This window comes from Amblyomma mixtum, chromosome 9 (assembly GCF_055824585.1).
Source record: "Amblyomma mixtum isolate Tamu chromosome 9, ASM5582458v1, whole genome shotgun sequence".
NCBI classification, from domain to species: Eukaryota; Metazoa; Arthropoda; class Arachnida; order Ixodida; family Ixodidae; genus Amblyomma; species Amblyomma mixtum.
Genome location: NC_143020.1, coordinates 60,403,555 through 60,474,522, shown reverse-complemented (window position 1 = coordinate 60,474,522; position 70,968 = coordinate 60,403,555). Strand labels below are relative to the sequence as shown.

The 70,968-nt window shown below is 46.9% G+C and overlaps 4 protein-coding genes and 1 pseudogene across 4 annotated transcripts; 1 reads left to right on the top strand and 4 right to left on the bottom strand.

Annotated features, from left to right (window-relative positions):
* Positions 1-11,681: 11,681 nt before the first annotated feature.
* LOC149329228 (uncharacterized) lies at positions 11,682-20,882 on the bottom strand. The gene is made up of 2 exons (XM_089560166.1): positions 20,519-20,882; positions 11,682-16,396 (listed from the first exon to the last, which is right to left on the bottom strand). Exons 1-2 carry the CDS (start codon positions 20,610-20,612, stop codon positions 15,690-15,692), a joined length of 801 nt encoding a protein of 266 aa, XP_089416292.1. The 5' UTR covers positions 20,613-20,882; the 3' UTR covers positions 11,682-15,689.
* Positions 20,883-21,866: 984 nt separating this feature from the next.
* On the top strand, positions 21,867-37,706 carry LOC149329226 (uncharacterized). The gene is made up of 2 exons (XM_089560160.1): positions 21,867-22,190; positions 24,452-37,706. Exons 1-2 carry the CDS (start codon positions 22,097-22,099, stop codon positions 25,156-25,158), a joined length of 801 nt encoding a protein of 266 aa, XP_089416286.1. The 5' UTR covers positions 21,867-22,096; the 3' UTR covers positions 25,159-37,706.
* On the bottom strand, positions 32,122-34,222 carry LOC149329227 (uncharacterized; annotated as a pseudogene).
* A 9,140-nt stretch (positions 37,707-46,846) lies between the features above and the next one.
* On the bottom strand, positions 46,847-58,282 carry LOC149329225 (uncharacterized). Its single transcript, XM_089560157.1, has 3 exons — positions 58,201-58,282; positions 53,799-53,979; positions 46,847-48,914 (listed from the first exon to the last, which is right to left on the bottom strand). The coding sequence occupies exons 1-3, from the start codon at positions 58,221-58,223 to the stop codon at positions 47,793-47,795; spliced, it is 1,326 nt and encodes a 441-aa protein (XP_089416283.1). The 5' UTR covers positions 58,224-58,282; the 3' UTR covers positions 46,847-47,792.
* On the bottom strand, positions 57,662-70,143 carry LOC149329224 (TNF receptor-associated factor 6-A-like). The gene is made up of 3 exons (XM_089560158.1): positions 69,815-70,143; positions 64,182-64,800; positions 57,662-58,547 (listed from the first exon to the last, which is right to left on the bottom strand). Exons 1-3 carry the CDS (start codon positions 70,097-70,099, stop codon positions 58,039-58,041), a joined length of 1,413 nt encoding a protein of 470 aa, XP_089416284.1. The 5' UTR covers positions 70,100-70,143; the 3' UTR covers positions 57,662-58,038.
* Positions 70,144-70,968: the final 825 nt, after the last annotated feature.

Below are 70,968 nucleotides of genomic sequence, written 5' to 3'. Positions count from 1 at the left end.
ACAGTGTGGGTACCACCTACCACCACCACCAGTAGGTGTTCGTCTGTAGCTGTTGCAGAATGCCTTGGTCTGCCTTCGACAGCCCCATTGCCAGTGGAGGTAGCTGGTGATGCCTGTTTTTGTAAATTTCGATAATTTCTCGAAACCGCAGAAGCGGTCGGCTATGCTCACCAGTTGGGGAGGACGTGGAAGTGGGTGCCTGGAGGATAAGTGCTTGGGCAGCTGCATTCGCAGCTTCATTCCCAGGGAGTCCTTGTTGGGCCGGCGCCCACACGGTACGTCTAGGGGTTTGTCGTCTCTAACGGCATGGTAAAAGTCGCTATTGCCCTCGCAGTCGCAGACCCCCAATGCAAGGTTGTCATTTCCGAGAGCTACGTCAAGGGCGAGGTATGCCCTCTAGCCTATCACACACTCTACAGGGGTTAGGAGTAAGGTTTAGACAGCACGTGGACCTTCTCGACGGCGCTAGGTGGCTTGAAGTCCATTTCATTTGGCCTTCAGGGCCCAACCCACTACCCGGAGTTGTACCTCCAGCTGAGCAACGCAGTCTTCCACTGACTTTGGTTTGAGATTTGGAAGCTCAGGGGGTATTGGTCCTCTGGGTACTCGAATAGGATGTGATTGAGGTTTGGTTTATAATGATTGCAGAGAGTGCATCGGGAATTAATTGTATCCCGCTTGATGCATCAAGGATTACATGTAAGGATTTCTGAATCCAGTTTGAAGTTGCCGCCAGACAACCTGCTCTGCTTTGGTGAGGGATTTGTGCAGGGTGGGTGTTTGAGTCGATCATTTCGATAGTGGAGTGTGCTTAAGGGAGGAAGGCTGCAGTGAAAGGGAAAAGAGAGGCTGTAATGGAGGTCTGCGTCTCCATTGGCTTCGCATTCGTTGACCACGACAACTCATAGACACGTACATCAGAGGCGCTTGTACAGTATGGGTTCCATGGCATCGCAATGGTTCATGTCACCCGCACAAAACATGATGCGCACAGGCCCGGTCACTGCGGCCTGCCTGTCTGAAGCCAGAAGAGGCCGCAAAGAGTTGCATCCACGCTGCCGCCCGCAGGAGTGAAACCGTTGTGTTATCACCGGGCTCGGCGTTTGGACCAGCTGACGTCTTCAAATTTTCGTCTGCCGGTCCTCCGAATTCAAATCCACAACTCCTGTGCGGTGTCAGTGCATGTTAAAGAACCCCAGGACATCTAGTTGTTGCTTCAACAGAAACACTGTGCTGCCATCTAGTTACAAAAGCGCATGGTCGACAATGTGAAGGGAGCGTTGCTTTTTATCTAAGGATGAACTGGAGAGGGTGTAAACTATAATAAAACATGTGGCTTTGCGCTGAGGCAGTGTCGCATCCCATGAAGTCTCGATGAGCACTCCTGAAAGAAACAATGTTGTGCACTTGAAACAAATGAGCGATATTTTACCGAGATGTGGTCATGTGGTGGGCTACACTGATAATGGTGGGTTTCATTGCAAGACAGCTTTTTAAGTGAGTTTCAATGCCAAATTAGAAAAAAAATCCTCATTTATTTGATACTTCTTACAACACGAGGCACAATCTTTTTAATTCCACCATAATGTCATGACGTGTTTTGATCAGTGGTCATTCACTTCAAAGGAATGGAGACACCAAATTTTTCGGAGTTTTTTTGTGCCCTAGTCTGATGTGCAAGGCATTGCTAAACATGGATCACCACATGGAATTCATCCATGCTAAATAAGTAATTCGTAATTGAATTTTTTTTCCATTGTAGTTTTAGTTTGAGTTGCCATACAGTGGTTGCGACACCTGAAGATACTGAAGCAAAATCTGAAAATTGAACAAAAAGGCTGAATATAGATTCTCGGAATGTGATTACACCGAAATCTAGTCGTTACTGCGCATATTTTTCAGCGGATGGTTTTATTTTCGATGTTTCATGAGCACGCGCCAAGCCCTCCCGCTCGGTACGCTCGGCGCGAGGTGGCAGGCGTGACGTCATGGCACCCTCCCGCGGCGACAAATATGGCGGCGCCCTTCAATGCATGAAACGTCGCTTCGGACTGGTTGCGTCGTTGTTACTGGCTTCTTCAGCGCGTTCACTGGCCATAAATGGGCCACCAGTCTTTCGCTTCATCTCTTGTTGCACATAAGAAAACTTACGAGTAATAAATTTGCTTTATTTTTTATTTAGAGTGACGATTCTGCCCAAGTTTGTTGACAAAAATGCTTCCCCTCCTAACCACTAGATGGCGCCACTAGTCTGAACATCGTCGCGCTTCTGTTTTAAAAGCGAGAATGCTAGAAATGGCACAAGGTCCGGAAAAAGTACCTGCATTTAGCGGACGTAAGCGTGCATACGGTTATGGTATGTAGACAGCATCGATTAACATTTTGACATATCTGTGTACGCCGTGAGCCATGCCGTGAGCAGACGACAGACATGGAAAAGCCGCGAGTAGCGATGGCAATCGTGCTTCTGCGGGAACGGTGGGCGCGCGGGTGTTATGACGTCTAGTCGCAGCTTCCACAGGCGGCCACCAGGTGCAACGATACGGCAATAAATCGCGAAAAAAAGCGTGTTATCCGCCTTTTTCGCTAAAATGCTTGTCATATTTATCAATGTTAGCAGTCAAGCTCTTGTTTACATGCAAAAGAGCAGCTCCAAAAATTTGGTTCAGTATCCCTTGAAGTTAGTATAAGAGAACGCAAGGCACACAAAAACTGCAATATAACCGCTGCTTTGTAGTTTTAATTTATTCAAACATTTGCGCTAAGCTGTTCCAAAAAGCTGGAATGGCAGCAAGTGAACAAAGAGCTATTATATTGCAGTTTTTGTACACCACACGTGATCTGGTGCTCACTTGGGATGTTGTAACCATCTTTTGACTGCTGAAACTGAAACTGCAGAGAAGAATAAATTCAGTTATAAGTAGGGGTCGAACTTTTCTGGTTTAAACAGAAGAAAAGAAAACGTACACCAAATTCAGTTTTCGACGTCTGGTTTTAACTGAAAAAGGAAAGTCGGTATTCTTTGAACATGAAATGAACATGCAAAATTTGTGCAGGGCTGCATACTCGAGCCTTAAGCTCGAGTGCAAAAAAAAGTGGAAAAAAATGCGTCCCCATCTACCTTATACAGTTAGCGTCAGGGGAACGAGCTCGCGGGAACGTTTCCCATGAGGCCTCATTTTCTGGCGGAATGGAGCCTGAAACGTCCTGCAAAACTAGAAAGAGGGCTGTCTGCCCGTGCCCGCAACAGTCACGCTGTCTTCTGGCTGTACTGTAGCTGTGGTGCAGGAGCCCTGCCTTGTCAGTTACGGTAACTATACTCCATTTCACACATCAGACGCAACGCTGAGAAGGGTACAGATATCATCATCATCATCATGAGCCTGACTATGCCCACTGCAGGGCAAAGGCCTCTCCCATGTCTCTCCAATTAACCCTGTCCTTCGCCAGTTGCGGCCACCGTATTCCCGCAAATTTCTTAATCTCATCCGCCCACCTAACTTTCTACCGCCCCCTGCTACGTTTGCTTTCTCTTGGAATCTACTCCGTTACCCTTAAGGACCAGCGGTTATCTTGCCTTCACATTACATGCCCTGTCCTAACCCACTTCTTCCTCTTGATTTCAACTAGGATGTCATTAACTAGCGTCTGTTCTCTCACCCACTCCGCCCGCTTCCGATCTCTTAACGTTACACCTATCATTTTTCTTTCCATAGCTCGTTGCGTTGTCCTTAACTTAAAGAAACAGGGTAGGCAAAAATTTTGAAAAAAATTGATTTTTTGTTTTTTCGATATGGGTCACTTGTGTATGCACGAATTATTTATCCGAAAATTGTTTTTTCCGAAATCTAGGTGGTGACCGACCACGCCTCCTTTCACACTTATGCGAGATCTGTACATCTCGTGTGTTGAAAAAAAAAAAAGAAAAAAAAAGCCTGTTCATGTTTAGCAGAATAGTTACTGCTCGTCTGGCGACAGAAACACCTAGCGTTCCGTTTTTAGCCAAAACAATCCTCAGACGCTGCCGGTATCTCTCGCGACGCGGGTTGTTTTGGTTCTCTATCGGCTTGATTTCGCGGCTAAAATCGGTTTTTTTATTGCTTTGAGTCTACATTCTAAGTGTTCATGGTATGGCGAAGACGAAGAAACTATTTCAAAAGCGTCACTTTCACCGGAATCAGCATAAGTTCGTTCCTCATGGCACCAAGTCCCCGCAACGCATTCCGACGCTGGACGCAGCGGACGCCACGTGCGCGTCTTCTACACAGCTGTCGTACTCGGCAGCACGCGTGGAGGACCTAAACGCAAGTTTTTGTGACCGTGGCTATGCTCTGAATGACACTGACATGCTGTCGTGTGCCATCGTTGAAAGCTGTGCGTGTAAAGTGTGCGGTGGGGACTTGCAGCTGCTCGAAAACGCAGCACGAAGAGCTGGCGTTCCTTGCCCCTACTCTCTCAACTGCGGAAGGTGCTCTTCTTCACATCAATTCCAGACGTCAAAAAAGGCAACGTCGGGCCTCTATGAAGTCAACGTGAGGATTGTGTATGCCTTACGATGCATAATAAATGGTGCAGCTGCTGGGAGCGACGACTGTACTTTGCATACAGGGCTGCACAGCTGGTTACAAAAGAGGCCCGAAAAGCAAGGCAGCAAACGAAAAAGAGAAAGATTGACTCTGGAACTGACTACGAGGCTGGTGGTTATTGATCTGATACATCCGCTTGCATTTATAGCGCGCGGGGTTGGAATAAAGTGCTTTTATTTACTTCAAAGCTAATTATCTCGAAATGTCGATTTTCGCAACGTTTGCCCCTTTTTCTCTCGAACCGCAGCAGCTAGAAACACCGTTTTTTGCCAATATTATTGCAGCGTAAGGGGATATCTACTGAACCAGAATTATAAAAATTAGTGCAATGGATATTGTTTCACAAGCTATTTATTAGCCATTTTGGCCTGAAAAATGAGTAGGTTCACTAAAAACAAGAATAAAAAAGGCCACTTCTTATTACGTAATACTTCTGGTTCAGTAAAGAGAACTTTGATAGCTAATTTCAACGATACCAGTATGATTGTTCTAACTTTAACAGATCCTGAGAAAACGGGTCACAAACATAGGCTAAAATACATGGGAGGTATACGGTCTACCCTGTCCCCTTAAGCTGAACCCTCTTTGTTAGCCTGCACGTTTCTGCCCCATATGTGAGTACTGGTAAGATACAGCGTTTTTGTACACTTTTCTCTTGAGGGATATTGGTAAAGGTATGGAAGTAGTCTGCATTAAAAAATAAAGGCAGGCGTGTTACTCTGCGCTTGTTTTGCGGCTGAGTAGTCTGAGGCACGAGAGACTGAGATCATGTTGTCAACAATAAAATGAGTTTTTTTTTTTGGTGCAGGGGCATCTGGGGCAAGAAAGTGCCATGGCACAAGGTTTTTTCGTTCTACTCAAGGTGTGGTCAAAGACCCATTTATCCAAGCATATTTCACCCGAAATTAGCTGAGCACCTGCCCAAGGTAAAGCTTGTACCCATTGCATCACCAGTGGGTACCTGGCAGCACTGGGGATCGAACCCGACACCTCCCACATGCGAGACGGATGCTCAGACCACTAGGCCACTGCTGCGGTCGTCAGCAGTAAGAGCGCATTTATTCAAGCTCATGGTAAACATATAGTGTAATAAGTCTGAAGGCAAAGCATTTATCATTTTTCGCTCACCATAAGGAAATGACTACTTCTTGATCGCGGATGAAAGCAGCGCAAACTAGAGCACTAGCTTTTACAGCGTTGCACCTGATGTTTGAAGCTAAGTATAGGGAGGACGAGATCGTGGAGAAGTAAACTCAAGGGGACGGAGCGGGGCGAGTCTACACAGCGGAGCGAATATGCTGTCTTGTTTAGTTTTAGTTTTACCTTAGCCAGAAATCTGAATCTAAAATAACATCAGCACTCCCGAGATGAATCGCACCACCACTCTCGTCTGTATGGGAGTCATCTCTCTGCTGCCATGGTTTCATGGCAAAATTATAAACGTATTCCTTCATTGTAATGGCTGCCTGCTGAGACATAAAGAGCCATGGTTTCCCTCAATCACAGTAAATATTCTGTGCCTTCCCTGTACCGAAGTGGCTGCTGCATTGAACTCGGCTTTTGTGTAATTGAGGCATTCCCTCGTGCATCCTCTCCATTATCCATTAAAGTCTCTTTCCTTCCTTCCTTCCCTCGTGCATGTAGTGCTTTTCTGTGTGCCATTTTGCAGGCAAATCAAACATGTTAGCTGGACACGGTCTGCTTGTTGCTGGAGGAACAACCTGTGTGGACAACTGCTGCCAAACTGTGCAGATAATATCCTCAGGCTCATATCCTTTCAAACCATGTATCTCGATCTTGCTCTGAATTTCTGATGACTGTGTGCTAATGTTAGGCACATCAGAATCCTCCTGGGTAATCTGCCAAGAACACGATGGGTCTTGATTTGGCAGTACCTATCTACTGGCTGCGGATCACTTAGGAGTTGACGGTTGCCTTTGATTGCATTTGAATCCTGTTCATTTCTTTCACATTTGGCTGTGTTGAGCTGCATGAATTGAGGTTTTTTTTTTTTTTTCAGCCAAGATCATCTGCTGCTGTCTCAGTAGACAGGGGCTGCCAACATACAGGGCTGAGAAAAGCAAATTGTTCCCATATTCCCCTAAGTACTCAATAAGTTGCGTGTCCTAGGAGAATTTCGGCCCAATGTTCTTCTTGGGTACTGGCAAAACAGACTTTGCATTTATTTATTCACACAAATATGCATTTTCCTCGGATCCTAATCACAGACCCAATGAAGGAATGAGTTCGCTGCTGTGTTTGATGTAAGCAAGATCAGCTTTACTAGGCCATTCTGGGCCCAATCTGGTGGCTTATGGAACCTGGTAGAGGCACTACAACAGGCTCTCAAGCATTGAAGCCTTCCATGTCACCTGCGACAGTTTACAAATGATAAAATATATCCCTTCTCTAGTAAGAAAATCATTCTATTGTATCCAGTGCGTATCTTTATCTTATAAGCACTGCTGCTTCACAAATGACCATTATTACCCGTGGCTGTTGAAGTTAACTAATTGTCCCTTGAAATCAACAGCTGGATGCCAGTTGATGATTGTTGAATGTACAGAACACATATTCACTTCCGTTAGTGGCAGTTGGGTTTTTTTCCTTACCAATTCTGTCTTGCTCAGCTCGACTTTGTAGACCAGCGCAGGCCAGGGAATGCAAGCCGCCAATAATGAACCTTTCTAACTGCTTCCAACCCTTACTTTCAGGGTGTCCTACTGTTGAAAGCCTGTAAATTCACATACCTAGCAGTAGTGTATTGTATTGTAAACGCACTGAGCTACAAACACGAGAGCCTTTGAAGCATGCAGGTGCCTATTGCATTATATGTGCTGAATACAAAAAGCATATAAACAGTGCTGTTGTGGGTTTGGAGACTTCTGCTTATGCTACTATGCTTTGTTTCGAATTGCAGGCTTGAGGACCAGTATTACGAGAACAAAGAGTACATGCCTGAGGAAGAATCTTTGAAAGCAACCTACTGCTACGAACATATGCAAAACCTTACCTTCGCTTATTTACATGTGCAAAGATAGGTGCATTAGAATCCATCTGTCTGTGCTAAGAGAACTATCCAGACCAGCTGTGCAAAAGATGCCACAAGCGACATTGCATTTTAGCCAACAGAAAACATCAGTTTCAAAGATATGTTCTCACATTTCACTGCACAATGTTAGGTGCACTTCTGTTTTCCTGTCTGTGTCCTTTCACATTTTATGCCTGCTGAATAAAGAAAATGACAATGTGTAGTCAGATGTGGTTTTTGTGAATTCTCGCTTCTGCTTTGTGCATTTCCATTTATACAAAAGCACATAAGCACTGCTGCTTGCGGATTTTTTTTTTTTTATAGTGACTCTTCTTTGTTCTTCGTTATTTTGCAGGCCATTACTGATAAGCAAATGCATACAAGGTTCCAGAGGAAGAAACCTTCAATACCACGCCAGCCACCCTTTCATGACTCCAGTGCTTCATGTTCATAACAGAGGAAATCACATGTGCAGTGATCTCAGTGCATTGTGTCTATGCACAAAGTGAAATGGAAATTGTTTTGATGTAATTGTTTGAATTACAGGGATCTATAAATAATAAAGAAAATGGGCATCGCCCTTAAAGCTAAAATTTTATTTACTGAACTAGTTTCATAAACAATGTAATTCTTTCCCCAGAAATGACAACAGGCTCGCTGAAAGGAGAAGGAAAGAGGGAATAACGGGTGGCTGCATAGTGGTCTCTAACAGTTGTTGCTGATGCTCAGGGGCACCAGGTTCTTTTTCCATTTGGCTCGAGAGTTGTAGAGTGGCAACCATCGGTGTACATTGGTGTAACAGTTTTTGTTGAGCTCTCAATGAGATTCCTATTTCATTTGGGTTATATACAGAACATCTGACATGTACAGCAATCAAGTGGAGCCTCCGAACTGTGTACTCGTGTATTGTACACTTAGTTGTAGTATTAGCACCACAATATTTAGAAGGGAGCGGCGAGCTGGTTGCACAAGGGCCAGCTGATCTTGCAGCTATCTAAGAAAAGCCAGGCACTGTAAGAAAAAGGGGTGATGAGGGGATTATAGGAGTGTGAATGGCCGTGGGTCATTGCTGAAGACAATGGGTGAAATTGTCATATGTTTCAGGGGAGTTGTAACATTCAGGAGATGCTGCGTAGTGTTGGGAGAAAGTCTGTGCCAATGCCAGTAGGTCGTCGCGTGTCACATTGTCAAGTAACTTTGTGAATTGCAGAATATAAAAAGAAATGCATCTGGAGCTCACCCTTGGTATAGGAACTCATTGGTTCCAAAACTTTATGCACGATTAAAGATATAGATATATAAATATATATATAGCGCTTTTCGTTTTGGTGCCAAATGGGGCGAATCAGACCTCGTTCTGTTACTCAGAGATCAAAGCAAAATCTCTGGAACTGAAGTGATGGCCATTGTGAAACACCATGTGTCACACCATATGAGACAGCTCAAAATGCTGGAAATTATGTAATCATTCTGTTAGGTGTGTGAACTGATTCTTTCATTTGTTCTATATTATTTTGTGTTTTTAGAGCGCAGCTCTTTGGCGTCCGTTCCTGGGTTTCGCGTCGTCGTCGGCCTCGTAACCAGCTCCGCCCCCCTTTCATCCGCAGCTGGGGTTGACTCACTATCGGCGTCAGCGGCATCAGTCAGTCGCTGCTATCTCTTCCCTCCTCCCTTTATCGTGTTGTCCGCTTGCTGCGCGCGCTTCTGCCCCCATCGTTTGCCGCTGGGTGTACACGCCGCCCCCTCCCCCCTCTTCCTGCGAGTCTCCGGTTGTCAAAGCGCCGGCTCGAACTTAATTCCTTTCTTCGCTCCTCCTCCAATGCAACCCCTGTGCGGTGGCAATCAGAGAGCCAGATCGGTGGCGGCGGATCTGTATATGTGCACCGCCCGAGCCGAAATTGCCGCTGCCGTTCGCCCTGTGCGGTGGCAATCAGAGAGCCAGATCGGTGGCGGCGGATCTGTATATGTGCACCGCCCGAGCCGAAATTGCCGCTGCCGTTCGCCACTGCGAAATTATCTGCCAGTTCTTTCTGAGCCATGAGCGAGACGACCGATGGAAGTCCTCCGTCTGCTAAAAAAAAAATTCTGTGATAGCGCATACATGTGTTGCTCGATTTCTTTGCCTCAATCTATCGAAAAGGTGAAACAGCTTATTTGCTGCGCTCAACTTTCGCATTAGGAAGTAACGTAATCGTCGGTAGTTTTTTACTGAAAGCAGAAACATCACAGGTGAAAATTGCATGCGTTGCAGTAACCCTTTTGGAGCATCGGTATTTGACACATTGATTTTTATCTTGACTCTTGTGCTGTACAGCCTCGTATCTTTGCACGCAAATTCTTGCTTACGTCATCCATTGTGACTCCACCACTTCGTGCTCTTGCTTTATCTGCTGTGTGGGGCTTTGTGAAGACTGTAGCTCTGCAAAACCTGTGCTGTCAGTATTGTGTGGTGAATAATTCTACTTGGTATTTTATTTGTCGCTCTTCACTAGTTTATGGGAATTTTCTTTCCTTGCTGGAGAGTACGCTGTGATTGCTCACAAATGACACATCCTTTCTTCGTGCGCATAGCATTACTGACTCTGTCAAAACAGTATTCGTTCCTTTATGCATTCAGCCTTCACTCTGATGTCTTCCATCCTGTTAGCCACTGTGGGGAAACTACTCCTCCTGGCATGGGTAACCACCAGGGCAAACCCGTAGGACAGAAGCCACACGAATGCCTCTACTGCAGCAGAGCGTTCAAAAAGAGATCCCAGCTAGTGGTACATCTCCCGAGTCCATACCGGTGACCGGCCACACCGGCCTTCCTTCCCTTACAGTGTGGTTGAGGTGTCTGCCAAGATATGTGAGACAGAAACTGCGCCATTTCCTTTCCTCAAAAATCAGTTTACCATTTATACAGCCGTCGTCATAGCTCAGTTGGTAGAACACATACCGGTATACTGGACGCGAAATTTGGAGTTCGTGGGTTATTTCCCACTAGTGGCATGTGGTTGTTTATTCTACTGCTTTCTAATCAGTTAGTTGAAGCAATTATCCTATTAATCCACAAATTGAAAAAAAAAAACGTCCCCTGTATGCTCCTTGGTTTCGGTGACTTGTTTCCATCATGTATGTCATAACAAGTCCCTACCCCTATTTTCCCTTTCCTTGTCTGCTTAGCAAAAAATGAACAAAGCAAGCAAATATGCATCCGAGTCATTTATAGCAGCAACAAACTTCATTCACCATTCACATTTTTTACACAGGAGAAACAAAATTAACTCTGAGTTTCGCACATCCCAACAGAACACACGCCACAAATTTCTAGCGAAGGTCCCGCCGCAGTGGCTCAGTGGTTATGGTGCTCGGCTGCTGACCTGAAAGACGCAGGTTCGATCCCGGCCGCGGTGGCCGAATTTTGATGGAGGCAAATTCCTAGAGGCCCGTGCACTGTGCGGTGTCAGTGCACGTTAAAGAACCCTGGGTGGTTGAAATTTCCGGAGCCCTTCACTACAGCGTCCCTCATAGCCCAAGTTGCTTTGGGATGTTAAACCCCAATAAACCAAAATATCTAGCAAAGTGCACAGGCATGAATACAGTGGACACTGTAGCATCTCATTATGTGGTTGAAAATTATCCCAAGGTGAGTTTGAAGCCGCAAGCATTGCACATGGCGTAGCTTCACTAACCAGGAATGCAATTCACACCCCGGTAAATCATTGATAAATTTTACTTCGAGCATTCCTAACGAGTTACGTGGCTGACACCAGCCCAGGCCGGTGGGAAGACAACAACGCGGACAGGCTGTCTCGAGCTCTTCATTATCAAGTTCTTTTAATGCGCGGATATTGACTGCCTGGAAGAAGTTTATGGTTTATGGGGTTTAACATCCCAAAGCGACTCAGGCTATGAGGGACGCCGTAGTGAAGGGCTCCGGAAATTTCGACTACCTGGGGTTCTTTAACGTGCACTAACATCGCACAGTACACAGGTCTCTAGAATTTGGCCTCCATCGAAATACGGCCGCCGCGGCCAGGATCGAACCCGCGTTTTTTGGGTCAGCAGCCGAGCGCCATAACCACCGAGCCATTGCGGCGGCTGCCTGGAAGAAGTGTCTGTGTCCTCACCAGAGCGGCGGGTAATGCACAAGAGCACAGATTCAACTTCGTTTCTTCGCTTTCAAAACCACTCACTCGCATACCGATTCATTTAATTCACTTATTTATTGAATGATTGCACTTGTTTCAATACTGTGGTTTTTCCATACGACCAACCCACAGAAAGCCTTCCAGTCCCCGTCAACAGTTGCAAGATTCACTGCAAAAATACAGCTGTGAACTGCACAATAGTGCACTACAGAATACAATGCCAGCTCATTCACATGCATCCAAGCAACGAACTATCATGCACCAGTGCACCACATCATGTTAACGTGACTTCAGCACACCAGAATGAAAACAATCGACACCAAAGCTGAGCCTGTACTCATGTCTCGTATGGTTGTTGACTTCACAACAGGTCAAATGTGCCCCAGAAAATTGGTGTTGCACACATGTTGGCGACCAGACTGCCGGCATTCTGCACTGTTACACTACGGCATATCTCGACATGCAACTACCACCAACTATCGAGGCTTATAGCAAAATACCTCTTCTGTGATTCTGCGGCTTAAGCTATATGCCGGTATGGGTGTGAGCAATCACTTAACACCTGTGATGACGAAGCATTTCAGTGCTGTGGGGTGTACACTGAAAATACTCAGAAGCAATTTCTCTTTCATCCATTCAATTTTAAAACAACTCTTGGGATCACCATAAGTGAGAATCGTGACCTTCATACAGCTGCTTACCAGCTCCCTTTTTTTACCATGAAATCATAAGTCAGCAGAACTGAAAGGCATGTGAACTGTTTTTTAGCCTTAGTCGCTTTGGGACGTTAAACCCCATAAAACCAAAACCAAAAAACCATGTTTTTTATGCAGTCACAGACAGGCCAATGTGTGTGCACAGAGTTGGTTTTGTAAATGTGACATGCTTTGGGATCCTTCTTTGAGTACCGTATTTTCCGGTGTATAAGACGCGGCTTTTTTTCGAAAATTTTGCAGGTGCGTCCTATACAAGGGTGCGTCTTATATGCGAATTTTTCATCTTTTTTTGCGCGTTCATCGATTACTCCAGTTCATGCTCAAGCTTTTTTCACCTAAAAAATATCACTACCAATAACGCGGTTGTAACACGGTTAATACTTCAATACCGGGACCGCCGTGCGCGACATTCTAGGTGATCTATATTATGAAACGGCGGGGATGACGACTTCCGGGATCACAAACGCGCGGCTGTTTCGGAGGCCCCAAGCAAAAGTAATGAGAAGCGCCAAAAGATGGTGACAATCGCGCTTCTCGCCATTGTCAAGACAAGCCGGCGTTCTTTTTTAGTCACCCTTTGCAACTTTTTTTTGCTCCGTGTACGTAGTGCATGTTTCAGCCGAGTTGCTTCCAGAAATGGGTGAACCCTTTGATAGCGCATCTGAAGATGAAGACTTCGAAGGTTTCAAGTAGAATAAAATGTTATGGACATATGGGGAGCTGTATCGTTTTTCCGTTCTTTTTTGCTAGAACGTGGACGAGTATGGCATGAGTGTTGCCTTTTTCGATCACTTAGCGTTGCTTAAGAATTGCTCACAGGTACGGTGCATTTCGCGATAGTCGCGCAAGCGTATTTAATTAAGCCTCACTGGCCTAACTGGGTAAACTGGGGTGCGTCTTATACATGGGTGCGTCTTATATACGAACTTTTCCAGTGACAGCTTGCATATATGGCAAGTGCGTCTTATACAAGGGTGCGTCTTATACACCGGAAAATACGGTACACAACATGCAAAGCAGTATAAGTTGTATGATACCAATTCCGCTTACTCAAACCTCACTGTGCAGTCAAACAAATAAATATGTCATATATTTGAACTAGAATGAACAGCCGTTGACAGAGTCAGGCAGTCCACTTCTGGAGTCAGAAAAAGATGGTAGCATGAGCATGTGTTACATAGTCCGACTGAAATCAATCGGACTAGAACCTGTCTCTATGCCTAGTGATGTTGCCCACAAAAAAAGTAGCTGCAAAGATGCAGGCAGCACTTGCAATGTAACTGAGTGTCAAAGAATAAGAGTGCAAGAAATGTGCAAGACTGCACAATGTGCAACAAGTAGAAAGCCTTTTTTTGTTTTTCTAACTTTACCGAGAAGGTTATGATTGGTTCTTTAATGAAATGAATATGTGCAAGGGCATGTCAGTGTAAATGCACAGTGGTTGGGAGAATGAAACATTAAAAATTGTCTCCAAAGCAACAAACAAAACTATCACAAGTTGGTCAAATGTTTTAGGGGAATGCTCCAAGGAGGAGTACATTTGTAATAAGGGAGCAATTAGTCATTAGCATCCACCCAAGCGCAGCCTAATGGCTACAAAGGAAAGCTGTACATCTTCCATGGAAACGTCATAGTTAAAGGAAATTGTACTGGTAGAGCGACTGCTCCGGTGAAGCAGTTTTGGGTTTGAACCCTGGACCAGAACGAAGTTTTCTTTAACTATTAGGTTTCTATAGAAGCTGTCTAGCTTTCCTTTCTAGCCGAAGGATTCTATTGGGTGCATGCTAAGGAGTAATTACTCCCTTAGTACCGCAAGTTTGTGTGCCACTGGCAATGCAATACCATCAGACAGAATAGCCTTGTTGTGGGGAACGGCACTAAGTGCTGAAGTGAGTGATGATAGCAATTCTTTCCTGGATGCAAGGCACAATGCTCGAAGTATAATAGTAAAAAAAAAAGGAACAGCAGCTTTGTGAAGCAATCTCACCATAATATGTCAAGTGAGTTTTATAAACAACTAGAAGGTATTCAACATTTTGTAATGGCAAATAGAGTAAATTCTCATGAGCACAAAGCAATTTCCCACAATTGATCTAAATTAGGTGCTCCTAAATATAATACAAGATTACAATATTTCTCGTCTCCGGTATGTACAACCCTTTTTATTTCAATAACCACTGACCAATGCAGCTTGTCATGAACACCTTATGTAAATAAATAAGCCTTTTTCAAGTAACAACAACACAACAAAGAAACTAACTCAAAGTGAAACGGTAACAAACACCCGATATTCTTAACACCAATATAGAGTGAAAATGATATTATGCCATTTAAAATGAGCAGAGACAGCACTCTGAGAAACAGCGATATAGATGTTGGTGAACTTTTTTTGTTACTTTTCATTACAAACAACACAGAAGTCTTGAAACCTGCAAACTAACACAAGACATGTCATTTTGAGGCTGAACACCCATTTGTCCTCACTCGTTCCTGCCACTAACACAGCTGGAATGAACACACGAAGATTTTCACAGCAGCAAATTTTTATGAGTTGGAATGCAAACAATTACAGGTGGAATAACATTAATGAGCGAATTTATAATGAACATCACAAAATTTATCTCACTTGACTGCAAGATTAAAAAGAATTCTTGTGCGCCCTTTCAGTCACCCAAATCTCTTCACTGAGGCAGGTTGAGAAATGGCACGAGACATAAATACTGGGTATAAAGTCTTTGGAAATCTCTTTTCAGCAGGAAGTCATGCCATCTACATATGGCACGATTTTATATTGCCGCATCTGCGACAAAAGCCTCTAGGAGGCTCCTCGACATGCTGGTGCGGGTTTTTTTTGGGTGAAGAGACTAATGTTTCACACCGGCTGCATCTCTGTGTTGTGGCAGCTTCTCAGAACTTCTCAATGGTGGCGCTTCCCTATCGTCTAGGCAACACCAACTGCTACATGACAATATCTGCTCGTGCAAGTTTACGAGCTTAGCAGGCTCACACTCATCGTTCAAGAAACACTTAAAGCGACTGTCTTCATGTGTGTTGTGCAAGGGCAAAACAAATGTAATTATCTCACAATTTCCTCAACAAACTTACACATGTGGCTAATCATACAGGTTAGCTACCAACGCTTTTCATAGGGTACTCAGCTAGATTGTTGTTAGCTTGTACAAAAATGGATAGATACAAAACATATTGACTAATGGCATCACTGCTATTCTTTGTGGATCGAAGCCTTATGATTTCTCAAGTTTCGTTTCCTACTGAATGTCTTTTTGCACAAGTCACACTGGAAGGGCTTTTCGCCCTTGTGGGTTTTAACATGACTCGCAAAGCCTGAACGATCCATAAAGGCCATGGGGCACAGCTCGCATTGAAATGGCTTCTCACCCGTGTGGGTACGGATGTGAGCCACCAGGTTATTCCTCAATGAAAAGCTGCTACCACAGTGGTCACAACAATAAGGACGTTCACCTGTGTGAGTGCGCACGTGTGTTACCAGGGTACCCTTTGCTGCAAAGCTGCTACCACAGTGGTCACAACGGTAAGGACGTTCACCGGTGTGAATGCGTACGTGGCGTACTAGGGTGGTTTTTAGAGAAAAGCTGTCTCCACAGTGGTCACAACGGTAAGGACGCTCGCCTGTGTGAGTGCGCTGGTGTTTTATTAGGATCTTACGCTGTGCAAAGCTGCTACCACACTGGTCACAGTGGTATGGGCGGTCACCGGTATGGACTCTGAGGTGCACCACTAGCTGGGATCTGCTTTGGATTTCTTTGCTGCAACGGGGGCATTCGTACACCTTCCTTCCTGGCGGTCTACCCCTACGGCGCTTCCCCATGGCAGGAGGCGATTCCGTTTGATGGGGAGAGTTTTCCACAGGAGATGCACCATGCCCCTCGGTCTGTGTGACTACCGAACCTGCGTTTTAAAGGTGGAGGACTTTCAATAAAATACAAGAACAAAGAATCCCCAGTTCACTTGGAGCAAAGGATAAAAGAACACCGCAGCTCAGCGAATCTGGTAAAACCCAATCCCTCTTGTATAATAGTGTACAGCATCAACAGAGCACACAGCTCTACAGAAACTTTGGGCAAGCAATTTTTTTCAAACAGCTTCACACTGTAATAAAAAAAATTAAAATAGCATATTTGCGCTTACTCTGGGCAGACGACTTGTCCGCCATGAAAGGAGTGGTAGTTTACCCAGAGGAGGAGGCCATATGGACCAGAACCATTGCGGCGTGTTCTGCTTGTTACGGCTCTTCGTAGTGGCAGACAATGAATATTTCTGTTAATTTTGATCTAAACACGCAAGTACTCTACTCAAACATTGTATCAACAAAAAGGAACTACGAAATGCCATCTCACGTGTCAAATGACAGCATGAATATGCCAGCGGTGTAGCCGACAAAAACCTTTTACAAGGTGCATTTAGTGATGCAACACCCGAGCCAGTTAAAGATTTGGTCCGGTGTACATGTCAGGCGTTCTGTATGTACCATAACAGATTCGACTTCTTTTTCATTATAAATTTAGCAATGATTGGCCGCTGCTTGTCAGTAGAAAGACGCCCCAGGCGATGAGCTCTGGCAACGGTGGTAACAGTAATGCCAAGATTGTTTATGAAAAATACATTTACACACTGCAAGCCTCCACCTCTGATGGAGTACTAGCGGCGGAGGCCTTGAGCAGCTGCTTCGTCAACGTGTGGAACCAACTCCCCCCCTCCCCACACATCGGTGCGAATAGCGGCTGCTGCTTGACATCTTAAGCCGACATCTTGAGGTGTTAAATTATTTTTTCGATCCCAGCAGGATCCATAACAATGGTGGTTATGAGAAGGAAATTACAGGGTGGATAATGAGGATATGTGATATTTAAACTCTTTGTAAAAGCAGCCTTACACATCGTTAAGGTCATCCGCGCGCATTTCACTGGAAATTACCCATCCATCTGAAGTTTCTAGATTAATTGTAGAGTTATTCATTTGTTAAAGGACTGTAGCGCCCGGCGACGCTATAAAGCGCCGGCGCTGAGATCGGCGTTACAGCGCGCGCTAGAGGAAAATAAAGTCGGACAGCGCATGCTCGTGGCGCACGCCCGGCACGGGCAGTCCGGAACTAGAAGCCTGCCACGCTGGTCGTCTCTCTCTTGGGTGCTCCGCTGCGACCCCGCTAATACCTCAACAGTGGTGACCTGGCGAACCGTGCCTTTTATCTCAGCGGCGTTCCAGCATGGCGTACTGGCAGCACCCAAGTTTCGACCCGCCGCTCCCGGCGTTCCGGCCTGCAGGCGTCGGCGGGTGGTTCGCCCAACTGGAGGCTGCGATGTACCTGAACGGCACCACCATCCAGCCGTTCAAACACGAAGTCCTTTGTGACATCCTCCCGGCCGACCTCCTGCGTCGGCTCACCTACTCTGCTTTCGGCGGCCGGCCATACGATGAGCTGCGTGCGGCCGTCTTGGCGTACTTCGGCGCCTACTACGTTCCGCCGCCGCTCTACGACGCAGCGGACCCGTTTTCGCCGCCGCCAGCCTCTGTCCCTGGACCGGCCTCGCTCGCGCCCACGCAGCCTTCATCAGAACCCGGCCCGCCTCAGCAGCCCCTCGCCGCATCGCCGCCACTCCCGTCCAGCGTCTCCAGCCCGGCTGTCTCTCTCGACGCCACACCAGGTGGGATCCGCACGAGCTCCGCCTCGCGTCCTGCTCCCACTACTATCCGACCCGCGTCTCTGGCTCTGCCTCCTTGCGCTTCAGTGGCGTTGTCGCCAGAGCCTCCTGCAGCCAAAGACGACTCTGCGGCAGCAGCCGTGCCGACATCTCCATCTACCTCGTCACTACCGCCAACAGCTCTGCAGGCCTCTTCTGTGAGGTTGAAGCCGTCGCCCGCTGATGCTAAAGAGCCCTCGACAACGACCAAGCCTGCTTGTCACACTCCCAGCCCCTCAGAAGGTCCGCAGAGCACTACTCGTCATCAGGAGCAGGATGAGAAAGCCAACCCGATGACAGCAGTAACAAGCACGGCGATCGCCTCCAGCCCCACTTTGCCTGAAACAGTTCCTGACCCAGTGTCAGCGCTTGCTCTCAAGCCCGACCATGCCCACACGCGCATCAGCACTGGCCAGTCGCTCCTGACGGCCACTCCCGCTTTACCCCAGCACCTGGAACTGAACCCAGCAACTTCCTCCGTCATCACCACAGCTGTCACCGTTGTCTCGTCGGTCACACCTGTGCCAACCCTAGTGGCCGGACCGCACTGCTCGCGCCCTACATCAGGGGCACCTGAGCCATGTAAGCCAGCCATTTCCACCTATTTGGACGACTTGAAGCTGGCGCTACAGCAGCGACACGACACCACGCTAAAGACCACATCTGTCCACGGAGCCGTTTCGACCGCTCCCTTGCTTGTGACGGCGTACTCTGTGTGCCAGCTTCCCGCCGACATCAGCTGCAACGGTCCAGCACCCATGACACTTGTGCCAGCGGGCAGCACTACAGTCGGTGACGGCCCCACCATGGCCTCCATTGCCCTAATATGCTTTGTCAGCTCGGCACCCTGCATCATTCGCCCATTGCGCAGCAGCCAGGCTCGTCCACCTGAATCCGCGCCCTCCACCCGACGGCTCTTCCCGGACCCTGACATGAACTTACCGGACCCTCCCTCCATTGCGTGACCTCCATCTGTACCCCGTCGGCGCGTACATTTCGCCGTTCCGTCTAGGCGGGGGGCCCTGTAGCGCCCGGCGACGCTATAAAGCGCCGGCGCTGAGATCGGCGTTACAGCGCGCGCTAGAGGAAAATAAAGTCGGACAGCGCGTGCTCGTGGCGCACGCCCGGCACGGGCAGTCCGGAACTAGAAGCCTGCCACGCTGGTCGTCTCTCTCTGGTGCTCCGCTGCGACCCCGCAAATCTTCAACAGGACAATAGACACCAAACTTTGCTTGCATGTTTTCTTCTGTCAAACGACGCGTTACACATTGGTATACACAGAGCACCCCGTGGTATTCCCCTACGACTGTTAAATAATTTATAATTGAATTTCTTCTCGACGAAGTTTCAGTTTCATCAACCAAACGATGGCTGTGGCATGTAGTTGATGTTTAGGCCAGGTGAGGCACAAAAAAACAGCAATAAAACTTCTGATATGTTGTTTCCTGTAATTCTAGGTAATGAAGCAGGCTGGTTTAGGCGCTGTAGTGAAAAACCTGGAAAATAGGAGGCACCACTTATTTCTGTGGCTCTGCTCAGTTAATACGTTCTAAAAAAATACACAAGGAAAGAACTGCTAACTACTACACCTACTTATAGCAATGCCCTTACAAAGATCAGGCTAATGAGTATCGGACACCATCAACTAATTAATAATAATGCATTCCTTTTACTCTGCAGTGCATAATTTAAGCAAAGCTTACCATTTGAGCAAAACAACAAAGCTTCCTTTCCAGTCAAGCAGCATTCTATTCCAGAATGAAAAGTGGCTAGCACATACCAAACACAATTTCAATTAGTCGGCAAGCTGTTACCATACATTTATCATGCATAAAAGATTAAGATACCGAGCCGCACACTTGCAATACGAGCTCGAAAGGTTGCGTCCAATGTCAGCTGAAGTGCAAAGCCGACGATGGTTTTGATGATCCTAGAACTGCATCATGGTCACGCTAAATTCGAGGCGAAGCATTTCTGGCACACGTTTCGCGCAGACAAGCTCATATGCAGCCAGAAAGTATCTTTTAGCCGCTAGGTTCGGAGTTCAACGTTACGAAGCAAATCGTTCCCGCTAATTTCGAACAGCGTTTTGCGGCCGAAACGCGAACGCCAGTACAGTACCTTCTAACACAAGTACTGCACTTGACACCATGGCACTCAAGTATGTTGAGATTCGAGAAACCAATAACCTTAACACACACCAGCTTTTTAGTGTGTAATAACTAATCGGATGGATACCAAACCCGAGCAAAACCTTCCATTGCGTGTTCGCCTAGCGCAGGTGTTCCGTTTGTTAGTTGGTTGGCTAGCCTCAAATAATGATGGCACACACCCATATCGTCCATATCCGCTCCGTCCCGTGGCACTGCCCGCTCTTCGTCCTTTTCCAGGCAGCAAACATCCGTGGTTTGGCACTGATTAAACATTTTCTGCAGTTCAGTTCCGCCAAAGCCTCCGCGGTGCGCAAAACTAGAGTGTACTCTAGCAAAACTACCAGTTGTCTGGAGTGATGCTGATGCTGATACGGCCAATCCCCTTTGTAGCGGGACGTCAGAGTGCCGGATCAAGCGGATCAAGACATGGGATCAAGCCAAGAAAAAAACATAAAGATGAAAAAGTAGAAATACAGCGCCTGGTTTATATTCCAGGCACTAGAGTAGGAAGCCCTTGATGCTCACTGAGCGGAGCGTGCATGGAGGAAGAGTTTTCCTTCCTCCATGGGAGTGTGTATCGTTGGCATCCCCAACAGGCCACGCTAAAAAAAAACAACAAAAACAAAAACTGTGAATGCACTGGCGTGTTAGACAAAGTCGGGTTTATTACAAAAATCTAGAATGTGTACTTAATAAAATATTTTGTTAGCTTGAAACTTGGCCTAAACAATCGCTCTTTACGTATTTGTCGGTAATCTTGGAGGCTATGCTTGACGACTTGACGATGACCGGCCGTGGCTTGAAGCGTGGCCTCCGTCGGCGCGATACTTTTCGCCTTCCTCTCCTCCTCCCTACCGGCACGCCGGCAGTGGTGGCACTACAGTGGTGGTGGTGACAACTCACCAGTCACAGGCCCGTGCATTTTTCCTTTCTTGTTCCTTCAATCACTTACAAATACCAATGGACAGCGTGGTCTCCGCGACAGAGAAGAACACCGCCGCAGCCGATCGCGGAATTTAGTTTTGTAGAGGAATGCTGATATCCAAGCAACTAAACAATCTGGAAACTGATGAGACTGTATTAACATGGAGTGTTCTACGCTGTCATAAACCGCGTAAGATTTGGACACGTCTAGGGTGACCAAGTAGCTACAGGCGTTGACGTCGAGCGTGGCCTCCGCGATCGGCTCTGGCGGTGCCGTTCTCTATCGCGGAGGCCACGCTGGTCATTAGTGGTAGTAGTAAGTGGTTGAAGGCTGGTGAGTTGTAATAGCGTCGCCGGAGGCCCGAGCTGCACGAGCGTGCGAGTAATCTCGGAGGCTGTATGTCGGCTAAGGCGCGACTAGCGTAGACGACGTCGACAATGTAGAGTACGTACAAAGCGATTGTTTGAGCCAAGTTTTAATGTAATAAAATATTTTATTGAGTGCACATTCTAGTTTTTGTAATAAACCCGACTTTGTCTAACATGGCAGTGGATTATCAATTTTCTTTTTGTTGTTTTTTTTAGCGGGGCTTATTGCGGATACGCGCTCACTCAGATGACATCAAGTGCTTTCTACTGTACCTAGTATGCCTAGAATATAATATAGGCACTATATTTCTACTTCTTCATTTTTTTATTTTTTTATTGGCTTTATTTGGAACTTTGTGACGCCCCGCTACAAAGGGGATAGGCCGCATCAGCATCACCATCAGCTTCTGTTAGACAACAGAACCGGGTAAAACACAACTGGTCGCGGACGAAAACTGCGAAGAATGTTTGATCAGTGCGAAACCACGGATGTTTGCTGCCTGGAAAAGGACGAAGAGCGTGCAGTGCCACGGGACGGATCGGATATGGACGATATGGGTGTGTGCCATCATTATTTGAGGCTAGCCAACCAACTAACAAACGGGACGCTTGCGCTAGGCGAGCACGCAATGGAAGGTTTTGCTCGGGTTTGGTATCCATCGGATTAGTGCTTCCGCGCTATAAAGCTGGTGTGTGTTAAAGTTATTTGTTTCTCGAATCTCAACATACTTGATTGCCATGGTGGCAAGTACAGTACTTGTGCTAGAAGGTGCTGTACTGGCGTTCGCGTTTCGTTCGCAAAACGCTGTTCGAATTTAGCGGGAACGATTTGCTTCGTAACGTTGAACTCCACGTAACCTAGCGGCTAAAAGATATTTTCTGGCTGCATATGAGCTTGTCTGCGCGAAGCGTATGCCAGAAATGCTTTGCCTCCAACTTAGCGTGACGATGGTGCAGTTCTAGGGTCATCGAAACCATCGTCGGCTTCGCACTTCAGCTGACATTGGACGCAACCTTTTGAGCTCCTATTGCAAGTGTGCGGCTCGGTATCTTAATCTTTTATGCATGATAAATGTATGGTAACAGCTTGCCGACTAATTGAAAATGTATGTTTGGTATGTGCTGGCCACTTCTTTTCATTGTGGAATGGCCATTGCTTTACTGGAAAGGAAGCTTTGTTGTTTTGCACAAAGGAGCTGATGGGGTCAGAGATTCGTTAGCCTGATCTTTGTAAGGGCAGTGCTCTTAATTAGGTGTAATAGTTATCAATTCTTTCCTTGTGTATTTTAAAACGGATGAACTGAGCTGAGCCACCTAGAAATGTGGTGCCTCCTATTTTTCAGGTTTTTCACTACAGCATTTAGACCAGCTTGCTTCAACAGCTAGAATTAGAGGAAACAGCAGAGAAGTTTTATTGCTGTTTTTTGTGCCTGACGTGACCTAAACATCAACTACATGCCACAGCCATCGTTCGGTTGATGAAATCTAAACTTCGTCAAGAATAAATTCAATTATAAAATATTTAGCAGTCGTAGGTGAATACCGCGGCGAGCTCTGTGTATACCAGTGTGTCGCGCTTCGTTTGACAGAAGGAAACACGCAAGCAAAAATTTGGTGTCTATAGCCCTTTAACAAATGAATAACTCTACAATTAATCTAGAAACTTCATATGGAAGGGTAATTTCCAGTGAAATGCGCGCAGATGACCTTAACGATGTGTAAGGCTTCTTTTACAGACAGTTTAAATATCACATGTCCTATAAGAAGAGAGGGGAGGCAAAGAGACTGAATGGCCATCGGGCATTGCAAAAGGCAGTGAGTGAAATTGGAGTATGTTTCAGGACACTTATAACATTCAGGAGATGTGGCACATTGCAAAAAAAGCAGCTGGAACTTGCCCATGTGCTCCAGTAGTATCCGAAATGATTCTTTCATTTATTCTGAGTTTTTCACTGAAAGCAGAAAGATCAAAGGTGAAAATTGCCTACGTTGCGAACCCTTTTGGTGCATCATTGTTTAACACATCAATTTTTATCTTGATTAGTGCGCTGTACAGCCTTGTACTTTGGCAAATTCTTGCTTTACATCATTCGTTGTGACTCCACCACTTTGCGCTCTTTCTTTATCTGCTCATTGTGGCTTTCTGAAGACTGTAGCTCTGCAAAACCTGTGCTGACAGTATTGTGTGGTGAATTCTACTTGGTATTTTATTTGCTTCTGTTGATTGGCTTATGGCAGCTTTCTTTGTATAGCTGAAGAGAACACTGTGATTGCTTGTGATTGTGCACAATGACTGACCTTCCTTCCGTCATGTGTGTTGCATTACTGACTCTGTCAAAACAGTATTCGCTCCTTTGTGCATTCAGCCTTCACTCTGACATCTTCCATTCTGTTTTGAGCCGTTTCAAAGAGGAGCCGATATTTAGCTGTATGGGGTGTACTGTGACTAAAGCTTTTTTTACTTTTCTCGCGATACTGAATGGTGGTCAGCGCCTTTGTATTTAATCATTTATGGATTTCGATTCGTGGTGGTGATATCGACCTTCAATTAACTTTGTGACAGAATTTTTTTTTTACTATGTGAAGGTGTTTGAAAAAAATTGCTTGCCCAATGTTTCTCTAGAGCTGTATGCTCTGCTGATGCCATACACTGTTGCACAAGAGAGCTTGAGTTTTACCTGATTCTTTCTACTCTACCTTGGGGGATTCACCTAAACATTTGACCTTCACCTTCAGTGATCTTTTATCCTTTGCTCCAAGTGAACTGGGGATGGTTGGTTCTTGTGTTTTATTGAAAGTACTCCGCCTTCAAAACGCAGGTTCAGTCATCACACAGACCGGAGGGCACGGTGCATCTCCTGTGAAAGACTGTCCGCATCCAACGGAATCTCCTCCTGCCACGGGGAAGCGCCGTAGGGGTAGACCACCAGGAAAGAAGGTGCACGAATGCCCCCGTTGCAACAAGGAATTCAAAAACAGATCCCAGCTAGTGATGCACCTCAGAGTCCATACCGGTGACCGCCCATACCAGTGTGACCAGTGTGGTAACAGCTTTGCACAGCACAACGTCCTGGTAAAACACCAGCGCACTCACACAGGCGAGCGTCCTTACCGTTGTGAGCACTGTGGAGACAGCTTTTCTCTAAAAGCCACCCTAGTACACCACGTACGCATTCACACCGGCGAACGTCCTTACCGTTGTGACCACTGTGATAGCAGCTTTGCAGTAAAGTGTAACCTGGTCGTACACCTGCGCACTCACACAGGTGAACGTCCTTATTGTTGTGACCACTGTGGTAGCAGCTTTTCATTGAGGAATAACCTGGTGGCTCACATCCGTACCCACACGGGTGAGAAGCCATTTCAATGCAAGCTGTGCCCCATGGCTTTTATGGATCGTTCAGGCTTTGCGAGTCATGTTAAAACCCATAAGGGTGAAAAGCCCTTCCAGTGTGATTTGTGCCAAAAGACATTTAGTAGGAGGCGAAATTTAAGAAATCATAAGGACTCGATCCACAAAGAATAGCAGTGGCCCGTGATGCCATTAGTCAGTATATTTTGCTATCTATCTTTTTGTGTACAAGCTGACAAGATTCTAGTTGAGTACCTTACGAAAGGTGGGTGTTCTGTTGGGTTTAATGGCGCATAAGCGGCTAAGGCTATCATGCGCCAAGCACAAGGTATAGAAAAGTCTTCTGCAGAATCTTAGAAGGAAGTGAAAAGCGGTCAGTGGTGTAGAGGACCTAAAATCTTACTTATTACTGCTTAGTGATGATGAAGGAAGGAAATTTTAAAAGTATCCACTAGTAAAAGCTTTAGAAGGAGTTGGGTGACCTCAGTTACCATCCTTGGCTGGGCAAGGATCCCCAATAAAATAAAGACCTCAGCCTTTTTCTCAGGAGTGAGCAATTGGCTGAGGTGTATTGCAAAATCAAGCGGAGCAGTGGGTAAGAACTCATGATTTCTGAAGAAAACCTGTTCTCCTCTTAGAAAACTAAAGACATAAGACATGTCATCAATTGAATTATCTTAAGAGCAGGACTGGATGAAAATGTATGTATTATTTGTAAAATTTAGTAAAATACTTTTTTCTTAGCTTTTCTAGTTTTGAGCATGTGAATAAAATGTGGTTTAGTGTGAGTTCCTCTCCACATCTTTCACAAACCAATTTGTCATGTTTTGTCAGTGAGTAGTTGTGAGCCAAGTGTGTGTTTTCTATATGCGAAGGTGACACAAGATTGCTTGAATGAAACGTTGCTGGTGTGTACATGATTTCCATTCCCCCAAGGTGGGCCTTATGAAGTGTAATTTATTGTTAAGTTCGTTATCCCACTCTTTCTGCCATTTATTCTTAAATTTACTATGTATAAACTTCATGTAGTGTTTATAAGGAATGTCCACATTTTTTATTTCACCATTCTGAGCTCGCACAGCAGCTGAGTCGGCTCTCTCGTTACCCTCTATGCCGACGTGGCTCGAGACCCAGCAGAGCCTTACCGTATGTCCCGCGTTGTGACTTTTTCGGTGCTCTGTATGATGCTGCCTAGTAAGGGTTCAACTGTATTTCTTGACTGGAGCACTGTGAGTAGGCTCTCAGAGAATCAGTGTATATAAGACTTTTCTGTGTTCTCATCTACTATTTTCTCCATAGCCATACACGCTGCATAACATTCGGCAGTAAAAATTGATTCATAACTTGGCAATCTTACTATTTTTTCCCATTTCCCCTGTACTACGGCACTTCCAACGTATGAGGGTCATCCCAAAATTAAGGTCTCCATTTCTTTTATAAATTGAAAGAAATGTTTATTTTAAGCAACTTACAAATACCTTAAAAGGCAGACCATTCTTCTACTTTTCCACATAATTGGCGTTGCGGTCTATGCGTTTTTGCAGACGCTGGGGCAGATTTTGTATGCCCATGTCATACCAGCTCGCCGCCATGCCGTCGAGGAAGCGTTTGACCACATCTTTTCACTTCGTCATCATCGGTGAAGCGCCTTCCAACGAGATGTTCTTTTAGCTTTGGAAACAAGTGGTAGTCACTTGGTGCTAAGTCCGGACCATAGTGTGGGTGGCTGATGACGTCCAAAGCAAACTGTTTCAGGAGAGCGACGGTTTGGCAGGCAACGTGGGGGAGAGCGTTGCCGTGGAGAAGACTCGCGCCCTTGCTCGGCATTCTTCTTCTGCGCTTTTGAATCGCCCGTCTGAGTTTCTTAAGGGTCTCTCAATATTTCTCCGTGTTTACTGTGATGCCAGGAGTCATGAAGTATACCAGCAATACCTCTTTTCGATCCTCAAACACAGTTGCCATGACTTTGCCGGCAGACTGTGTTCGCTTGAATATTCGCGGCTTGGGCGAACAGGAGTGCCGCCACTCGTGTAATTCTTCTTTGGTCTCAGGTGTGAAGTGGAATGCCCAGGTATCGTGGCCCGTAAAAGGTCTCCTTTTCATCTCCATAACGCCGAAGAAATGCGCGGGAGGACTCAACATGTTGCCGTTGATGGTCGTCTGTGAGCATTCGCGGAACTCGACTTGCGCACACCTTCCGATATTTCAACTTTGCTGTCAAAATCTTATGAACAGTGCTTCTAGAAACGCCAGGAACCAAAATGCAGAGTTGTTGAGTATGATCCTCCGATCTTGCCGCATGATTTCTTCGGCCTTCGCGACTGTCTCATCAGAAATTGACGGTCTCGGGCTTCTTTCTTCGGCGTGAATTTCAGTGCGACCAGTTGCGGACTCCCTACACCACTTGCGGACGTTTTTAACATCCATGCATGACTCTTCGTACACTTCCGTCAACTAGCGATGAATTTCGATTGGATGAACGCCTTTTGCGTTGAGTAGAAAACTGCGCGAACCTCGCACCTGGCGGTAGCGACAAACGGGCGCTCCATTTCAAATGGCTGCCTTGGCAAGACTGACAGTCCCTTTCGCACTGTGTGATGGCTTGTTTGGAAGATGGGGAACAATGAACACAGCAGCATAGCGAGCAGCCACGCAAATAGTTTCCCTGCGGCCGCATCCCTTTGGAGACCTTACTTTTGGGATTACCCTCGTACATCGCTGTTTTCGAGCCATCCGTGTAAAACTCCATGTAGCTTGAATATTTCTCTTTCAAAGCCAAGTATTCTTGAAGTAGGTGTTCATTGCAGTGGTTGTTTTTTATGAAACTGTGTTAGCATGAGGCCGCACGCAGCGGGAAGGCAGTACCATGGCGGCAATGGATCGTGTCTCGGGGCAATTTTAGGTAGAGCATCTAGTATTCCCACTTCATGACATGCATCTTCAAAGCCTAATAACAAAGGTCTGATTGACTGTGGTTTATTATTGAACAGTCTTCTAGATGCGCACTTGGTAACTATGGGTTTTGGTAAAGGTGTTTGGTAAGGATCCTTACTGTTGTGACCGTTGTGGTACCAGCTTTTCATTGAGGAATAGCCTGGTGGCTCACATCCATACCCACACGGGTGAGAAGCCATTTCAATGCGAGCTGTGCCCCATGGCCTTTATGGATCGTTCAGGCTTTGCGAGTCATTTTAAAATCCCATAAGGGCGAAAGGCCCTTCTAGTGTGGCCTGTGCCAAAAGACATTCAGTAGGAGGTGAAATGTAAGAAATCATAAGGACTCGATCCACAAAGAATAGCAATGATGCCAATAGTCAATATGTTTTGCTATCTATCCATTTGTGTACAAGCTAACAAGATTCTAGCTGAGTACCCTACGAAAGGTGTTGGTAGCAGATAAGTTAGTGCAATGTGGTTCGTACCTCGGGATGGTCTCCGAAGTTGTTCCTTTCTCCAGCAACTTGCGGAATAAGATGCAGCCGGTTACTGCCAGACAAGATAGACGATTTTATTTACATAGCAGGTTATCAGGAGTCTCCCTCCTAGAAGCACACTGAAGCCACATTTTATACATTTTCAATTCCCCAGGTACCTATCTGGGGAAACTTGGTTGTTCGAACATCGCCAATCACATTCCTTGACGAAACCTGCCCACAAAAGGGCGGAACATCACCCTCTCGCTGATCCTCCCACCGTGACAAAAAGGCGGGACATTCACACTCTCGCCGGTCCTCCCACGCACAGATGGTCGATTTGTGTATTTTGTTCACCCATCGTTCCGTGGAATTAGGAGTCCTTTGGCGGCAACTAAGGTGATATACACATTCTCGCTGTCAAGTCGGAGCCATTCCGCGCCGTGATGGACTCCCTTTCGTTGTTGGTCCGCTGTCGGTTTTGAGCGAACTTGAGAATCCAAACAGACGCGTTTCCGCTGACAGCCGATTTAGGGGCCTCCGTCCCATGGTTGCGCCGCCACGCTTCCCCCCGCAGCAGCCGCCGATAACAGCTGCTGCAAAGGTTAGCCAGCAGTGTCTCTCGGCCGTGAAGGAGGGGGCGACGGCCGTTTCTCTACCTCGAAGGAGAGGGTAAGGAGCCACCGGCGGGCGCACGTGTGTGCGACCAAAACACTTCCCAAAACGGGACACCGCAGGCAAACGCGTACACAAATACACACACACACTCAGCGTGCTGAAACCGGCCGTTATTCACGTAACCCAGTCCCGCTGGCGCCAACTGTCGTCGCTGCAGACGGCGCGTCGAGCCCAACACCTCCCCACCAAACTGTGCGGCACAGTCTTCGAACTTGCTGCACACAACAATAACAGGAGCTCGACGCATTGCCACAACTTCATCTGTCAACAAGTACCCCTCGGTCCGCCGCCAACGCAGCACCCAACAATGCCATACCTCTCGCAAACCTAGGCCGCGAAAACAGACGATGGTATCTTATACCCGTGCCACATGCGCACAAGAAATGGCAGTAAATGCTTAAGGCCTTAAGTTTGTTAATGCCATTATTTTCGGAGTTGGTGCTACACGTCCACTTTTAATGCCATTATCGAAAGTGACAATGACGATAACGCTTGCAAGGTAGTCAAAAGTTTCATCTTAATATAAATATTCCTAATGAGCAGAATATATCGGGAATGATGTTCAAATGTAATGTAAAAACGATTTTCCAGAAAATACGGCTGTTCCTGCTTTACAAGTCGATAAAGTAGCCATAAACTCGCATGTCAGCACAAGTCGAGAGTACCAGTCAATAAGGCTGGTTAAAATGGCGCTCTTCGCATCGAAAATCCGGTTTAGGTGCCTCAACTGGCTCAAAGTTAAGAATTAATCATTTTATAGTGAGCTAGGCAGTTGTAACTGACAAAGCTGCATGCTTTTCTGCGTGTGGAATGGGAACGAGAGTACACATTGCACGGGTGAATGAGTTGTGGCGAACTCAGTAGGTCGCGAATGGCAGTAAGGCTAATGCCATTAAATTTATGCGTGTGGCACCGCACGAATGCCATTAAAACTTAAGGCAGTAAGCACTTAATGGCATTAAATCTGTCCGTGTGGCACGGGTATTACTTACTTTCGTCATTGGTGACCATACGTGACATAGCGTCGGCATTTGCATTTAGAGACCCCTTTTTGTACTCCACTACAATGTTATACTTCTGGAGAGCCAGCGCCCACCTTGTCAGCTTCGCGCTTAGGGGCGTGGTCAGAGTAAGAAATTTCAAGGGATTGTGGTCGGTGATTACCCTGATTCATGCACTGAACAGCCACGTGTCAAGCTTTCCCAGCGCCCAAATGATGGCGTACGCTTCTTTCTCGATGGTAGCCCATCGTGACTGGGCCGGGCTTAATTTCTTGCTCAGGAATGAAATGGGTTGCTCTTTTCCTTCGTCATCCAACTGTGCTAGACATGCTCTGACGGCATAATCTGAAGCATCAGTGGCCAGAATGAACTCTTTGTTCAGGTCAGGTGCGCTCAACGCTGCGGCCTTTGTCAAACACTCCTTTACCTTTATAAAAGCACCCTCGGCATCCTCCTTCCACGGCATCTTCTGAGGCACGCGCTTTCCGGTCAGGTTCGTCAGTGGTAGCACCACCTTTGCATACTCCGGAACGTAATCCCGGTAATAATTTGCTAGCCCCAAAAAGCTACGCAGCTGCCTTTTTGTTTGTGGTACAGGAATTTCTTGAATGGCTCTAAGCTTTTCTGGATCTGTGCCATGTTTTCCTGACCCCACGATATGACCCAGAAACCGCACTTCTTTTTGCGCGAAATGGCACTTAGTGACATTAACTGTGAGCCCTGCGGCCGCTAGCGAAGCCAGTACCCTTCCGAGGTGTTCGAGGTGCTCTTCCCATGTCTGCGAGAAGACGCACATGTCATCTATATATGCGCACGCATATTCACGATGTGGTACAAGGATCTGATTGATTATTCTTTGGTAGATGCTTGCTGAATTTCTCAGTCCAAACGGCATAACCTTCCAAGCGTACTGTCCAGACGAGGTGACAAATGCTGTGTACTCCTGGGCTTTTTCGTCCAACGGAATCTGCCAATATCCTCTTAGCATATTGAGCAGGGTTATGTACTTTGCCTGCGCTACCTCGTAAATTAGGTCACCTGGCAGGTTCATAGGAAACGCATCAGGCTTCGTTGCTTCATTCAGCTCTCGATAGTCACAGCATAACCTGACACTGCCATCTTTCTTAGCAACGCACACCACGGGATGTGCATGGGAGCTTTCTATCGGATATATCAAACCCCACGACCTTAGCTCTGCCACCTGTCGGTCAACTTCCTTTCTTAGTGCCATGGGCACCTTGTAAGGGTACACATGCTTCAGCTGCGCTCCATCTTTTAGCTTGATTTTGTGCACTCCCCAGTTGCAGCGGCCAGGTTTATCACTGAACACCTCACAGTGCTTCCCGATTAGTTCCTTTACCTGCCTCTGCTGCAGAAGATCTAAATGGCTGAGAGTTACACGTTCCAGCTGCTCAACTGCTGTCGTTGTATCTGACCATGCGGGAAGTTCTCCAAAATCCGTGTCGCCTTCAAGTACTATGCCTACTGTGTTGATCCTCGCGCTGTACGGTCTAAGCTTATTTGCATGCACTGATCGGTACGTGCCATCACTTAGCTCAATCGTATAGCTATATGGCCGCACCTTTGCCACAACTGTTGCTGGACGTTTCCAGTGTGCCATTAACTTCCCATCGCCTTCTTTCTCCAGCCAAAGAACCTGGTCACCTGGAGAAAATTGTTTGTCGGTGGTCCTCAAGTTGTACCTCCCCACATAAGCCTGCTGCATGAGCTCGCTACTTTTTGCCGCTTCCCTACTGGCTTCCTCGAGATCATTTCTCAATTTCTCGAGATAGTCTGCTGCTGGCACTGCCAATGACTCGGGAACAACCCAGTCTCCTGACCACGTCTTTTGCAGTATAGCCAGAGGTCCGACAGGCATCCTACCATACATAAGCTCGAACGGTGATTTACCCGTGATGGCATGTGGCACCTCTCTATAAGCCCAAAGCAGGAATGGCACCATTCGATCCCACTCACATCCATGCTCGCTTACAATGTGAAACAGCATCCTTTTAAAAGTGCCGTTCCACCGCTCTACCAGTCCATTACTTTGTGGATGATCGGGAGTGGAAATTCTGGGAGTCGCTCCGATTTTCTGCAGCATAATTTGCGTTAAATTTGATGTAAAATTTGGGCCCTGATCTGAGCATATGCTCTCTGGCACTCCCATTCTGGAAAATATCTGGGTGAGCGCGTCACAGGTAGCCTTAGCTGTTAAGGACCTCAAACAAACAACCTCAGGCCATCTAGTATGCAAATCAACTACACACAGTGCGTAGCGATGTCCCCTTGCTGATGGTGGATTCAGTGGACCGATACAATCCATGTATACCACCTGGAATGGTGCACTAGGCCTGGCCAATGCCGTTATGGGTACGCGGTCCTGTGTTTTCATGGGGGCCCTGATTTGGCACTGGTGGCGGGACTGACAATGCTCCTTGACCTCTCGGCCCATGGTCGGCCAATAAAATGACATTTTTATGCACTGAAAAGTCTTTCGCTCTCCCAAATGGCCTGCCCAAGGCGAATCGTGTGCCCTCACTAGTGCTTCCTGTCGTTTATGCGATGGCAGCACCAATTGTGTGCACATGCGTCCCACTACGTGCTCCTGGTGGTAGAGTAACTCATCCTGGGTTATCATTCCATGTGTGCCAGCTCTAGCCTGCTTTTTCTCGGCTTCTTCGTCTGTTCCCGTAACCGCCAAGGACGCACCCGCCTGCTGATTTTTATGCTCTGTCGTCTCCTTTTTACCGCCTTCGGTCTCTGTCTCCGAAACAACTTCGTTTACAACTACCCTTTCTTCAAGGAGTTGTCTGTAGTCTGCGGGAGTTATGAGCGCGTCTATTCCGGCCAACAGTTTGTCTGTCAGCGCACATAGCAAAGCTGGTTGTGCCTTGTCGAACGAGACAAACGGTGCACCTTCTGTTGCTCTGAGAGGCACATATGCAAGCTCAGCTCTCACTTCATCGCCGAAAGCTCCCCTAAGCTTTATTGTGGAACCAGCTGCCTCATACTTCGGCACTAGAGCTTGCCTGATAACAGTCATTTCAGTCCCGGAATCAATCACAGCATTGATGCTTTGTTCCGAACTTTTCAATGTTACTGTTTCGAGGCAATTCCTACCTACCCTCTCTGTTTCCTGCATGCCAACCTCATTCGCGGGAGCTATTTCTTCCAAATGAGAATTCACTTTAGCCACCACTGCGCGGTCTCCTGGTTTTTCGTGGCCTCGTCTGCCTGCTTTATCCCCTGTCCTTTTGAGAGGGCAATCTCTAGTGAAGTGATTTGGTGACTTGCACTCAAAGCATCGTCCTTTCATTCCTCTTAAAGTAGAATTGTCCCCTTGATGAGGTGTTGCACCGGCCCGCTCCTTCTGGTCCCCACTCAGCCTCTTTCGATAGCCTCCCAAATGAGCTGCTGACCCTGGTTTGCATCTCACGCTTTCGTCGAAACTCTCCGCCAGCTTGGCCACTTCGCCCGGAGAAAGGAACCTCTGATTCTCATTGACAACAATATGAGCCCGTGCCTCAGCTGTAAGCACTCCTTCAACCTGTCTGTGACCATTAACTGCTTTAATTCTGCAAAAGTGGTATCCTTCGAGGTTTTTGTATAGTATTCAAAATAGTTTCCCAGCCGGATTGCGAATTGGCCCCATGTCCCATCTGCTGCTTTTGCCGACCCCTCAAACATCCTTCTATATTCTGCTGCTGACAACCTCAATCCATCTAGAATACTTTGCTTCATTTTTTTATAGTCCTTTCTTTCTTCGGCTGTCAACGTAGAAAGCAAACCGCGTGCTCTTTCACTCAACTGTGGCAAGACAACCCCGGCCCGCCACTCAGACGGGACGTCATATGAATCAAGAGTTGCCTCCACATCCTCAAACCAGCCGGGCACTAAGAATTCCCGACTCGGCATCGGTGCTAGTACTCCTTTCAATAAGGATGCATATTTTAGGCGCCTATCCTCCTCTGACCTATCCACAGCTAGCGCTCCGCTGTTACCTTCTTCGTGGGACTCAGCCCGCTCTTGGGCTCGCAACTTCTGGCTCTCCAGAATTAAGCGTTGCTTTTCTTTTTCTGCTTCAGCAATTTTAAATCGAAGCTCCAGCATTTTCATCTGCTGCTCCTACGCTGTTTCCGCCATGGCGCTACTCAGATCCCCCACCGCGTCACTGGTAACTGCCAACTCCTGCAAGCTTTCAACCCCGTCCGACTCCGCATCTGTGATGTTAACCTCCCTGTCTCGCAAGTTATATGGCATTGTCATCAACTGCGCCCGATAGGAAACCAAGAGGCACTCGCCTGACTTCTGAAGAGTCGCTCCGCGGTGCTCTCTTCTTCCACAGGTCTGGAGGGACTCGCTTTGGCAGGCCACTGGCTCCTCAGTGACGTTCTCGGGTCCGCCGTCCACGCCACCTGTCTCGTCCGCCGTCCACCGCTGCTGTTCTCATTCGCCCATCGTTGGAGATCCTGTCAATTGCGCCAGATAAGTTAGTGCAATGTGGTTCGTACCTCGGGATGGTCTCCGAAGTTGTTCCTTTCTCCAGCAACGTGCGGAATAAGATGCAGCCGGTTACTGCCAGACAAGATAGACGATTTTATTTACATAGCAGGTTATCAGGAGTCTCCCTCCTAGAAGCACACTGAAGCCACATTTTATACATTTTCAATTCCCCAGGTACCTATCTGGGGAAACTTGGTTGTTCGAACATCGCCAATCACATTCCTTGACGAAACCCGCCCACAAAAGGGCGGAACATCACTCTCTCGCTGATCCTCCCACCGTGACAAAAAGGCGGGACATTCACACTCTCGCCGGTCCTCCCACGCACAGATGGTCGATTTGTGTATTTTGTTCACCCATCGTTCCGTGGAATTAGGAGTCCTTTGGTGGCAACTAAGGTGATATACACATTCTCGCTGTCAAGTCGGAGCCGTTCCGCGCCGTGATGGACTCCCTTTCGTTGTTGGTCCGCTGTCGGTTTTGAGCGAACTTGAGAATCCAAACAGACGCGTTTCCGCCGACAGCCGATTAAGGGGCCTCCGTCCCATGGTTGCGCCGCCACGCTTCCCCCCGCAGCAGCCGCCGATAACAGCTGCTGCAAAGGTTAGCCAGCAGTGTCTCTCGGCCGTGAAGGAGGGGGCGACGGCCGTTTCTCGACCTCGAAGGAGAGGGTAAGGAGCCACCGGCGGGCGTACGTGTGCGCGACCAAAACACTTCCCAAAACGGGACACCGCAGGCAAACGCGTACACAAATACACACACACTCAGCGTGCTGAAACCGGCCGTTATTCACGTAACCCAGTCCCGCTGGCGCCAACTGTCGTCGCTGCAGACGGCGCGTCGAGCCCAACAGTAGCTAACCAGTATGATTAGCTACATTTGTAAGTGTTGTTGATGTTGAGGAAATTGTCAGATAATGACGTTGGTGTTGCCCTTGCACAACACACACGGAGACAGTCTCTGAGTGTTTCTTGAACAACGAGTGTGAGCCTGCTGAGCTCGTAAACTTGCGCGAGCTGATATTGTCACGTAGCAGTTGATGTTGCCTAGACGATAGGGAAGCGCCAACACCGAGAAGTTTTGAGAAGCTGCCACAACACAGAGAGGCAGCCGGTGTGAAACATTAGTTTCTTCACCCCAAAAAAACCTGCATCAGCATGCCGAAGAGCTTCCTAGAGGCTTTTGTCACAGACGCAGCAATATAAAATCGTGGCATATGTAGATGGCATGACTTCCTGCTGAAAAGAGATTTTCAAAAACTTTATAACCAGTATTCATGGCTCGTGTCATTTCTCAGCCTGCCTCAGTGAAGAGATTCGGGGGACTGAAAGGGCCCACAATTCTTTTTAATCTTGCAGTCAAGTGAGATAAATTTTGTGATGTTCATTATAAATTCGCTCATTAACATTATTCCACCTATAATTGTTTGCATTCCAACTCACAAAAATTTGCTGCTGTGAAAATCTTTGTGTGTTCATTCCAGCTGTGTTAGTGGCAGGAACGAGTGAGGACAAATGGCTGTTCAACCTAAAATTGACATGTCTTGTGTTAGTTTGCAGGTTTCAAGACTTCTGTGTTGTTTGTAATGAAAACTAACAAAAAAGCTCACCAACATCTGCATCGCTATTTCTCAGAGTGCTGTCTCTGCTCATTTTAAATGGCATAATATTTGTATAGCATTGGGTCTGCATCATTTTCACTCTATGTTGGGGATAAGAATATCGGGTGTTTGTTACCATTTCACTTTGAGTTAGTTTGTTGTGTTGTTGTTACTTGAAAAAGGCTTATTTATTTACATAAGGTGTTCATGATAAGGTGCCATGGTCAGTGGTTATTGAAATAAAAAGGGTTGTACATACCGGAGACAAGAATTATAGTAATCTAGTTATATACTGTAAAACACCTAATTTATGTTAGTTGTGTGACATTGCTTTGTGCTCATGAGCATCTACTGTATTTGCCATTGCGAAATGTTGAAGAATTTCTGGCTGTGTGTAAAACTCACTTATTCGACATATTGTGCATTAAAATGTAAAAGCAGTCTGGCTCTTTGGTGAGCCTGCTACTTCACAAATCTGCTGTTCCTTATTATACTTCGAGCATCCACTGACATCATTGTGCCTTGTATGTAGGAATGAATTTCTGTCGCTCTCTCGAGCACTCATTGCTGTACCTCGGTCTGAGGGCATTGTATTACGAGTGTTACACAAGCCTGCGGTAATAAGGGAGTAATTACTCCTTGGCATGCACCTAAGCGGCATGTTCGGCTAGAAGGGATGCTAGAGAGCTTCTGTAGAAACCTAGTACTTAAAGAAAACTTCGTCCTGGTCTGGGGTTGAAACCCAAGACTGTTCCATAGCTGTCGCTCTCTACCAGTAAATTTTCCTTTAACTATGACATTTCCATAGAAGATGTGCAGCTTTCCTTTGTAGCCATAAGGCTGCGCTTGGGTGGATGCCAATAACTAATTACTCCCTTATTTCAAATCTACTCCACTTTGGGTGATTCCCCTAAAACATTTGACCAACTTGCGATAGTTTTGTTTGTTGCTTTGGAGGCAATTTTTGATGTTTCATTCTCCCAACCACTGTCCATTTACATTGACATGCCCTTGCACACACCCATTTCATTAAAGAACCAATCATAACCTTCTCGGTAAAGTTAGAAAAACAAAAAACGGTTTTCTACTTGTCGCACATTGTGCAGTCCTGCGCATTTCTTGCACTCTTATTCTTTGACGCTCAGTTACATTGCAAGTGCTGCCTGCATCTTTGCAGCTACTTTTTTTGTGGGCAACACCACTAGGCATAGAGACAGGTTCTAGTCCGATTGATTTCAGTCAGACTATGTAACGCATGCTCATGGTACCATTTTTTCCTGACTCCAGAAGTGGACTGCCTGACTCTGTCAACAGCTGTTCATTCTGGTTCAAGTATATGACATATTTATTTGTTTGACTGCACAGTTGGCTTTGAGTAAGTGGTATTGATATCGTACAGCTTATACTGCCTTGCATGTTGTGTATGCAAAGAAGGATTCCCAAGCATGTCACGTTTACAAAACCAACTCTGTACACACACACATTGCCCTGTCTGTGACTGCATAAAAAACAGTTGACATGCTTTTCAGTTCTGCTGGCTCATGAATTAAAAAAAAAAATGGGGGCTGGTAAGCAGCGGTATGAAGGTCACGATTCTCACTTATGGGGATCCCAAGAGTTGTTTTAAAATTGAATGGATGAAAGAGAAATTGCTTCTGACTGTGCGCAATGCCTGACTGAGTATTTTCAGCAAACACCCCACAGCACTGAAATGCTTCGTCGTCACAGGGGATGCTAAGTGAGCGCTCGCACACATACCGGCACATCCCTTAGACTACAGGATCACAGGAGAGGTATCTTGCTATAAGCCTCGGACCCCTATGGTAGCTGCATGCTGTAACAGTGCAGAATGCTGGCAGTCTAGGGCCGTCAACACGTGTGCAACACTAATTTTCTGGGGCACATTTGACTTTTGTTGTGAAGTCAACAACCATATTGTCACGTAGTGGTGCCTGCAGTCCAGCGAACAGCAAAACGACATGAGTGTGGGCACAGTTTTAGGGTAGATTGTTGCCAGCTAAACCGTGAACAAGAAAAAAGTTGCCAACGATTACGTTACTTCCTAATGCGAAATTTGAGCGCAGCTCATCAACTGTTCCAGCTTTTTGATAGATTGAGGGAAGGAATTCGTACAAGACATGTATGTACAATTACAGACAACTTATTTTTCGCACAAATTCCTTCTTCAAGAAACACCCGACTAACAGTTCTTGATGGTCACGAAGGCAGCTTTGCGATCACAGAAATAGATGGATATAAGCTTGACTTGCTGCACCAATGTCTGGTTTTCAACGACGAGTTCTATGCAAGTATTTCGCGAGGTTGTCACAGTCGTGGGAGGCATTGCGAGCGAGAGGAACTGGAAGTTCTCCCGCATAAGTGGTAAGAAATTCCTGTTTGGCTTTATATCTACATTAAAGGCCCCACCCACCCTGCCACCCTAGCAGGTGGCAGTTAATGGTTGATCGCGAGAGTCTGCTCACCGTTGTCAGCGCTAACGCATGCAGCCCGCATCTCTCTCTCATCACCCCACGTAGCCCCATCGGTCCTTTCTATATATCATCAAATCACCGCATTCTACAAACTCAGTCGCATGACATTCCACCGCCGCGGTGGCTCAGTTTATGGCGCTCGGCTGCTGACCCTAAAGACGCGGGTTCGATCCCGGCCACGGCGGTCGAATTTCGATGGGGGCAAAATTCTAGAGGCCCGTGTACTGTGCGATGCCAGTTCACGTTAAAGAACCCCAGGTGGTCGAAATTTCCGGAGCCCTTCACTACGGCGTCCCTCAATGCCTGAGTCGCTTTATAACCTCAATAAACCAAACTAAACCAAACCACCCTGCAGTACCTTGTCGCCCTTATCCAGCGCCGCATGGCGACAATTACAGACAGGTTTCTTTATTTCACCTACCGTTCCTCATGCGTTCACCCAACCTTTCCTCCTGGTTGTAACATCTGTGGCGGGCCCAGATCCACACTTTTTCACTACCTTTGGGAATGTCCTTCCCCAAAGGCACCCCCCCCCCCATCCCCAATCCCACTCATTCTTCCTGGGAGGCTGCTTTAGGGACCGCTCAGCCCGCCGGCCAGAAATGGCTGGTGGATCGGGCTTTACGTGAAGCACAAGCCCGTGGACTCCTGGACCAGTAGGGGACTACTCTGGAAGATTATTTTTTGTCTAATAAAAGTAGTTCCCATCCATCCATCCATACCCAGGTACCTCTGAGCGCGATTCAGGCGTCCACTGACCTAGGGAGCCAGTTATGCGCACTTCCTTTCCTCAAAATGGTCGGAGAAACGTTGTCAGCGCCAACGCCAATGAACACAATGAACGCCGACGGCCTATGGCTTCAGCGCCGCGTTTCAGGCACAACGTTGCCAATGCCAACGCATGCAGCACACACCTGTCATTACCGCCACGTAGCTTAAAGCACGATTGAGGTGTCCACTGTTACAAGAGGGCAGTTGTGCGTTTTTCCTCTGCTTTTCAAGCTCCAGCTCCATTGGTTTCGCATTAAGGTGTCCACTGCTGGTTACAAGGGCGACGCCGCGAAACGCAGAAACGGGCGCCAAAGAGCTGCGCTCTAAAAATGAGGCGTCTGTATTCAAGTATACGTACGTTTTATGCGAAGCATACTACTTTAGCTACCACTTCAGCCCTTCACCGTGGTTATGCGCCTCCAAATCACGTGATACATGACATCACACCACGTGACACGATGACGTCACGACAGTGGAGAAACGGGGGCCCACCTCGCGCCGTCGCTGTGGTTGTGCGCCTCCAAATCACGTGACACGATGATGCCACACCACGTGACATGATGACGTCACGGCAGTGGAGAAACGGGGGCCCACCTCGCGCCGTCGCTGTGGTTGTGCGCCTCCAAATCACGTGATACATGACGTCACACCACGTGACACGATGACGTCACGACAGTGGAGAAACGGGGCCCACCTCGCGCCGTCGCTGTGGTTGTGCGCCTCCAAATTACGCGACACGATGATGCTTCGCATTCTCCAGGCTTAACCAAGTTAAGCCTCAGCCATTTTTTAATGTAATTGTTGCAAGCTAATTAAGTACATTTTACAGTTTAATAGCCGCGGTGGCTCAGTAGTTCTGGCGCTCGGCTGCTGACCCGAAAGACGCGGGTTCGATCCCGGCCGCGGCGGACGAATTTTGATGGAGGCGAAATTCTAGAGGCCCGTACTGTGCGATGTCAGTGCACGTTGAAGAACCCCAGGGGTCCAAATTTTCAGAGCCTTTAACTATTGCGTCCCACACAGCCTGAGTCGGTTTGGGACGTTAAACCCCATAATCCAAACCGTTTTACAGCTTGATGTATACATGAAAATTCCGAAGCATAGATTAAAGAGAATTTTATTGACTCGTGAAGAGAAGTTTATTTGGACCTTGGAGCGTACAAGGGACAGCCGTCCCTCTACAAAACAGAAGAAACACTACGGCGACCGATGTCGCCCGATGCAACACATACACTCACAAGCAACGCAAGTGCCCGAAACACAAGTGTCCAAAGTAAAAGGATACAAAGAAAAATTTATTGTGTACAAACCAAACAAATAATTCAGTACACACATATATACACTGGAGAGCCTGCTCCGAACAAAAGATCATACAGTGAGACAAATTACCCTTTTGGGGTTGAACATAGTCCAATTCACAAAGTATCAGAAAGGCACAGTGTGGTGCCTACACAAAAAGGGGGGAGAACCTCCTCTCAACGTACACGTACAAGGTGGAGGCCGCCTACAGACAGTTGCATCGCAAGGCAGCAAACTCAGCTTCAAAACAGTAAAGAATTCGAAGAAACCCAAAGCAACATGTGCTAGAAAAGAAAGGGGGGGGGTATCAATTTCCTCGGTCCCAACACCAGACCCTCAACCAGGGTCTACAAAACCATACAATGGGAAAGGAGTATGTTCAGAGACATCCACACTAAAAGAGGGGGGCTGGCGTCATCAGCCTTCCGTCGCGGACAACAAAGAAACGCGTGTGCCAGCTCTGCAGAAACCTTGCTTCTCCATCTTGTTCTAAGCGGTGACAGGTAGGTCCACAAAAGACACAGGTTCTGCAGCTCTGGGTACATGGACTCGATATCGCCGGGAAGCTTTGAACCGTTTGTTTCTTCGTTCGTCAAACCTGCTGGCACGCGGCTTCATCACTTTGTTTGTGATGCAAGACGCGACCAGATTTACCTCGATCGATCGCATCCAGGCAGAGCCCATTCTACGTTTTTACAAAATGTTACCACTTTGCACGCCGTATCTCGAATGTTCGCTATCAACTTTAAAAAGAGCACGGCCGAGAGTGGCGGGCATTATGTTCGACGACCGCTGAGCTCGCCTGTTGCTACGCCGCCGCCGTCTCATTCAGTTCTTTGTGGATGCAGGTCAGCCCAAATAAAGAGCTTTGTCTGGAAGCCATTTTCTCTGTGTTCCTGCTTGCCGGACTGCAGTCACCACTACGTGACAATATCAAAAAAAGTGGTTGTAATAGGGAGTAATTACTCATTGACATTCACCCGAGCGCAGCCATACGGCTACAAAGGAAAGCTATACAGCTTTCTCAGAAACTTCGTAGTTAAAGAAAAATTCGTCCCGGTCAGGCTGCGCTCGGGTGGATGTCAATGAGTAATTACTCCCTTATTACAAATCTACTCCACCTGGGGGGATTCCCCTAAACATTTGACCAACAAAAAGTGGTTGTTACTCAGCTGTATTCGAGCTTAAAGGAGTATAGATACCTAATTTTTGGATGCGTGTTTTCTTCTTTGCAATGATGCGTAAAGTATTAGTATTTATAAATGACCACGTAGTATTCGCGTACGACCTCTAAAAAAATTATATTCGAATTTATCTCGCATGTTGTTTCGGTTTCGTCAGCCGAACGATGGTTGTGACGTAGCTGTTGCGTATATGCCACGCGAGGCATGGAAAACTGCTGTATAATAGCTGCTTCGTCGTTTTAATTCACTACAACGCTAAAGCCAGCATGCGTCAATACCTGGAATGACAAATAATGAAGAAACAGTGATTATATTGCAGTTTTTGCTTGTCTCACGTAAACTAAACGCATCTTTGATGTCACAGAGCTGTTGAAACCGAAAGAACATCAGAGGAAAATGCAGCTATAAATTTTCATACACGAATACGACGTAGAGGAGGAGGAGGTAGAAGAGGAAAGGCAAAGAGGTTAACCGAAAGAAAATACAACGTGGTGATCCATGTATAGCAATGTCTTATACATCACTGACAAGAAGGAAGGGAAAACTATTTACACTAGCGCTGTTTCCTGCGGTTTGGGGCATGCTCAGAGTCGTTCTCTCCTTGGTTCTGTCCCCAGGAGTCATCTTTGTCGAAGTCGTCCGCCTCTAATCAATGGTCGGTTGTCCTCAGTCCAGGGCTCCGCTGGCCACTGCCGCCCGTTGAGCTCGCTGTACCAGACCTTGTTGGTCTTCACAGCGGTCGCTGGACAGCAGAGTCTCCCACTGCTCCGCACTCGGGTTTTGTATTTTGGGGACCACGTCTATGTTTTGGCAGACCCATATGATGTGATATAGAGTAGGTTTTTCGTCGCACCAGGGACATTTGTCCGTGTATATCTTAGGGTGCATTTTGTTTAGTATATGTAGGTTTGGGTAAAAGCCTGTCTGTAATTGTCTCAAAGTGACAGCTTCCTCTCTGCTGAGAGATTTGTGCGGCGGGGGATATCGCATTCCTCTGCCTCTATAGTTTTGTAGTTTGGCCGAGTATGCCCTGGGTGCTGGCGCGAGTTCCGCGGTCTCGTCGGATGCTCGGAAGTAGTAGTAGTAGTGAAAACATTTATTTTTTTTTTTCAAAAGGAAGAGTTAGGGAGTAGGGGGATGGGGATAGATAGATGTGGAGCTTCAGTGGTCGGTCTTCCGAAAGTAATGTATCCTCGAGCTATTCTGTCGGCCTCTTGGTTCCCTGCCACCCCCGTCTGCCCCGGTACCTACACAATTTTGTGTGGGGTCTTGCCGTTTTCTTCTTCGTGGTTTTTAATTGTGTCGCTTGCTGCGAGGAGTATACGGAGCGCGTGACGACCTATCCTGCCATTCATGTGATTTCGGCAGACTGCTTGAGAGTCTGAGTATTGTTAGCGACCGCCAGGTTCTTTAGCCCTCCGCAACCGCTAGAGCAACGGCTACTTCCTCGAGATGGCACAGCTGCAGAGGCACTGACAAGAAGAAAATATGCCAACAAAACTATGTGTCTACACTACTTTGAAGCCCGAAAATGAGAAATGGCGCCACCAATTCGTAAATAACGACGACAGGAAAGGAACTTCTCGCAGCTTCCACATCAACGTTGGAAGCTCTTTAAGCACCTCGATATGGGGTTGAAAGCTAAAACATAGACAATGAAAAAAATTAATCGCAACCACAAAACATAAAAACTGAGACTATAAACTACAAACAATGACCGCAGCTGTTTCTTGTCAGGTTAGGTTTATGGTTCATGGGGTTTAACGTCCCAAAGCAACTAAGGCTGTGAGGGACGCCGTAGTGAAGGGCTCCGGAAATCTCGACCACGTGGGGTTCTTCAACGTGCTATGACATCGCACAGTACACGGGCCTCTAGAATTTAGCCTCCATCGAAATTCGTCCACCGCAGCCGGGATCGAACCCGCGTATTTCTGGTCAGCAGCCGAGCGCCATAACCACTGTGCCATCGCGGCGGCCTACTTGTCAGGTTAATCCAGCGAGATGAATTGTTGGGCAAGTTGGTTCTTTGTAGCGTAAAGACGGGTTGTGCAAAAGGGACAATCACATCAAAGAATGCGCTGCCCCTGTTTTCTTTCATGCGATTGTCCCCGTCGCGCAACTGTCAAGCTCGTTGTAAAGAGGTTCGACTGTATTCGAAATTCTAGTAAGGCGATTATTAGACATTTTTCCTTGACGTGAGTGTTTGTTTCCCACAAACAGAACTGAGGGAAATGCAATCAGAATTCACCACATCATCAACCACTGTCGTCGTTCAAAAAATAGTGACGTGTCGATTACACATTCGTGCTGACGTGAAGATAAGAGCGAGCTGCGGTAGCGCAAACTTCCGAAGCCTGGCAACTTTCATGCGCAGTTTCGCCTTCGAGGGTCCTCATCTCGAGGTCTCAAGAAGCGCCTCCACGCGTTGTTCCGGCACACAGAATACGTCGATGGGTACGAAACGCCGTGTGCTGCTTGAACCTTTTGGAGGCATGCACTCATGTGCACGGGAAAGCCACGTGAGCAGGCCGTAGTAGTTTATTTATTTATATTTCTGCAGCGCCATGAAGTCATAATTGCAGGGGGGAATACATACAAACAATCAATCGTACAGCATGTGCCAACTTTTTGTACAGGATAGGAAAGAATGGATGGCAGAGGATGAAAAAGAGGGTCAACAGAGCATTCAGATCAGTCAATTGGTCGGGAAAGGACAGGAAGAGGAAAAGCAGGAAAACAGCAGATGAACATCACAGTTCCGGCAACAGTGCTCGAAACTTTTCTTCGGACTGGCATTGAACAATGCTATGAGGCAGCTTATTCCATTCATTAATGGCGTGCGCAAAGAAAGAGTGTTTGAACACGTTAGTACGGCATTTTAGTTCACGTAGTTTCCAGTCGTGGTCGCGCCTTCTGGATACAAAATGAGGGGGCAGCAGATAAGTTTCGGGGTTAATAGCAGTTTTTTTAAATAAATGCAGTAAAGCAATTCTAATTTTATTCGTAAACGGCGCTCCTCCAAAGAGTCCCAGTTCAGCTCTTGCTTAATACTGTTGCTTCGATAATTAAAAGAATATTTATTGGTAACAAACCGCGCCGCACGATTCTGAACCCGTTCCAACATGCCACATACTACGCTGCTGGGCTTTCGGCGGATGCTGAGTGCCCACAACGACTACTTGCTTTTGGTTTATGGGGGTCCCAAACGTCCCAAAACGACTCCGGCTATGAGGGACGCCGTAGTGAAGGGCTCCGGAAATTTCGACCACCTGGGGTTCTTTAACGTGCACTGACATCGCACAGTACATGGGCCTCTAGAATTTCGCCTCCATCGCAATTCGGCCGCTGCGGCCGGGATCGGACCCTTTTCTTTAGAGTCAGCAGCGGAGCGCCATAACCAATAAGACACCGCGGCTGCTTGAGTGGGTGAGCCAGACCACAGGCTTTGATGGCGACCGCATTCTGGCTAACGGAAACTTCTGCATTTTTTCCCCGCCGCTTGTCCTTGTGAGAGGAGCCGGATATTGTTGGCGTCAAGCGCGCGAAGCGCACTGCCAAAGGGGTTTTATTCGTGAAACCATTATGCGAAAACGGAAGCTAAACTTCACATGCAACCACACAAGCAGAGCATATTCGCAGTGTGCACCTACTATATTGGTAAAGTAGCAGTAACAACAACAGCAGCAACAACAATAGCAACAACAGTAACAACAGCAAAAACAACAGTAACAACAGCAAGAACAACAGCAACAACAGCCAAAACAACAGCAACAACAGCAAAAACAACAGCAACAACAGCAAAAACAACAGCAACAACATCAACAGCAGCAAAAACAACATCAACAGCAGCAAAAACAACATCAACAGCAGCAAAAACAACAGCAACAACAGCAGCAGCAACAGCATCAACAGCAGCAGCAGCAACAGCAGCAACAGCAATAACAGCAATAACAGCAACAAATCAGTTTATTTTCACCATGTACAAGGTAGAATTCAGCGCTGCTTAAGCCAATTATGCTTGATGTGGCACAGGCACCCAGTGATTCACATAGCACTATGATAATATAAAAACTCTGACATGCAGAAAAATCGTCAACTCATTTAGAAAAATATAATGATGAACATGTAAAAAAAAATGTTCCCAAGAACATGTCTGCCCGGTGAATTACAAGAGAACAGTATACATTTGCACAAAAGAACCGCGAATGACAAGGTGAAGTTCAAATTTCGAATCCTAATTTTTGTACTTTCCCAAACACCTTTATTTCTTCTTGGACTTTGGACTTAAATGACCTATAGACAACTTTGTCAACATCGTGACGCAGTTCAGCCGACCACGTACAGTCAGGAGTAAAAAGATTAGCACAGTGACGTCAGCGCAGCGGTGAAAATCGCACCACGCGGCTGGCGTAGCACCATGCTTTGCGAACACACCTGGAACTTTTGCTATTGGCGTGTTCCTAACCGCAGCGCTGAGGGTTGATTCCTGCCGCTGCGGTGGTACGCCACTAGAATTAGAGAAAAAAAATAGCGCCAAACCATGCACACCACGAGAAAGGAACGAGGACGAGACACAAGCGCTGACAAAGAAATTTGGCTGTAGGTGTGTTAGCACTCCATCTTTATCGCTTTTTGCCTCAGAGTGCAATTTTCTAGATTCTGCTGTCAGGTAACTGTTCTTTTTATTTTTGTGATTTTGGGCTGCCCGCCTGTTTCTGCGTTCCGAGATGGTTGCGTTTGTTCACCTTCTCATCCTTGTCACCCTTCTTTCCCCTTGAAACTTCAGCTTATATAAGGTGCTTCCTGGCTTCAATAAAATTTCAGTGTTAGCGCTTGTGTCTCGTCTTCGTTCCTTTCTCGTGGTGTGCATGGTTTGGCGCTATTTTTTTTCTCTAATTCAGGTATGCACCAACTAGCCTAAAAAGAGATGTTAATCGGGCTATGAGGGACGCCGTAGTGAAGGTCTCCGGAATTTTCGACCAACTGGGGTTCTTTAGCGTGCACTGACATCGCACAGAACACGGGCCTCTAGAAATTCGCCTTCATCGATATTCGGTCGCCGCGGCCGGGTCTTTCGGGTCAACAGCCGAGCGCCGTAACCATTGAGCCACCGCGGCAGCAGAGGCGGCGCAAGTTTCCCGTGTGCTTTGTGAGGTGCCCGACAGAGGAGTTTATGCCTGGCGATTTCGTTTCGCCCGTCAGAACGGTACATAAGTTGTAGGCACCGCTATAAGCCAGCATAGTTGGAGCGAATGTTCATTGGGATTGTTTGCAAGTTCACTGTATCCTTTCGTAGGAGAAACTTACTTCGTAAAGTCGAAATACCGTATACATGGGTTTCTAACTGAGCTTCCAGGAAGTCTAGCTTTTTCTTCGTTATATCCATTATTTCGTTTCAAACCGTTTCGTTATAGTGACGTTTGACTAATTCGAAACTCTCATTCGGAATTTCTACTATTCGCATGTACCTACTCTATGCCAGCGGAACATTTAACTTGGCAGTCGTTCAAATTTTAAAATCATACTGAAGGTAATGAGATGTAGCTTTTAAGGAATGACGTTGGAGGCCTGAAGTACCTTAACAAAAATGAAATTTCATGTAAAATGCAATAACAAATCAGTATTTGCACGCGTGATTTAGATGACATATAGTCCACTGCGCTAAAAGAGCCTTTACAAAGACGCTTACATCAAAATGTGAAGGTCGAAAAATTAATAGAGCGCTGTTAAGAGAGTCAAACAAATAAATACCTTCAGCTGATACAGAAGTTCATGCAGATGGCAACTTTTTCTTTCACCGCAGAAACGCTTAAGCTTGGCCAAACATGCAAAAAGAACGGCAGCGCTTAGCTAAGACTATTCAGTCACATCAGCTCATACTTGAGCAGAAGGCGGTCGTCTTTCACGAAACCGTCACGCTGAAGATCACTCAAGAGAAAAGATGGCGCTAACTTGCTAAACCCGGGTTCGTTCTGCGGTGCCTTGTGTCCAAAAACAACCCCGCCCTCGGGGAGCATAAAACTGTCCACCCACTCTGCACCCGAGTCTGGGTGCACGGCACTGAACTTGACCGCCATCCGCAAGGGCCATTCGAGAGAATCATCGTTTTCGCCCTTGTGCAAGAGAATCGAAGCCTGGAGGGACACACTGCCCATCTGTTCTACGAGGTGAACACCGGGCGACATAAAGTAACCCCGGAGATAAACTCGACCACTCAGGAACTGGGCCGAGCCGTCTCTGACCGCATTGGCCTGTAATTGGCTGATTCCTTCGACGGCGAATCGACGAAGAGCCCTGTTGACGGACGTTTGAGCCACCACTTCCTCGAGACAGTACATCGCATGTCGGCTTGCATCTAGCAGTTCGGATCGCATGCTGTCGATATCCGATGCGTTCCTTGCGACGTCGCTACGAATCCTAGCCGAACCAATTTTCAATTTTAGGCCGAGGGCACCTTCGAGTTTGCTTAATCGCTTACAAACGACCTTTACGGGACCACTTGTCTCACCTAAGGACTGCGCCCCATCGCGCTCACCAGCACTGGTGAGGTCAGCCGCATTTCGTGCGTAATTGTCTTGACTGTCCTGCCGTGAGGTTTCGGCGACCTCTTCCTTTCTTTCAGCCATCAGAGCTTCAACGCTTCTGTGGACTTCGCTGAGTTTTTGGTTCTGTATCTTGTGGTCGTCGATAATCCGCTTCAGGTTAGCTATTATGAGGGCCGTGCGTTGGTCGAGCAATTCTGTGATGGATGCTAACGTCGCATTCTCGCTTTCGTTGTCCGGCTCTCGTTGGTCCGAAGGCGATGAGGACAGGTCTGCGTTGCTGCATTCAGATCTCAGGTGTGAGTAGACGTCTTTGCAGAGAACAGGCGCTGAACACTTTGCACACGAGGTTGAGTGGTGGCGACACTCGGTGTAGAAATGCTCGCTGAGTTGGGAAGCAGCCATCACGGCTTCGCAGCCAGCGTGTTCATTCCAGCATCTGACCTGTCGATAAAAAGAAGGGAAAACGTTAAAGTAAAAGATTAAAGGGCTATAGGCACCACATTTTTGTTTGCGTGTTTTATTCTTTCAAACGATGCGTTAGATATTCCTATACATTGAGTTCCGTGTGTTATTCGTTTAAGACTGCTAAATAATTTGTTGAATTTCTTCTTGATGCTGCTTCGATTTCATGAGCCAAGCGATGACTGACGCGTATTTGTTGTTTAGGTCACATGAGGCATAAAGAAATCTGCTATATAATGGCTGACAAGGGATTTTTTTCTTCATTCTAGGTCTTGGAAGGGGCTGGATGAAATGTCGTAGTGAATTAAAACTACATATCAACAATTATATTAGTTTGCTCAAGTAGATCGCGTGACCAAAACATCAACTTGACGTCACAGTCGTCGTTCGGTCGATGAAACCGAAATAGCATGCGAGAAGAGATTGAATTTATTTATTTATTTATTTAATACTGCAGAGTCGCTCGACTCCAGGCAGGCAAATAACACCCGGTAATCCATATATTCTAATGTATAATGCATTGTTTGGGAGAAGAAAACGCGCAATAAAATTAGGCGTCTATCGTTCTTTAAGAGCATATGCACAAAAAAGGATTTAGACGTTTTCCATTTGTGGCTTGTACTTTGGGCCTCTTCTGTCGATCTAAACAGCACAGCCGACTATAAGACAGCTGTAGCCCATAAAAGCATTAACTGTCGGGATAGTTGGTTCATAGCTGGCGTGTACGGACACCACAGTTGACACAACGGCTGGACTTGGAATTTTCAGCACATTCAGCGGAGTTAAATGTATTCTGGAGCTCGCATGAAGGTTTGTGGTTTATGGGGGTTTGACGTCCCAAAGCGACTAAGGCTATGAGGGACGCCGTAGTGGAGGGCTCCGGAAATTTCGGTCACCTGGGGTTCTTTAACGTGCACTGACATCGCACAGTAAACGGGCCTCTGGAATTTCGCCTCCCTTCCAGACACGCTCCCCTTTCCCCCTCTTCTTCCGCCAAACATTAGGGAGAGGGAAATTGTGAAAAATTTCGTACATGAGCACGTGATATGAGCCACCGATGATAGCAGCTTCAGTGCGCACAAATGCAGCTTTGGAACTGGCTTTTGAGGAATAGTTTTGGTACTGATGCATCACTGTGGCTCCTGCTCTTAGAGCTTCACGCACATCGTTGCCCGTCCTTGGAGCGACCACTACGCTTGCCTTACGTGGGCATGGCTCGTCTGTGCGCCGGTCGCAGGGCTCCTAAAAGACATCAGTGGCCGGGAGAAATCGCTAGCCATAGCAAATATTTCCTTAGATCGAATTTATTGCAGAGATCCATGTTATTGTTGGCAATGACAATGGCACGTACCAGCGAAGCAGGACTGAGCGGTGTTTGGTAATAAATATTGTACGGACTTAAAGGTGAAAGGAAGATAGAGGGTGTCTACAAAATTAAATGAAAATGAAAAGTTTTGAAGACAATATGGAAACAAAATTGAATGGAAATCGCAAAAACGGCATGTATCGGATTTTGCAAACAATTTTGAGCACAGCTAAGAAGATAATCTGCAGCCTGTTGTGTCTAATATCCTCACAAACAAGATTCATCGCATTACTTTTGGTGCTGCCGGCGAATAAAAGAAACGGAGGCTAACGTAGTGACGTTTAATTCATGTGCTGCTCCTCTTCTCTTGACAAGCTCTAATTTCACCTTGCATATTATCCTCGATCATTCTTCCCGCAGCGAACTTTGGTTGGTTGGTTGGTTGGTTTGGTTTGGTTTATTGGGGTTTAACGTCCCAAAGCAACTCAGACTATGAGGGCCACCGTAGTGAAGGGCTCTGGAAATTTCGACCACCTGGGGTTCTTTAACGTGCACTGATCATCGCACAGCACACGGGCCTCTAGAATTTCGCCTCCAAGGAAATTCGACCGCCGCGGCCGGTCAGCAGCCGAGCACCATAACCACAGAGCCACCGCGGCGGCAGCAGCGAACTTCGTCAGCCCATTTGTCGGACTATGCACTTCATTTCATATGTAACATCAATACTCGCAGGTGCACCATAGTGCTCATTTAATGGCCGCATTTTATCTTCTCCCCTTTTTGTTTTGCTTTACCTTTTCCGCACCGCTCACCTTCCGCCTTTATCTCCCAAATTCCCTTCCCCACGCAGAGTAGCATGCCAGCGACGTTTAGACGCCGGCTAAGTTCTCTGCTTTTTCATTAAAGGGCTTCTCTCTCCCTCTCTCTCTCACTCTCTCCTGTTCACAGCTCTGAAAACACCCAATCTCGCACGCCCCAGTGCTGACGGAGCTTTCCTCAGATATTACGCAATGACAGCCCAGCCGCCCCTTTTCGTTGAATCGTTGCTCTAACACCAACCGCCGCGAAACGCCTAAGCCAAAGATGCGTCTGTGAAATAACTTCACAAAGCACAAAAATGTGGGAACAAATGTTTACCCATTTCTTGCCCTGCAGTAGTGAGGCGACATGTGGGTGAGGTTGGGCCATTAGACCGCCAGCAATAGTTTCCAGACTCTGGAGTGGAGCGTGGATTATACGCCGCAACGAATCTGTGTTAGACTCTTCGGTAACGGCAGCACTACGCACCACAAGCAGCCCGGATTCGTCTCTGGTTTGGTTTATGGGGTTTAACGTCCCAAAGCGACTCAGGCTATGAGAGACGCCGTAGTGAAGGGCTCCGGAAATTTCGACCACCTGGGGTTGTTTAACGTGCACTGACATCGCACAGTACACGGGCCTCTAGAATTTCGCCTCTATAGAAATTCAACCACCGCGGCCGGGATCGAACCCGCGTCTTTAGGGTCAGCAGACGAACGCCGTAACCACTGAGCCACCGCGGCGGGCCTATAGGCAGAGATACACTGAGCAATTTTACGGCGGTCGGACTGGGAAAATCGCTCGGCGGCGTCACCACGCTCGGCGTCATAAAATACGTCCACCCCCAGCAGTAGCGTAGCCAGAAATATTTTTCGGGGAGTGTTATACGCCGCCGATAAAAAAAAAATAGAAAGAGGGCCTGCGCCCAAACAATATCTTAGTCATTTTTCTGCTGTAATAAAGCCGACTGGTTAGGTGTTTCGTTTCATGTAATATCGACATACGAGTGCACACAGGACTCCGAGGACTTGGTTCGTAAAGAACATTTATTTTATGACAAAAAAACACTCGTACGAAATATCGCGACTATTTATAATGCGCCTGTATGGTTTGTCGGGGTTTAACGTCCCAAAGCAGCTTAGGCTATGAGGGACGCCGTAGTGGAGGGCTCCGGAAATTTCGGTCACCTGGGGTTCTTTAACGGGCACTGACATCGCACAGCACACGGGCCTCTAGAATTTCGCCTTCATCGAAATTCAGCCGCCGCAGCCGGGATCGAACCCGCGTCTTTCGAATCAGCAGCCGAGCGCCATAACCACTGAGCCACCGCGGCGGGGCTATGCGCCTGTATGCTCCTCGCATTCAGCATGCGCAGCCTGCCTCCAGTTTTCCTCATAGAGCGGTGATAAACATCGAATAATATAGGCTGAGGGGGTAGCGCATCATAATGTCTTTAATCGCCTCGTCGTCTGTGTGTCGTCGTTGTAACTGCAATATTAGCCCATTTACCCTACGTACGGCTGACATCGTCCGCACGCTGAAGTCCCTCCAAAAACACACATTCATTAAGACTCATGCATTCGCACTGCGCGCACCAAGAAAAAAAAATGGACACTGGTTTAGCTCTGGTTAAACCTGGAGGACTGCGAAAGCAACGAAGAGAGAGAGAGAAGGAGAGAGAGAGAGAGAGGCGACGGAGAGCGCGCGGCAGCGGCCTCGGCATGCTAGCTATGGGCCGCTACTGCGCATGCGCAACTGGCGAGCGCAGCGGCGGCACCTCTGAGTCACCCGCGCAGCGACGGCGGCGGCGTGCCAGCTGTGCGCCGTGTGACGTCACTGTTCCTCGCGCATGCGCAGTATGGCCTGTCCTCGGCTCCGCGAAATGGCTCGGCGACTCTCGTAGTGCTGCTTTCACAACAATATCGTAGGCCCCCTTCGCCAGCTTTTTCACGACGTGATGCCACCCACATGGATGGATGGATGGGTGGATGGATGGATAAGGCTGAGCCCTTTAAATCGGGCAGTGGCTCACACCACCTAGCGATGACTCGTGAAATTTCACTCCTGTCTTGATTTCAGCCACCAATCAGATAACCTTCGCTTGGTTATTTCTATCCGCTTAAAATCCATTTTTCTCTCAATGTCCTTAAACCCAAATGCTTTGAATAACTCAGCCCCGCTACATTTAACTGTAGGGTGATACCCTTTACAGAAAGGTGTCACATTCGCCAAGGACAGACTACCTTACTATAACGTCTGTTAATTCCAACAAGCCTTGGTATAATTTGACGAATCAAGAGGAATATTCGTTTTTCTCGCTCACTGCCCGGTAACACAAAGGCGTTCACGTCCATACTGCCATAGTCACCGATCAGAGCTGCTCTAAAGCTCCAGTCAAAAGAGAAAAAAAAAAGAGGCTTTCCTCAATGTTATCGTTCGTGCAAACCTTATTGTATTCAGCGCTTCAGGCTATGAGGGACGCCATAGTGGAGAGCTCCGGAAATTTCGACCACCTGGGGTTCCTTAACGTGCACTGACATCGCACATTACACGGTCCTCTGCTATTTCGCCTCTACTGAAATTCGACCGCCGCGGCTGGGGTCGACCCCGCATCTTTCGGGTCAGCAGCCGAGCACCATAAGCACTCAGCCACCGCGGCGGCGTTGCTGCGATAGAAGTTTGGACCGCTGCAACAACAGACCGTTTACGGCGCGTACCACATACGAACACAGCACCCCTTAAATTCCCTTTTCGCTTACCTCAATTCTCTGTACGTCGTCAATAGCGACCTGTCGCAAGATGACGTCCTTATCCAGACACTGGTGGTCGTCCAGGGGACAAACGCGTGCATCGCCCTGGGCGGACTGCTCGTAGCAGGACACGCACAGAATGTGCTTGCAGGGCAAACTGGCCGTCGTAGGTCGTACGAGTCCACAGGCACTGCATACGCAGATCGGATTAATTGGCAGCACGAAATGCAGGGGTCTCCAGTCCAGCTCCCTTGAAAAACCGACGAGTGTGTATCGCTGACCTGCAGTCGCCATCGAACACCGCCCTACGCCTGATACCACTCTGTTCAGAGCAAAATTTGGTTCTTCGATGTGCGTCGCCTCACCTGCTATCTCTTTTCTTTTTCGCACCACCGTGAAGATTACAATCGCTTTGCTACTGGCTGAGAGGAAACAGATGCTTGGCTAGATAACGTCTATCCTGAAGCTATACATGACAGAAGAACCGCAGCGTCAGAGTTCAAGACAACGCGTTCGTGTTGTCTTTTACTCTTTCCTAGTCAATCTAATCAGCGCACGCTTTGCATATGATCATGTTCAAACTAACCCAATCCAAAGCACTACTTGTACTGTTCATTTTTTACAACGTTACTAGATTACCTGGTAACGTTGATTTTTTAGTACACCAGACTGGCCGGTGAATGAACAGATTATTTACTCGCCTGATGCTGTCTTGCACACTTCATAAAATTGGAAGTGGTGATAGCTTCGTGTGGTTTATTTCTTATCTGACTTGGCGTGTCCCGCGACTGTGGAAATTCGCATGCGTATTAGGGGGGGGGGGGGGGGGGGGGGCGTGGCTTATTTAAGCTTTTTTGTGACGATGGGGCAGCGTCGAACTAATTTCCCAGTGGCTATACGATGAACAGGTGTCCAGCGACTCCTCTGGAGCGGTCGCTGTATGACTGATTTCTTGCGACGCGACATCAAGTCGCTGGACTGCTCAGCCAATCGGCGGCGCTTCGGGAATGACGCCATGACACGTGACGTTGGTGTTCGGTTCGCCGGGAAATTCAAGGCACGACGAGCAAGCCCACCGCGCGCCCAATTTGCTGCTTCTAAGCATGCACTCTTCTTCTGCACGCGCGGCTTGTGTTTCAGACGCTGTTCCTTTTCTATTAAGGCGAGAGCCTTTAATGGCTCATCCTGCCGTTAGTTAACAAAGCGTGTCACACGCTTTTAACTCGGGAACTAAAAAAGATAGAAGAAAACCAATGGTTGCTTCAGATAGAGGAGGAAAAAATGAACCTAGAAGCCAAGTTTGATGGCTGTAGGTTAATTATTTAATTAATGATAGGCGAAAAGTTGAAATTGCGTATAAATAGCGCGGACGTCGATATAACCACGGGAACGATTTGACGTCACATCCACCAGAAGTCGTCACGGCATAGTGAAAATTGTCACAGAACGGTCGGAAAAACGTGATTTGTGTCAATTAGGTGGAGGAATGTGTAATTAATCGTAATTAACACTTCAGATCCTCGAAAGATGTACAATTTGGGTATCGATATAGCCACGGGAACGGTGTGACGTCACATCCACCAGAATTTTTTTGGCGAGATAATCGGGCGCACGTACGTCACGTAGTTTTGGCAGAGACACTGAACGACGCCGTGAAATATTTTTCATCGGTATGTTTGAGCAGCACCAAGATTTTACGTGGCGGTGGGCCAAAAAAATTGTGGCATAAAAAAAGATTGGAGTTTTATTCAACGTTTCAAACCACATGGCAGGCGTGCATACACATGCTGCCTTTCGCGCCAAGGCGATGACTGCGAGTAATATTTTCCTCGATTTACGATTAACGATATGCGTTTTCGTGGCTGGTTTACTCTCAATACGCGTCGCTCAATGAGGCGTCTGCATCGTCGGCCCGTGCTTGGAAACTTTCGTTTTCTGCTCTTTTTGTTTTTCTGCCCATTCTAGTCTTTGTATCGCCGGCCTCTTCTCTACACGCGGCAGTAAATAGGCACAGCATGTTACAAGGTTGACCGACACGTCACGGCAGCCACAAGAACCAAACTGATTTGAGCATCGCCATTCGTCGTGCTCGCGTCGATGGCAATGGAGAGGGCTTGTGCGTAGCCGGCTAATTCGCGCTACCACCCTCGCTCTCGTGCGCACCACCGCTGTCCCCGTCTTTGCTCCACTGCAGTCTTCTGTGCTTTCGAAGCCGCATTACGCTTGAGCGCGTTCACTACCTCATCATTGCTCATATCGTGATGTGCGTCCATGGCTGAACGGACAACAATGCTATCGTACCAGCACGACATAGCAAACGCCAAGGGGAGAGGGTACGTTGGTGGCGACTACTCGCCCGCAAAATCCCGTTCGGTGCAGGAGATTTCGGGAACCAAGTCTCAAATTTGACTTGCTTTTGTGCCATAACTTCAGTGCGGCTGTTGAGACAGAAGGAAGGACACAACACAACGCTTTTACTACAGGTCAGTGTTGTGTCTTTCGTATGTATACGGTCAGCAGCGCTGTAGCTATGGGATCATCATCATCATCATCAGCCAGACTACACCCGCTACAGGAGGAAGGCCTCTCCCATGTATCTCCAATTAACCCTGTTCTATGCCAGCTGTGGCTACCTTATTCCCGTGAGCTTCTTAATCGCGTCTCCCTCTTGGTATGCTTCTCTTGGTATTCAGTCCGTTACCCTTAAGTGCCATCGGTTATCTTGCCTTCGCATTGAATGGCCTGACCGAAGCCATTTCTTCTTCTTGATTTCGACTAGGATATCGTTAACCCGCGTTTGTTCCCTCACCCACTCTGCCCTCTTCCTATCTCTTAACTTTACGCCTATAATTTTCCTTTGCAAAGTGCTCTGCGTTGTCCTCAATTTAAGCTGAACCCTTTTCGTTAACCTCCACGGTTCTGCCCCATAGGTGAGTACCGGGAAGATACAGCGGTTATATACTTTCCTCTTGAGGGATATTGGTAAATTGGCATTCATGATCTGAGAGAACCTGCCATATGCGGTCCACCCTATTCTTATTCTTGTAGTTGTTTCACTTTTCAGACCCGGATCTGCGGTCACTACCTGCTCTCCTAATTAGACGTATTCCCATACCATTTCCAGTGCATAGCTAACAACCGTAAACTGCTGTTCCCTTCAGAAACTGTTGTACATTAGTTTGGTTTTTTCCATATTAATTTTTAGACCCACTATTCTGCTTTGCATGCTTAAGTCATTCATCCCCAGAAGAAAGTTGTACCAATCGGGGACCGTCTTTACTGGCATTTTGTTGGGAGCGCGAGGTGTGTATTCAGGCCATTTCGTGTCTTTTTCGCATGGGCGAGCCGCCAGCAGTCGCCCAAGAATCTTTACGCTGTAAACCACAGGAAAATTTTTTTTAAAGTAATGTACAGTCTAGCCCGGTTATAACGAAGTCGGCGGGAATCGGAAATCACTTCGCTATATCCGCTATTTCGTTATATGCGGACTACGAAAAAAAAATGCAAACATCGGCATACCGACATAAAACAAAGCGCGCGCTGCCACACCTCCTGCAGACTGCAGTCCAGCCGTGGCGCCGACTGCCTGGGAGAAATAGAGAACCGCGATTGGCCAAGACGGCCGCTCTCTGCGACGTCATCGAAAAAAAAAATCGTCTCTGTTGTTTTTTACATTTTTCCCCTGCGCGGCGTGCTCTACCGCTCTACGCCGTGACGCCGTTCAAGGACGGCGCAACACGAGACCGCTGTGTCATGCAATGCAGTGAAGGAACCTTTCGCTCCGCAGGAGAGCAGACGACGCCACGAAAGGACGCCGTCAGCCGAATTTTGCTCTTATTTTCGCGGAAAAAATCGCCTCAAGGACGCAAAAATGTGTTGATTGGCACATTATTTTTCGGTTGGTATTAAATCTCTTCGTTATATCCGCTGACGCGCTCTTATTTACTTCGTTAAAACCGGACCCAAAATGTATTGAAAATGCAAAAATGGGAATGGGAAATTGAAATCCCTTCGTTATAACCGCTATTTCGCTATAAGTGGCTTCGTTATAAACGGGCTAGACTGTATTTATTTCAAGTATTACAGCAAACTAAACAGTATACGTAGTTAGAAACGTGCAGAAGAAAACACTTCTTGGCAATAAGAGATGAAGAAAGAAGTCTTAGCGAAGAGCGATGGCACTACCGATGGTAGCTGCTCAGAAGGAGCCTTTAGCAATGTAACACCTACGGTTTTGCATGCGCAGTACTCATTCACACAGCTCCAGTTTCAAGCGAAGCTGGTCATCCGCCGCATAACCTTCTCTGATAAGACGGTTTAGGTTAAGAGAGTCACCGCGAATGCAAACCCATGAATCCCTCGACTGCCTTGTCGGCTTTTGGAAGGCTTTAGCAGAACGCCATGTTTTCACCTCAAGCTCATAGTCCTCCTCATCTTTGGGATGCATGACGATTAATTTGAGGTCGTGCTCGAATGGCCAGGGAAGAACGTCGTCCATGTCACCCTTGTGGAGTCGGAGCCTGACAAACAGCTTCAGAGAATCGTCTTGCCATTCGACCTGGACTCCAGGCGATATGCAGTAGCCGCGAAGATATACCTGCTCGCTCTCAAACGTTGCAGTGCCTTCATCCATTGCAGTTCGTTTAAGTTCTTTTACGTTTTTTACAAAGAACACGCAGTGTCCCACATTCAGTTTTGCATGCTGGAGGATGCTTTTCATGTGATCCATTGCATTCTTATTGGCTTGATTCATTTCGGCTTTTCCCCGCAGGGAGGCGTCTGCAGCATGCAGACGTTGGTGAGTGGCGACACCACGGGGTTAACCCGAGCATCCGCAGGGACATCCCCTCAGGGGGATGATGGTGAACAATGCGTCACCACGGACCCGAGCATCCGCGCTTAGCCGTGCGTGGCATCGCCGTGTCCGGGGAAAAGGGGATCCTGGTGGTTGAGCCGATGCCGAGCGTTTCGACCCTTAAGGCCCCTCGGCGGAGGCAACACACCACTTTGGCCCCAGCTTCCTGTAGACGGCACCTCCGGCCTGACCCGACCGGGGGAAATCGGCAGTCGCCTTTTCCTGTCCTCCCCTCTACCTTTCACTTCCCTATTTCCTTTCTTACAACTTTCCTGTATCCTCCTCTCTTCTTTGTTTTTTCCTTTTTTCCTGGCGGCGAGGGTTAACCGTGTGTGACCAACTACCCTGAGTTGAGTCATATTAGGTTATAGTTAAGGTGTACAGCTGGCGTGGGCAGGACTTTCTTTCAAGTACCTGTCGCGTCCCCTTGTTGGACTCCATGGTGGGTGGCTGGCACCATGACCGAAAAACTACATTTTTTTATGGCTCCCCCCCTTTCAAAACTTGATCGCTCTCTCAAGAGAGGGCGGACCGAAGCAGATGACTTTTTCCAGAAAAGAAAAGTATCCTTTCCAAAATTTCATGTCATTCACAGTAAAGCAGAAGAAACACAAGCAAGGATAATATCCCCATTCCAAGTCTCAAAACGCTTGACGGATGCCTTAGGCCTTGGCTACAAGGTGTCAAAAATGGCCAGTGGCGACTTACTTCTTGAACTGCGCGACAGCACACAACATTCAAAAGTTGCAACAATTGTATCCATTGGGGACATCCCATGTCTCTGTGACCCCACATCGGTCTCTGAATACTGTACGAGGCGTCATCTCTGAAATAGATTTTGTCCACCTTTCTGAAAAGGAAATGCTCGAAGGACTTACTGACCAAGAAGTTACAGATGTCCACCGGATCAAGATCCGGAAGGATGGCAAAGAAGTGGACACCAAACACCTGATCTTGACATTCAACATGAGCACATTACCCGAATCCATTGAAGTAGGCTACCTGAAAATAAATGTAAGACCGTATATTCCCAACCCACGCAGATGTTTCAACTGCCAGAGATTTGGCCACGGCTCCAAGAGTTGTCGCGGCCGCAAAACTTGCGCAAAATGCTCTTCGAAGGACCACCAATCCGAAGAATGTGTTGCTAACCTACGGTGTGCAAACTGTGATGGCGACCATGCTGCCTACTCCAGGGCTTGTCCGTCCTGGAAAAAAGAGAAAGAAATCATTACTCTCAAGACTACGCAAAACATTTCTTTCAAAGAAGCAAGAAGGCAATACTCTCAAACAAACAAATTCACCTTCACTGCAAAAACAAACTTCGCCGATGTGGTGCGTGGGCGCGGCGCACCACACCAGGCTTCGGCACCTGTCCAGGCCACACGTAGTGAGCCTGTGGCGGGGCCATCCGCGCCGTCTGGTGGAGTAGCTCACGCTACTCCACCTACCCCAAAGGAGGGGACGCAGACCCCCGGGTCGGCGGGCCCAAAGACCTCTTCCCACAGGTCGAGGTCAAATTCGAAAATCAATGTGCCTCCTGCACGGTCGTCCAGTGCCTCCGCAGAGGCGATGGACACGACCCCGGGCAGCCCCTCGCCGTCCACGTCGGATGGTCGGCGGAGCTCCCTGGATCGGTCAAAAAGAGACAGGCCCCGAGTCACGGGGCCATAAACAACTTGATCTAGTTTTTTCAATCAGTACAAACACAAAACTAAGATGGCTTTCATAATACAATGGAACTGTAGAGGAATGTTGAGGAACTACAGTGATATAACTCATATTCTAGGGTCAGTGATGCCTCTAGCCCTATGTCTCCAGGAGACCAATCTTGGTCCACAACATTCAAATATCTTAAAACATTATACAACTTTTAGGCGTGATCGCGAACGTGCAAATAGACTCTCGGGAGGCGTCGCAATCATCATCCAAAGCGGCGTCCCGGCTCAAGAAATCAAACTGAAAACAAAACTTGAGGCGGTTGCGGTTAACGTCATCAGCTACAAAACCATTACAATATGTTCTGTATATCTTCCCCCACACATCTTATTAACATGCCAAGATCTAGAAAGCCTAGTCGATGAACTGCCGGAGCCATTTCTGGTAGTTGGCGATTTTAACGCTCACTCTCCGTTTTGGGGAAGCGAACGCTGTGACTCTAGAGGCCAAACAATGGAAGATTTTATACTTTCGAATAATGTCTGTCTTTTAAATACGGGAAAAGCCACATATTGCTGTCCAAGCACAGCAAAAATGAGCTCTCTCGATTTAGCTTTCGCATCACCATTACTTTTTAACGATTTTAAATGGGATGTTTTAAATGACCCCATGGGCAGCGATCACTTACCTACCGTCATCAGGCTCTCATCGTCTACTCCAATCATCTCCACAAGGCCACGGCGCTGGAAAATTCAGCTCGCCGACTGGTCACTTTTTACAAAAAGTGCCACTCTGGAAAAGGAATTTTGTGACGACCTTAGCACAGATGAAATTAATGAGAAGTTTACTGAATGCATAATATCGGCTGCAACACTCGCTATACCACAAACAACAGGACTTGCACAAAAGAAACATAAAGCGTGGTGGACAAAAGAATGCACATTAGCAAAAAAACAACAAAACAAAGCCTGGAGCGCTCTGCGTCGATATCCCACTGCAGAGAACTTACTTACCTTTAAGAAGGCAAAAGCCAGAGCGCGGTATGTGCGAAGAAGTGCAGAGAAAACCTCTTGGCAGAAATATGTCTCCTCAATAAATAGTTCAATAACATCAAAGAAAATGTGGGAAAAAGTTCGTAAATTTACTGGTGACCATACCCCTTTCACACTTCCTCTCTTGACAGCACCCGGGACACAAACATCTTTAGAAGAACAGGCCAACATACTGGGCGAGCATTTTGCTGAGATCTCAAGCTCATCCAACTACACAAACACATTTCAGAAACACAAATCAATAGCTGAAAAACTAAAATTTCCATCTGGAGCAGGTGTACATGAGGATTATAACCAGCCTCTCACACTACAAGAATTAAGTAAAGTATTATCTTCTGGAAAAAAGACAGCACCAGGACCAGACAACGTGCATTACGCTATGCTTGCACATCTCTCCGAGGCTGCTGTAGAGGCACTGTTAAAATTCTTTAATAAAATCTGGATAACTGGAAATATACCTGACGAGTGGAAAAAAAGCAGTCATAATACCTTTTCTCAAACCCGGAAAACCACCAACAAGTCCTAGCAGTTACAGACCAATAGCCCTCACCAGCTGCATTGCTAAATCTTTCGAAAGTGTAATAAACATTAGACTAACCTTCGTACTTGAATCTCGGCAACTACTAGATAAACACCAATGTGGGTTTAAGAAAACATGCTCCACCACAGATCATCTTGTCCGCCTAGAAAACACCATCCGGGAGGCGTTCATCCACAAGCAGCACTGTATTGGGGTCTTCTTCGACTTGGAGAAGGCCTACGATGCTACGTGGAAGTTCGGCATCCTCCGTGACCTAGCAGAGCTAGGTATCCGCGGCAGGATGTTGAACTGCTTGAACGACTTCCTGGCTAACCGCACATTCCGAGTCCGCCTAGGAGCAACTCTCTCCATGACTTTCACCCAAGAGAGCGGCGTACCCCAGGGGTGCATTCTAAGCACGACACTCTTCATAGTAAAAATGAATTCCTTAGCTAAAGTAATACCCAAGTCCATAATGTATTCAGTTTATGTAGACGACCTACAAATAGCATGCACGTCCTCTAGCATATCAACCTGTGAGAGACAAATACAAATCACACTAAATAAACTAGGTGCTTGGGCAGACAGAAATGGGTTTAAATTTTCTCCTCAAAAAACAGTAGCTGTTCTTTTTTCATTGCGACGAGGCCTACAGGTCGATCCTAATCTATACCTGAATCACACTGTGCTACCAATTAAACAAGAACACAAATTTTTAGGCCTAACTTTCGACAAGAAACTCACATTTCTACCACACATTAACAACCTTAAAAAGAAAGCTTCTCAAGCCCTCAATATCTTAAAAGTTCTCTCACGGAAGCGGTGGGGGTCCGATAGAGCAAGCCTTTTACAAATATATCGCTCTCTGGTTCGCTCCAAGCTGGACTACGGGTGCATAGTATATGGTTCGGCAAGAGCATCCTACTTAAAAAGATTAGACCCCATTCATAACCTTGGTCTGCGCCTATCATCTGGAGCATACAGAACATCACCAGTAGTTAGCCTTTACGTTGAAACTAATGAAGCCGCTCTTGAGGATCGAAGAATTGCCCTTACATGCTCATATGTCTTAAAAATCCGTTCTCTTCCGAAACATCTCTGCCATCCAATTGTCACCAAGTGCCCATCTAAAAGATTATTCATCAACAAACCACACTCTATAAGACCATTACTACTGCGCTTTGAAGATAAATGCGAAGAGCTAACAGTGCTAGATGCCCTACCAAATATTGCACAAAGGAATGAATGTTTGCCACCATGGTACAGCCTGCCTTCAGTATGTGACTTCACAATGACACATTTAGATAAAAAGCAAACGCCACATGAGTACATATTACAGGAATTCTTTGCACTACAAGAAAAGTATGACACCTACATTGAATTTTATACCGATGGCTCAAAAACAGAAAGTCACGTTGGAAGTGCAGTAATCCAGGGAAAAAATAAACAGATAATGCGACTACCAGAATGCGCATCGGTTTTTACTGCTGAGTGTTATGCCATCTTTGTAGCTGTAGAAAAAATAGTAAGAGAGAATATCAAAAATAGCATCATTTACACCGATTCCCTGAGTATGCTTAAAGCACTGCACTCCAGAAATGCAGCTGAACCTATAATAGGAAACGTCATACATAGCATAGTTAAAATCACAAAACAAAAGCATAACATTAAATTCTGCTGGGTTCCTAGCCATGTTGGAATTTTAGGTAATGAGAAAGCAGATGTATGCGCTGCACAAGCCCGGAATAGCCAAATAAAGCAAGTGAACATACCGCACAGGGATTGTTTAAAATTTATATACAGTAAACTAAAAAAAAAGTGGCAGGCAGCATGGGAAGAGCACGCAAACAACAAATTACATTCTGTTAAGCCCATTTTAGGGGAATGGCAATCATGTAGGCATCAAGAACGTTTTACCGAAGTTATTTTATGTCGGCTCCGCATTGGACACACCCACCTCACGCACAACTTTCTGCTAACCAAACAAAACACACCTCTCTGTGAATTGTGTGGTGCTGAACTCACAGTGAACCACATTTTAATTTCATGTGTCAAACTAGAAGAACTAAGAAAGAAATATTTTACAACATTTTATAGGGAAAGACTTCCATTACACCCCATGCTACTTTTAGGCGATCGTGCACTGGTTGACATCTCATGTATTTTTAGGTTTCTCGAGGAAGCCAGCGTTTTAAACAAACTCTAAGTATAAAAAGCTTCACCTTTAACAAAACCTCCAACCTTGTGTTTGGCGCACCATAGCCTCAGTTGCTTTTGCGCCATTAAAATCAATATAACTAACTAACTCATTTCGGCTTTCACTCCTGCGACGGCAGTTGCGACTTGTGAAATATTGTCTCGAGTTTGGACAGCCGCATTAGAGAATCCATCTTTCAGGGTCTTCTCAACGGAGCCTATCCTTCCAGGAAGATTAAGTGTGTCGATCCTTCTAGTGAAAACTTCCAGTTTTTCGTTAGACGCGATGGTGTGACACAGGATTTGTGTCAAGCATTCTTGGAGTTGCCCTATTTGTCCAACGGACACTTCCTCTTTTTGAGTCGCCTTCAGCGTGTTTATGTCTTGAGACATCTCGTTCAGTTGGTCACCGTGCGCGCTAATATCTCCTTCTAGTCGCCAAAGAGACTCTCGTATTTCACCGGCATGCTTTTCGATCGCGCCTCCGAATGAGGTAGCTAATGCAGCCTCGCTGCTGTTCTCGGATGGTTTTTCAGGTTTGGAAGCGATGGGTGATGGCGGATCGCAATGGCCTGATTTAAAGTGCCCGATGACGCAGGAGTAAGGAACTGTGGTGGAGCACTTGGGACAGAAAACGCAGTGGTGTTCGCATTCACGCTGGAAGTGCCGGGCGATTTCCGACGCAGCCCCCACGTACTGGCAGCCGCTTTTTTCGTTCCAGCACTTTACCTGGAAAGATAAATCAAAGGAAGACGTAAATAACCACTGAGCCACCACAGCGGCTGAGTTAAAAGGGAGTAAGTTTTTTTAATTTTATTTTTATTTATACAATACTGTAGGCCGTTAAGGCCCAAGCAGGAGTGGGATAAACATACAGAGAACTCCGACGACCAGCAGAAGACGACGCCAACAGCAGAATTCAGTAGAAGGCTTATGGCTTATGGGGTTTAACGTCCCAAAGCGTCTGAGGCTATGAGAGACGCCGTAGTGGAGGGCTCCGGAAATTTCGACCACCTGGGGTTCTTTAACGTGCACTGACATCGCACAGAACACGGGCCTCGAATTTCTCCTCCAAAGAAATTCAACCGCCGCGGCCGGGATCGAACCCGCGTCTTTCGGGCCAGCAGCCGAGCACCATAGCCACTGAGCCACCGCGGCGGCTCAGTAGAAGGGATGTAGTAAATACGAAGCATGAAAATAAAACCAGTCGCAACAAACAACAGACAATATTTAACGGTCAAGTACTTGTTCAATGGCGGAAAGCACATTTTCGGATACAAACACATGAGGGGGTAGGTTGTTCCAATCTTCTATAGTTCGAGGAAAGAAAGAATATTTAAAGTTATTGGTGCGGGCAAACAAAGGAGATAATTTATGCGGATGACAATGCCTTGTTACTCTAGTTGTTGAAGGTTTCATATACAATGAAGGGTCAAGACGGAACTGAGAATGGTAGAGTTTAAAGAGGAATTTAATTTTTGCTAGCCTTCTCCAGTAGTCTAAAGGTTTGATGTTGTTGATTCTCATTAATTCAGATGGGGAGTCATGTCGACGGTACCGGTTATATATGAAGCGAACTGCTGATCTTTGAATCTGTTCAAGTTTGCTGTTCAAGTTCTCCTCTAGCGCACTACCTTTAGGGGAGAGGGTATGCTGCCCAACCGCTGTGGTAGATTTTCATTACTAAATATACGAAATACTTGCGGTTGGCAATGGAAACAAATTCCCTATTCAAGACACGAGAAGTTGTAGCAGTTACGAAGATTTTAATCGAGACGTTTCAATCTCCACTATTTGCTAGCCTCAGGACCTCCGATGCTACGTTTAAAAGACTGCTCCCGTTGCTAACTGCATCAGGCTTTGCAGTGGGAATATACCTCTGTTGCCAAGAGTAAGAATTTATTTATTTATACATACTGCAGCGCAATTATATGCGATATGGCAGGAGTGGGAAAAACAAAATGCAAAATACGCAGCAAGGTAACAAAATACAGCAAAATGTACAAAGTGAGCACTACAATAAAGTTCAAATCACAAAAGAAATATCTAACAACGACAGGGTAGGAATATTCAGCTATTATGCGTCTTCAATGGCAGTTACAAAACTTTGAAATGGACACGAACGAATGGACCCTGGTAGAGAATTTCAGGCTTCTATTGAACGTAAAAAAAAACTGAGTTTGAGCAATTTAGTATGCGCATGACATGATATAATTAGCTCGTGATAACTTTTTGTAGATGATAATGGTGCAAAGTTAATGCAGTGGCTATCTGAGAGCCTTCCCGAGGAATTGCCGATACACGTAAGAATTTTAGTGATTCAGTGTGGCGACGGGCGGAGAGCGTGGTTAAATTCAATGAGAGAAGTGTAAAAGAAGGTGAGAAATCGCGATCATAACGATGACATATAAAACGCACAGCTTTTTTCTGGAGTACTTCTAACATGTTAATTTCAAACTGCTTGTACGGGTTCCACACTACAGCTGCGTAATCAAGAGCAGGGCGGATTAGAGATTTATACAACAGTAGCTTTGTGTCCGTATTCCGTGTATTTACTGATCAAAATCTACTCCGGAACTTGGACAGCAAACCACGCCCCTAACAGGGAGTGCGTAGAGGTCAATTTACTCCCTTTTCACCCCCATATAGGCTTATTCTTGCTTAGCGTGTAGGGGAAAGGGAAGATTGGATATTAAGGAGGACGAGGAAAGAGAGAGAGAGAGAGAGACAAAACGCTTATACATTGCTCAAAGCGTCTTGAGAGTGTTCATGGGTGGACTAAAAGGACGACGAGAGTTGAAAAAACAGGAAGGGTCAAGCAGGGAAGTAAGGACTTTGAGCACGGTAAAGTCATGCCCATCCTGAAGGAACAACTTACTGAAAACAAAACAAAATAGCCCTTTGCAAGCATACACAGCCGGCGATCATTGCAGCTGCAGTTCGAGAACGTTCATCTCCGTTAGCGGTCGTGGGTCAAGAAGGTCCAGTGCACAGCACAGCGAATGTTTCTCGGCACTGTACGCAAGGGATGGACACAGTAAGCGTTCAATCGCGTCGCCACATTTGCGCGGAATGCAGGTCAGAATGTCGGCTATACTGATGACAAGAAGTGGTGGCTTGTGAAAGCAACGCCGAGCAGCAGATGACCCTGCTAAGTTGATTCATGACGTGGTGGGCAGAGAGAAAGCTGTTGTAATTGAGGCTTCACGTAATATACCGGGCGTTTCACGCAACTTGAGCCAAAAATTAGAAAAAAAAAAAAAACGGTCCGCAGCAGCACGGTGAAACCAAAGATATCGTTTCCCATTGTGTGGTGCTCGTCAGAAATTTTTAAAAGCCGCTTCATCAGTCATAACTACAATGAACTATGCAAAACTTTTAAAATTCACTTTGCAGTCAGTATTCACTTTACAGGCGGTTCGGTAAACTGCAAAGGGGCTTAGGAAACAACCGCTGCAACTTTTTGCTCCAATGTCTGCTACACGGTCCTTTTATATAGCATTTAAAGAGTGCGCTTCAGTTGTGGAAAAAAAAAAAAACAACATGATTGCGCACTCGCGCTACCTTGACGCAGCGCTGTCAAATCTGTTGTGAATAAACCAAGCGTACGCGCTCGCCGTCTTCATGTGAGCGGCCGGCGCCACTTTCACCATAGTCTTGAAAGCGCGTTAGCCCACTTTAAAAAAAAAAAAAATTCCGGAACATGGATAGCGCGTCATCTGATCTGCGGTAAGCAATAGGCTGGCTACCGACAGCTGTTTTAGACGGATCTCTCATATAGCATCACGCGAACAAACAAAAAAAAGGAAGAGAAAGCTGTGATCGGTTTGGTTTTATGGGGTTTAACGTGGCAATGTGGCCGAAGCTATGAGGAACGCCGTACTGCAAGGCTCCGGAAAATTCTGACCACCCGGGATTCCTTAACGTCATGATGATGGTTCAACAGAGCAAACACGCACAGACCAAGAAGGAGACAAGACACACACACCAGCGCTGAAAGCCCTTCCAGCTGCCTTGTGTGCTTGCGCTGTAGAACCATCATTATGAATCTACACCAAATGGCCCAATCTGCAGTTCATCCTCAACGTGACCTGACATCGCACAGCACAGGAGCCTCTAACATTTCGCCTTCGTCTGAATGCGGCTGCCGCGGCCGGGATCGAACCCGCGTCTTACAGCCGAGCACCAGAACCACTGAGTCATTGCGGCGCTTTAGGAAGCAGTGAAGTGGCGTGGTTCAAGGCAGGCCGCGTCTACTTTATTTCTATTAATGCGCAACCCATCGAACTCAGCGGTGGCCGCTTACTTGGGCCCGGTCAGAGCGCTGGTTTAGTTCGTCCAAAGCACAGTTGGGAGCGCTACAGGACGGACGAAGAACGAACACAGACAAGGTATGGTCTCACGATTTTTTGAACTCTTGGTTCAAGAATCGTGAAACACGCATCCTGTAGACGTGAACTGGGCCGAATTCCTCGAGAAAAGCGTGTACTCCAGCGCAAACGTGCCTAGCCTATATGTAGGGTTGTTCGTTTTCGGGTAAAACCCGATTTTACCCAATTTTTGCACCCCGAACGTGTTCGTAAAATATCGGGTAAAACCCGATTTTCCCCGAACAATTGGTAAAAGTGATCGGGCGAAAGGTGTTTTGCCTATGTTACCTAAGAGCAGTGCCATATTAGTAAAAAATTGTTGTGAAGAGGTTTGCGCCAGAATCTCCACAAAATGAGACTGGACTTTGAAACGGAACGTCTCAGACAAAGTAGAAAACCAGTTGACATTGTGGAAACTGGGAGCCGTACTCGACCCGTTCCAGAATCGGCTGCTGAGTCATCGTTTGATGACTACCGACCTCTCTTTATTTCCGTGATGGACGATGTAGGCTCGCTTCGCGAGGAGTTTAACCAGTACTTGCTGGAAGCAAGCCCCACAAATGAAGGTGTTGAAGTGATGGACTATTGGAACGACGCAACGGTGCGTTACCCAAGTCTAGCAAATGCAGCGTTGTCATTGTTCTGCCTAGCTAATGGCAGCTGTGACGTTGAGCGAACATTCTCTCAGCTAAGGTACCTGCACAGACCAGACAGGTCTCGGATGGAAACCGAGATGTTGCGCATGCAGATGATTATGTATGTTAATAAGGACGTGTAGAACGTCGATGACCAGCCCTCGTGAATAAAATGTTTCTTTTCGCAAAACTGACCGTTGCCTCTCACGGCGAGTAATAATTAATTACCAAAGAAACGCCATATTTTGCAATACTTTCTCGAAAGCAGCCCAAAATATTGCCCTAATTGTTACCCACCGGATAGAGCAAATCGAATAAATCATTAGTTTGCAAATTGAACCCGATAAAACCCGAATTTCAGAGTTTTTCCACGAAAAAACCGATTTCTCCCCTATTATCAAGCCGAAAAATAACGCCTGATTTTTACCCCCCAAATTTGAAAAAATATAAAACCCGAAAACGAATAACCCTACCTATATGATGCATCCACTTTCGAACTCGAGATTCATGCACAAACGACCGTGTTGTATAGGCAGATCGGGCCGCCAAAGTCCATTCTCGTCTTCGCCGCGGATTCCTTGAACAACTGGTTGCTGAAACCAGTATTAAGTGGAACCGCCATCGTTATATATTGTCTTGCAGTGGCTGCGAGTACATTGCGGTAAAGCAGGAATCTATTCATCGGAGCAGAATCAAATGAAAATTTGAAACTTAGTTCTTTCCTCAATCCCCACTTACCTCTCTTTTAAGCAGTTCGGAGGCACGGAAGTCCTTCCAGTCAACGTCCTCCTCGTCCCACTCGTAACCGTCCAACGGGCACACGTGCAGACCTTCCTGCGTGCACTGTTTGTAGCAGGAATAGCACAGCATGTGCATACAGGGTAACAACGCAATCATCTTGTGCACCAGTCCGCAGGTGCCGCATATCCTGTTGGGCGGAAGGGGCTTGGTGAAACTCAGGGGCCTCCAGTCAAGGTCTGGAGAAAACCCGACCAGTGTATACTTCTGACTTGGAGGAGACATCCTTCACTGAATACGCCCACTGGACTGTGCGATACAGGAACGGATCATTTCACTCTCCTAGCAAGCGGCCTTGGCTTATCTATTGTTAACGGTTGCCAAAGCGGCTATCTCCAGCGGTCTGTGCTCGTCCGGCGTTAACAATTTGTCCGGTGGCGTGCGTTGGATAGCTTATCGGGTGGCTCTGGTGCGAAAAAGAGCAAAAAAAAAGAACTATTCTACGCATACGGCCGAATAAAAAAAAAATGGGGCTTAAAAGCAGCGTCAGCCAGACCAGGCTTGGGAAATGAGGGGTTTGTTAATTTATTTCTAGACAGGAAGAGAGCGCAGTGAGTCAGGGGGTAAACGAAAATTAATGGCATCTTCATTGAGATTTAGCGGATTAAATGCCCATGGACATGAATGTATTGCGAATGGAAGCTAAGCGTTGGATCCATAAGTTAAACCCGACATAAGTCGAGCCCGTTTAAAACGGATGTGACGGTGACGTAGATTGCGTTCGTTATACTCGATGTTCGTAGTAAGTCATCATCATCATCATCATCATCATCAGCCTGACTACGCCCACTGCAGGGCAAAGGCCTCTCCCATGTCTCTCCAATTAACCCTGTCCTCCGCCAGTTGGGGCCCCCGTATTCCCGCAGACTTCTTAATCTCATCCGCCCCCCTAACTTTCTTCCGCCCCATGCTACGCTTGCCTTCTTTTGGAATCCACTCCGTTACTCTTAAGGACCAGCGGTTATCTTGCCTTCGCATTACATGCCCTGGCCAAGCCCATTTCTTCTTCTTGATTTCGACTAGGATGTCATTAAAGGTGGATTCACACGACGGACCGCTTCACGGACCAATCGGTCACGTGATGTCTGACGCGC

Excerpts from the sequence above, each read along its gene's own strand:
- LOC149329228 (XM_089560166.1), bottom strand. The coding sequence starts at position 20,612 with ATGTTTAATCAGTGCCAAACCACGGATGTTTGCTGCCTGGAAAAGGAC. Across the intron at positions 16,397-20,518 it reads AGCGGATATGGACGATATGG|GTTCGGTAGTCACACAGACC; the intron begins GTGTGTGCCATC and ends TTTAAAACGCAG.
- LOC149329226 (XM_089560160.1), top strand. The coding sequence starts at position 22,097 with ATGTTTGATCAGTGCGAAACCACGGATGTTTGCTGCCTGGAAAAGGAC. Across the intron at positions 22,191-24,451 it reads ATCGGATATGGACGATATGG|GTTCAGTCATCACACAGACC; the intron begins GTGTGTGCCATC and ends TTCAAAACGCAG.
- LOC149329225 (XM_089560157.1), bottom strand. The coding sequence starts at position 58,223 with ATGAGGAGGACTATGAGCTTGAG. Across the intron at positions 53,980-58,200 it reads AGGAGGACTATGAGCTTGAG|TGCCTGTGGACTCGTACGAC; the intron begins GTGAAAACATGG and ends CTGCGTATGCAG. Across the intron at positions 48,915-53,798 it reads ACGACGTACAGAGAATTGAG|GTCAGATGCTGGAATGAACA; the intron begins GTAAGCGAAAAG and ends TTTTATCGACAG.
- LOC149329224 (XM_089560158.1), bottom strand. The coding sequence starts at position 70,099 with ATGTCTCCTCCAAGTCAGAAGTATACACTGGTCGGGTTTTCTCCAGAC. Across the intron at positions 64,801-69,814 it reads CCGAACTGCTTAAAAGAGAG|GTAAAGTGCTGGAACGAAAA; the intron begins GTAAGTGGGGAT and ends TTATCTTTCCAG. Across the intron at positions 58,548-64,181 it reads AGGAGTGAAAGCCGAAATGA|CCGAAATGAATCAAGCCAAT; the intron begins GTTAGTTAGTTA and ends TGCGGGGAAAAG.